Source organism: Peromyscus leucopus, unplaced genomic scaffold (genome assembly GCF_004664715.2).
Source record: "Peromyscus leucopus breed LL Stock unplaced genomic scaffold, UCI_PerLeu_2.1 scaffold_573, whole genome shotgun sequence".
Taxonomy (NCBI): domain Eukaryota; kingdom Metazoa; phylum Chordata; class Mammalia; order Rodentia; family Cricetidae; genus Peromyscus; species Peromyscus leucopus.
Genome location: NW_023505479.1, coordinates 296,518 through 368,606, shown reverse-complemented (window position 1 = coordinate 368,606; position 72,089 = coordinate 296,518). Strand labels below are relative to the sequence as shown.

At 47.2% G+C, this 72,089-nt stretch overlaps 1 pseudogene; it reads left to right on the top strand.

Moving 5' to 3' along the window:
- The first annotated feature begins 43,689 nt into the window (after positions 1–43,689).
- LOC114702711 lies at positions 43,690–60,302 on the top strand (annotated as a pseudogene).
- Positions 60,303–72,089: the final 11,787 nt, after the last annotated feature.

The following is a 72,089-nucleotide window of genomic DNA, read 5'->3' as shown; positions in this document are numbered from 1 at the left end:
CTAGGAGAGCAGAGATCCACGGGCAGGAGGGAGCTGGGCTGGCTGGGCAAAGAAGAGGCAGCCCTGCCTCTGGGCCCCTGAGTCACCAGGATAGGCACCACAGAGTCAGCTCCCGGCTCAGAGGAAGTGGAACCCGAACATCAGACTGAGTCATATTTATTGAAGAGACGCTGGGAACAAAAGCTATAGACAGGAGCCTGTGCGGGGGATGGCGTTCCAACTGCTCTTACCCACCCCATTAACACTGTTTCCCTGCCTGCTACGTTGGGCTGCGGCTTACAGAAAAGCAAACACACGTTCTACTTTCACATTGGTCCTGGGCGGGTGGTTTTAACCCATTGCGCAGATGTGTTTTGAGAGATTGGCTTACTACTGCTATTTTATGATTAACATTTCCCATAGACTCTTGTCTATGTTTTATTCAAAAGTAATGTGTCTGAAATGATCCTGTGACTTGTGATGTGTTGACAATTTAATGTCTGAAATAGCAAAGACGATGCTGGGATTATAAGATCTTTTTGGAGATTCAGTTCCAGCCTTGCTTGGAGTTTCCCTGGAATAAGCAGAGGTTGTGGAAGTCAACAGATTTGGGGCATCTAGGAGATTCTGTCCCATGTGATAGCGAGCTTGGGCAAATGCTTTCCTGTTGTCTTGCTTGGGTGTTTTTATTTTGTAGTGTAAAGAAACTTTTTTTTTTAAATAATCACAATTAACCTCTATTCACATCTTGGGGACTGTTTCCTAAGCTGCAAATGCTGGGTAGATTGAGCAGTTACCAGGGTCTCTCTCTGACTTATCTGCCTTTGGTTATGATTTACTATTCTAAGCTGTCTGGGCAGAAAGTTGATAAATCTGCCTCGGCACAGATCCACATGCAATACCTGTCTCTTAAGAGCTAGCTCTAACGTGGTCAATGGCTGACCTTGCATTATATCTAACTCTAGGTACTAAGAGGTTTTTTTGTTTGTTGTTTGTTTGTTTGTTACTAAAAATCAGTAATTTTAGCAAGAAGCCTTGCTTACCACCCAATGGGGTCACAGACCTGAGGCGGGAGTTGGTAAAGTCTTCTCAGTGCATCAGCATGCTCTTTCTAGAGGCTTCGAAAAGTATCGTTCAGCAGAGGACAGAGCCTCGCATGCTTGCTGTATTCCCCACCTTTCCTGTTGAGACCTTCTTTTATAAAAAGCTCCGATTGCCTAAGGTAAGTGTTGGGGGAAAGTGCTCACGCCTCTGGAATGTCTGTTCATCGTTGGCCAGACTCCCAACCGCCAAGATTCAATAACACCCAAGTTCTATTTGACTTACTCTAAACACCGTGTAGTGGGCTTTAACGCTTTCTCGCTTCATAAGCCTCCATCTGCAAATTCACCTTTCACTCAGGCTACTACTCCACACATAATTGCCGGTGGAAGTACAGGTGACATAAACCCCAAACCCTACCTCTGAGATGCTTCTCAGCAACTCTATGAGGCCTTGGTCATGCTCTGACTCATTTTTGTTTTGTTTTGTTTTTGTTTTTGTTTTGTTTTGTTTTTTCCCCAAGCCAGAATGAGAAGAGGCCTGTTAAAAACGTTCTTAGATTAAATTTTGAACGCGGGTGCCACCTAGCCACCTGAATCATGGGGCCCCAGGGAATAAAAGGTGTAAGTGTTGCTATAATTTATTCTGACAGCTTCCAGATAAAGCACCTTGGAAAGGATTTGATGTTCCAGCCGAGGTCATTAGAGACTGGGTGACTGTCATGTCTCTGTTTCAGCCTTAGATATCTCAGAATTCTTTCCTATCTCACAGCAAAGACAGGACCAGATTGTCCAAGAAAATTCTCTTCTCAAAATCCACCAAGACGCTTGACATATACAAAGGACTTGGTGCATTTGTCTTCTTTGAGCTTGCAAGCAGCTCTTGGGTGCACAGGACAAGTCCTGTACTCAAGGGTCCATTTCCAAGGTGAAAGAAAGGAGAGCGTGGCTGCTGGGACCTGAGCTGCTATCATCCAGGGACCAAGTGGTGGGACTCAGCTACGCTCTGTGGTCTCTGCAGAATCCTGAGCCTGAGGCTCCAACCAGAAGCTACCCTTAGCTTAAGAGACAGCAGGACTAAAGGAAGAACAACAAGGTGGCCTCTTGGTGTCCTGACCCAAACTGGGTTGTTATGACTTCCCTGGGGATCCTGGGTGTCGTGGATTGTGAAACAGTGCAGTCAGCAGAGTCTGAGCCTGAACAGGTAGCTGCCAATCCTATGCCTATCTGTGTGATATCTGGTCCAGAGGCTGAGGGTTGGGAGACACCTAAATGGAAAATCAGAGAGAGAGACAGAGAGAGAGAGAGAGAGAGAGAGAGAGAGAGAGAGAGAGAGAGAGAGAGAGAGAGAACATACAGATCCTGGAGAGCTGAGACTGTCCACCAGCACGGGAGTGTCTGAAAGACAGAGACCTCAACACAGGAAGAGCAATAGCTGACAGGTAGATGGTAGGGTGTGGAGCATCACTCTAAATGGAAGAGGATGTGGGCAGCACAGTGGCTGGGGGCGGGGGGCGCAGGCTGGGGGCAGGGAGGGCTGCGTGGGAGCAGAGGATTCTGCAAGCTGCCCTGCTGATCACAGGCATCCTGAGAAAGTGCAAGCAGTGAGATCGGCCCTTCAAGAACCACCTACCAGCCGCCCCCACAGAGATATTACCCAATGCCAAGTAAAAGCCAAACAGCAGCCAATTTGGGCCCTGGATGATGACACTATCTCAGAGCAGAATGCTGGCCACCTCTGAAAGTTACCTTCCTGGACGCAGTGAGGAATCAGGAGCTGTTTGTATTGTCTGCAGTGCGCCATGTACAATGCCGGGAGGTGTGATCACACTTCTTTACTGGTTGCTAGCATATTGTTACTAGGCGACAGCACGAAGATGATGCACAAGGCGAGGTTCTAGGAGCCGTGCATGTTGGAGAACTGCATGCTGAGGGAGACTTGAAAAGTGGAATGGGAAGGAGGCTCCGTCGGTTTTTGCTTCGATGGCGTGGTCTTGGGCAGAGATCCTGTGTAGGGTAGCACACCCTTCATCCAGAGCTTGGGAGGCAGAAGCAGATCTCTGAGTTCAGGCCAGCCGCTCTACAGAGCCAAGCAAAGGCTACGTAGTGAGACCCCATTTTGGAGGAGGAGGAGGGTGATGTATACACACTGTGTTTTGTGTACTGCCAGCCGTGACTTTCAAGGCAATGACAAATCATTTCTCCAGACACAGAGAGTAAGAGAGGCCGTGCATTTGAAGACTCCCTTCATGAAAGGAGGAAAGGAAGTGAGTCTTTGTGTTGCACTCAGATTAGAAACCTTTGGGGGGGAGGGAGGGCCCCTGTCATTGAGAGCCATTGTAGGCTTCATGGCTGTTCTAGTTCCAGAGGTCTGAGAATTCAGCACAGCAAGGGGACGAACCCTCTAGCAACAGGAGATATCCAATGATGGACAGTGTCATTGGGAGGAGACAGTTCCAGCAACTGCTGAGGTGGAGGACAATGCTCTCCATATAAGAGAGAGTTTGCACTCGAGAGCCAAGAGCAGTCCACCCCATTCTCTCCTAAAAAACTTTGTTGTATGGAGACAGCCCTAGCCCAGGTAGTGTGGCCTCTAGAGTGGGTAAGGACATTTCTCTGACCTGGTGAGAGGAGACCTAGGAGGGCTTCGTAAAGATGGATGGTAGCAAGCTGACGAGGCTATCAACAGGTAGAGAAAAAGTAAGAGGCAACGAAGACCATTTGGGATGCAAAAACAGCTCCCTGATAAGGAACCAGACATGATTAAGACTTGGGAGACCACAGTGTCTCTTGTAACCTGTGGCATGTCCTGCTTCCCGCTGCTTCCCTTCCTCGTGTGACTGCCAGGGCCCTGGCTTGGCCTTCTCTGTGGCACGTATCACATATACCTCTCTGACTCATCTCCCCATGAAAATGTCAGGCCTGTCAAAGTTTCGTTTCTTTTCCAGGCCAAGAATCACCTGTACGTACCACAATCCATCTATCTTTGCCTGTCTCTTCAGTTGATAAGAAAGTCAATGAAGTCATCCTAGACAGACAAGCACCCAGTGCCACCATCCGAATGCCAGGCTTGCAGCCTGCGAGACACAAATACCCACCTCTTCACAAGCCACAAAACCCACCCACACTCCACCCCTGGCTCAGTTTGCCTTGGGGGGGGACCTAATGAGTCCTGCTCTACCCAAGTACCACCACACCAGCTCTGCCAGGGTCAGGCAGCTGCCCTCTGCTGAGTCCAGTCTTGCCTCAAGTTCACCAAGATTTCAACACTGGCTCATCTGTCTCAAAGATCCGGCATCGTTATTTACAATGAGTCCATCGTGAAGAGGGGACGGAAACAGAAGTACTTTCAGGAAGAAAACTGTTTGGATAGAAACTGTCCCTTCAATGACTGAAACTAGAAGATCAGACTCAGGGAGCCTGGGCAGGGAAACCGAAGGAGGAGGAGGGAGGAGGCCAGAGAGGTGGTGAATACGACATCCTCTAACCTTGTCTCTCCTATCTCCCTCCATGTCTCCATGCAAAATGCAAAATCCTCATTGTTTCCTGTCGTCTGTGACATCTTGGGGTCATTGGGGGGGACGACCAAGTTCTCTGATGTGTCTTGAAGTGATGAAGCCAAGAAGAAGCAACCACGTAGAGGCAGTAAGAAGCACAAGAAGGAGCTCGAGAGATGGCTCAGAGGTTAAGAGCACTGGCTACTCTTCCAGAGGTCCTGAGTTCAATTTCCAGTAACCATATGGTGGCTCACAGCCATCTGTAATGAGATATGGTATCCTCTTCTGGCATGCAAGATGAACACTGTATACATAATAAATAAATCTTAAGGAGAAGAGGAAGAAGACGAGGAAGAGGAGAAGAAGAGGAAGAAGAAGAAAAGGAGAGAGGAGGAGGAGAAAAACAAGGAGAAGGAGAAGGAGAATCAGCAGCGCAGGAAGTAAGTCTCAAACTGCAGAGACTATGCTGGCCCTTCAGTGACACACACTTGTGTCTTCTATAAGTGTTTCCACTGATACACAGAAGAACCGAACAGCTCAATTATCTATGACATACCACGCAGAGTGCATTAAACACATACGTATCTATCTCCTTTTAATCTTTGCGATGCCCTAGTAAGGAGAACACTGTCTGTCAGTGTTGGGCATGGTATAGTGTGTAGGAAGGCTGAACTGGAGGATTTGCAAAGTGTGTGTGGTCCCATGGCAGGGAAGCAAAGGGAGCAGACGTAGAAACAGAGGCCTCAGTGTTCATCTTGGGACCTGTGTCCTGACGATGGAGAATTGCCTGTGTGTAGACCAAGGCTCCCTCTAGGGTGGGAGACATTGCAGAACACCATCTTCAGTCCTGCAGCTCTCCTCCAACTCCCTACTGGACCTCCTCCCCGAGCCCTGTCTCCGAGGCTCACTCTTTGCCTTAGCCATTCCTAAGGAAACCTCTGGGGGCCCTCAGGATCATGGTGTCTGGGCAGGGAGGCGAGCAAGCATGCTTACCACTGTCTTGAGAAGGAACGGAGCAAATGTTGGGCTCAGGAGTTCTTTCTCCAAGCATTCTCTGGAAACCAGTGTGCACGGCAATGGTTAATGACTTAGAAAAGATCGAAGGGTAGTTACCAGCATGGATGGCAAAACGTTTAGCTGGGTTCTGCTAAGGCACATTCTGGAACCGCTGGGTCCCTTTCAGGGTAACATTACCATTAGACAGGTGTAAATAAACAGCAAGGGGAAAACTTCCCAGAGACAAGTGTGGAACCTTCCAGAGCTTCTGGGGTTGGTGTGGAATCCTCAGGCCACGGGGACTCCATAATCCTGGGGGACACCAGGGGCTTTGTTAGGACGTACCAAGGCAAAGAGCAAGCCTCAGAGACAAGGTTGGTGGAAGGAGTTCCAGTAGGGAGCTAGGGAGAGCTGCAGGACACAAGAGAAGGTTCATCTCTGCATCCACAGAGAGGCGTGAAAAGAAAAGATCTGGAAGAAATGAGCCCAAAAGATTAAAAAGTAACCAGAAGCGATCGATCATAGGTGAAATTCCTGACACAGATGTAGCTGCCGAAGCCAGAATTTTTTTTTTTTCTTTTTCTTTTTGGCCTGAAGAAAACATTCCTGGTACAGCTCTCGGGGAGGTAAATTCCCAGGGTGAGATGGGTAAATCAAACTATTTTCAAGACCGAGGAATCCACTGACTCTGGCTCCCAGCCCGCTGTCCCCTCCTCCCCATTGTCCAGGTCTTTGTAGATAGATCTCCACACTGGGGGCTGCAGCGGGTGGGAATGACTCAGACTGATCTTGGTTTCTTTCTCCTCCCTTCCTGTACTACAGCAGACGCCAGCCACAGGCTCCCTGGAACCCATCGAGTAGGACACGGGCACTAGGACTTCCTCCGGGTTCATGAACTCGTTCAGGAAGCTGTAGACGCAATGAAGGATGCCATACAACAGAAGGAAAGGCCCACGCGAACAACAGCACAGAGATGGATGTGTTGGGAGACAGCTGGGGATCAGGAGAGGTGGCCCTGAGAAAGACAGTATGGTGGAAGAAGGGCAAAGCCAGCCTTGTGGTCGGGTGTACCCTGAGCAGATAGAAGAAGGTCGTCTTGATAGATGGCGGTGGTGTTTTATGCAGGGTTCATCAGAACCATTTCAGGGAGCACAGAACAAACCAAGACAAAAAGAAGAAAGAAGAAACAACTGCTGTTTGTTCTCCAAGCTTCCGGGGAAGGGGTTTCTAATACGCACCCCTAAGTAGCACAACTGAAGGGCTGATTGGGGGACTGTTCTACAGCCCCTCACTCCAGAGGCTTTCAAACGGCGCCCCCTGCTCGGCCTGCAAAGCTGTGAGAAGTGTGATACTCAGGCTGCATCCGGACAAGGGCAAAAGCCGTGGGTCCGGAACCAGGAGTGCAAGCTTCAGTGAGTCTGTCTGAGATTCTTAGGCTATGCTGGAGGATCAAAGGTCGCTATGCAGTCAGTGAGGTGATCATGGCTGCCACCAACTTCCCTGAGTCCTCTCACATGCTTTGCTTAGGCTTATTCTCTACCCAGGTGGCCTTGTCCATGGGCTGGGGAGCCTTCCATGCACTGTCCTATAGCAGCAGCCAGTGAGGGGCCATGTGTCTTGTTTCAATCAGAGTCCCTCTGCCACCCATCATTTCCAGAGGGGCCAGAGACCGTCTCTCCGAACCTGCTTTTGCCTGCAGATCTTTTCTCTAAAGCCTCCCGGATCTGACCAAGTGCTCTACTCGCCGACTGCGAGCTGTGAATCCTGACATTTGCTGGATTAGGATTAAGAGACAGAGGGCACAAAACAAGGCCTCTGCCTTCCCACCGCTTGTTTAGCAAAGTGTACTTGTGAAAAATCATTTTATCTCAAGACAACATGTGCCAGGCAAAGCAGAGTGGAGCAGCCACGTGCTCTAGGAGAGGCCTCTGGGGGAAGGAGGGGCGTGAGCCTCTGTCAGTACCCAGCCCGTTCCCTGTGTCAGAGTCCTCTCATTCTGCATACCCATGGAGATCCTTTGCAATCGCCTGTTCCAACTGAGGGGCAAAACCACACATCTGCCTGCCCACCCATGCATTTCAGGTAGGCATGCTCTTTGTGAGCTCCCCATTCCTGGAGAATGGCCCCTGTCGCCCTCTGCACCTCCGCTGGAGACAGGTTAGTTCTTGCTTACCTGGCCAAGCCCTCTGTTCCCTCTGCCCCACTCCCCCACATTCTATACTGGCACTGAGAAAGAAAGCAGGAAGTAGGCTCTGTAGAACAACCCTTGGGGGACCACTCCACAACACCAGCTTCTCTGACAGCCAGCAGTAGGGGTGGCTGGGACATGGTGGATGCCCAAGGCTAGCAGGCACTGAGGTCTGTGTCCCCGGGGGACTTACACGGTGCCCTGCTGTACATCAGTGCCACGGCCTGGCTCATAGCCCTTGACCACGCCCAGAATGCCTATCTGCAAATCTCAAAGCTGGAACCTCTCTGTGCTTGGCGCTAGAGTTCCTCTGGCCTGGGACCAGAATCCTCCTATCCAAAACAAAATGCTGACTCTCTTCCCAACATAAAAACCCATATAGCTGAACATCCTGCTCCTATACATTCAATGACTTCTGGCTGCATGAGAATAATGCCAAGTGCCAGGCCACCATGACAGAGAACCTCTCCGCCCCCTGTTTGCATTGCACATACCACAGTTCTGCTAAATCTCGATACCTTGAGCTGTTCATTTTCCATACCAGCCAGTCTTCCGTGTCTTCTGCGTGGGAAGTATCTCCCCACTCTTCTGTTGGCTTGATCCCATTCGCTCTTGAAAACCCATCTTTGAACTACGTCATCCGTGAAGTCACTCTAGCCTCCCCTTGGTGGCATTGGTACTCTGGCCTTAGAGACTCAGTGACATTTGTACCAGTCTCTGGTGACTCATGTGGTGTGCATTGAAGCAATCCTTGTCTGGAGGACAGCTTCCTGTTCACCTCTGCATCCACAGTGTTTAGCACAGCACGCGGCCCACAATAAGTACATCACACACACACACACACACACACACAATGAATGCTAAGAGCCCATGGAATGGGTCGGGAGCCTTCCCTGACTGATACACATCTGAACCCCCAGTTCAAAAGCCACTGATCACCATCAACAAAGACAGACGTCAAGCCTGGGGCCTGGGCTCAGCTGGTAGAGCGTTTGCCTAGCATGCATGAAACCTTGGTCTGACACTGGTCCCTAATGCTCCCAAAGCTGGGCATTGTGGTTTATGGTTGTGATGCCAGCAATGAGAAGGTAGAGGCACGAGGATCCGAAGTTCATGGTCATGCTTGGCTTCACAGTGAGTGAGAGGTCATCCTGAGCTATGTGATAACTGTGTCTCGAGAAAAGGGAAAGGGTGGGAAGGGTCGAGTAGTGGTTGGGAAAGAAAGGAGGGGGGGCATAAAATATAGAGGAGGGGGTAACAGGAGGACAGGAGGGAGAAGAGAAAACAAGTCCCAGCCCCATCCACAATGCTCTCTACTAAATCTTGCTTCCAGTACCCAATTCCCACTATACCCCTTGAGTGAATCTTCCAGGCACCCACCTTCATGTTGTTGCCGTGATGGTCTATCCACAGAGCACCTGCTACCTCCCCCCTCTCCAGGGTCTGAGGCTTTAAAAATCGTCTCTGCAGCTTTGGACCCCGTCTGTCACTTCTTCATGTACCTGGCCACAGCTTCCTCTCTTACCTCCTTGTCTGACATATTTCCTCTTTCCCTTGCTTACTCTGTCCCCAGACACCAGAGCTTCATTCCCTAGCTCACATGTGTTTTCTGACTGTGGAAGCTGGTGGTGAGTCATGGGGACTGTGGCCTCTAGTAAGCCTGTCCCACCTGGACACCAAAGAAGGGATATGGTCCTGAGAGTGACAGTGACCCAAAAGTCTTCACACTGTAGGAAAAGTGCTTATAGGGTCCTGAACATGATGAAATATGAGAAGCACCTGCAGTGTGTCCTGTACCTGAGAAGCCCGTGAGTCACACAAAATCTGGAGCTTCTCTCAGTCACAGCTAGAAACCAAGCAAGCAAGACTTCCTCTTTTCAAAGAATATGGAAAAGATAGTCCAAGCAACAGGAAATGTAGTATCTTGTTTCAAACTTGTAATCAAAAACCTGTTTTTATAAAGCTCTGTGGAGTGTAAACTAAAAAGTAACTCCATTTTTTAGTGGGAATGAGAAGATTCTAAGTAAAGTTGGAAAGACTGATCTGGATGCTTGGTTGACTAGTTCACTAGATTGCATTCCTTCTCTGGTTTATCCACTCACTAGTCTGTTGATACACCTGTCTTTCTTCCCACCCATCTATCCATGCATCTCTCATCCAACTCTCCATCTCTCCATCTGTCCACCTTGCACCCATCATCCATCCATCCCCTCATCTCTCCATCTACCTGCTTTTCCATCCACCCACCCACCATCCTGCCATCATCTACTCATCCTGCCATCCTGTTCACTGCTCCATTTTTAAATATCACATGTGTGTAACTATAAGATGAGATTTCTCCTCCCCCAAATCAGAAAAGAAAAATTTAATAGCCAACCCTTTACATTTCTTTCAAATCATGAATTTCTCTCTAAATGACCGTATTTCAAACAAAAGTCAACTGGGAAAAATATGAGTCTGAAGCCGCCTGAGTGGTTTTGCTAGCTGGGTATGCTTATAAAGGTCATTGACGGAACTATTTTCTTTTTCAAGCAATGATTTAGAACAGTAATTTTTATTATAGGCACAGCTTTATAAACTAAGTGTTTTAGGAAGTCTTTTGAAGAGCCATGCATTAGATGGCTATACTGTGGACTTCTAGAAGTACTTTTCAGGGGATTTGAATAGCTATTTCTTCAAAGAAAACATCTTGAGTGTCCACAAGGATTTGCAAAGATTCACAATGTCATTAGTCATCAAAGAAATCAAAATGAAATTAGCAATAAGATATGCCATCCCACTAAGATGAAAAGTCAAAATTACAAAAGTAACAAGTGCAGACAAGAATGTGGAGAAATTGTTTCAGTTGCTGTTCTTTTGCTGTGACAAAACACCATGACCAAGGCAACTTAGAAAGTATTTAATTGGGGTCTGGTTTACAGTTTCAGAGGGTGAATCCATCACCATCATGGTGGGGAGCATGGTAGCAGGCAGGTGCTGAAACAGTGGCTGAGAGCTTACTTCCTGATCCACAGACAGGAGGCAGGGAAAGAGAGGTTGAGCCTGGTGTGGGCTTTTAAAACCTCAAAGCCCACCTCCAGTGACACATTTCCTCCTATAAGACCTCACCTCCTAATCCTTCTAATCCTTTCAAATAGTGTCACTCTCTGATGACTAAGCATTCAAATAGGAGCCTCTGGAAGGACCTCTTATTCAAACCACCACATATCCTCCTGAACAGAGGATTCTCAAAGAAGAAATAAAAATGGCTACAAAGTATCTTTTAAAGTATTAAATTAGTGATTATCAAAACTCAAATTAAAATGACTTTGATATTTCATGACTAAGATCTAGAAATCAACTGACAGCAAAGGCCATCAAGGATTCAGGGAAAATAGGACCCTTACTCACTTTGCAGTAGTGAGCAAGATACATAGCCTGGCAAGATACATCCAACTGAGCAGTTGTGGTACTACTACTATCTTGGGGCTAACCAACAGCCATCTGGTTGGGATTAAGTCCCACTCAGTGGGCAGGAGCTCAAATCTGCTAATGGAAACATAGTTAAGAGCCCATAGCTTGAGAGGTCATAGACTGAAGATGAGAACCTGCTAATACCACTTTTCAAGTGCCTTTTAAATGCTTATCCTTATATCCATAGCTAATATAGCTCTCATCCCTTATGAAAGAAGCTTCTTATTTCCGTTTCTTTTGGGGATTTTACAGAGAACCACAACTGGTCAAAGCGCAGAGAATAAATCATAGTGGAATGTTCAGGCCCAAATGAGACATCTATAACACAGCATCTACACTCACGATTCAGGAAACATCATGGAAGAGAGGCCAAAAGGATCCTAAGAGCCAGAGAACCAGGACGATTGCTGTAAGATGGTGTCACCTAGACACAATATGGTTGTCTGCACAAGATCACACCAGTTGACATGCCCACATTATGGGGAAGGCGTCACAAGGTCCCACCCCTAACTAAAGAATTAAAGTCAATAAATAGCTACTGAGGAGAGAAGCTTGTTCTCTTCAGAAACAAGAACTGATTGGTACCCAAGTCCCGAGATCAGCCCTATGCTCATGCAAATACAATAAACACTACCTAGACTCTGCGTGTGTGTGTGTGTGTGTGTGTGTGTGTGTGTGTGTGTGTGTGTGTGTGTTTGTGTGCGTGCGCACACGCGTACACGTGCAATAGAGGACAGGGGTTTGGGGGTACTCAGGAGGAGTTGGAGAGGTTAAAGGTATGGATAGAAGTGATGTAACTACAGTGTACCTATGTACGGCATTCTCAAACACCTTTTTAATGTGATATACCCATACAATAGAATGCTATTCATCAATGGAAACAGAACAAAGAGCTAAGAGACATGGCAACATGCACAGCCCTTCAGAACATTATGCTGTAAGAAGGAAGTAAATCACAGAGCCTGTGACTTCACTTGCGTTCTGTCCAGAAGACAAAGTCCACACAAGTAGAAAACACACAAGCAATGCCAGGGCAATGGTGGAGAATGAGAGCTAGTGGTTCAGGGGTTCCTTCTGGAGTAATGCCAACATCTGTGACTGCAGGGGCAATGGCTGTACAGACCTGTGAGCATACACTTTAGAAAACCCATTGACCTGTGCGTTTCAAAGGGTGCATTTGGGGCTAGAGAGAGCTCATCAGTTAAGAACACTGGCTGCTCTTCCAGAGGACCCAGGTTCAATTCCCAGCACCTACATGGCAGCTCATAACTGTCTGCAGCTCCAGTTCCAGGAGATCTGACACCATTATGTAGACATACATGGAGGTGAGACATCTATGCACATAAAAAATTACATCTTAAAAAATAAGTAAGTAACATAAATTTTAAAAATAAAATGAAAGAGTACATTTTGTGGGCTTTTTTTGTTTTTTGTTTATTTGTTTGTTTGTTTTGTGGTTTTTTCGAGACAGGGTTTCTCTGTGTAGCTTTGGTGCCTGTCCTGGATCTTGCTCTGTAGACCAGGCTGGCCTCAAACTCACAAGAGATCCACCTGGCTCTGCTTCCCCAGTGCTGGGATTAAAGGCGTGCACCACCACCGCCCGGTAGTGGTATTTAAACTATAGCTCAAAAATGTCATTATTGTAAAAGAGAACACGTTGTGAATTAATAAAGGGTAGCTACCTCTCCCAGGCAGTGGGATGTGACATTTACAGGCCACAGCTGATGAAGGGTGGCCCTACTGATCAGATAGGTGAAAGAGTTGGGAAAACTTTCTAAGTGAGCATACTATTTCACATAGCATGTGATACAAAATGTGTCTCTAAATAATATATTGACTATTATCCTAAAATCTGACATATTCAAATTAGCTTCATTAAAAAGGTCCTCTTCACTGGGAACGGGACGGGATGGGGGCGGGGTGTCTCAGGCTCATATTGTCCACAGCCAGTGCCATGTTGTGCCCTTGGAATGTGGCAGTGCCTCTCAGAACAGTATACTGTGTCCTCCCTGGGGCCTCCCATCTGAATGAAACAATTGCTCAAGTGTGAGGTCATGTTTATAAGAATTCTATATAGCTGACAATAATACCTAGCTGACAAAAATGCCTTGAGCTTTATTAAAAATTATTTAGTGGCTGCATGTGTGTTTGTGTGTGGTACATGGTATGTGTGTGTGGCACTTGTATCTATGTATAGGGTCCATCAGGGGGCTGGAGGAAGGTCTCATAAGTCCTTCTCGATTGCTCTTCATCTTACTCTTTCAGACAGGGTCTCACTGAACCAGAAGTTCTCATTTCAGCTAGACTAGCTAGCCATCAAGCTCCGGAATCCATCTGCCTCTCCCCTGACCACAGAGCTGCAGTTACAGGCACCTTCAGACATGCCCAGCTTTTTATGTGGGTTTCCAGGGATTCAAACTCAGATCCATACACATGTACAGCAAGTACTCTTACCCACTGAGCCATCTTCCCAGCCCCAGGGTTCTAATCTTTTAAGCTCCAGGTTCCTTGGAGCATCAAGGGAAAGCTATGAACTGTCTTTCCAGAAACATATGTGTGGAGTCCAGAGGTGAAAATTACACACCTTTCAGAGAGTTTGTGTAAACAACCTCCAGCTACACATACCACTGACCAAGCTCCCCAACAGGGCGAGGCTCTCCAAACTTTCAGGACCTCTCGGTGTGAACATAGGTTAGGGCTGAACGCTCAGCACAAGCATACAGACAGTATCTTTCTATAGAGTCGGGTCCCCACCAAGGGATGACAGATCGCGCTGCAAATAAACAGTTAACGAATACCAGGTGCCCTCACCTCTAAGGACCACAAGAGCCGGAAGCTCAGAGTCCATGAGACAAGAGATAGGCTTATGCCCACTGTGGGGGTGAAGTCCAAGCGACTGTAGGTACACTGATGATCCCTGCTGTTCCCTGGGATCCTGCCAACCCCTGCCTGGTGGGTCTCTCTCCTGTGTACTTTTAACTCTACACTGAGGCGACCTCGATTTCCATTTCCTGGCTTTCCTCATTCTGGCCCAGACAAGCTCAGAGCAAGAGAATGAAGGAGATGGTCAATAAAGGCATTTTGGACTCAAGAGTGGATTTGTAAAGGGATTTGGGGCTCCTCATCTTGATCCATGACTCCCTCTTTGGACTTTGGGAAATCTCTGCCTCGAAGGAAGGCATCCTGGCCCTGAAGAGGCTTGATGATGTCTTCTGTGTCACAACAGCCTGTTGTGACCTCGGGCCAGGAATGAGGAAGAGCTAGTCTGTGTAGCCAGGTTCAGACAGGCATGAGTGTGTAGGGAAGGAGAGATGGGGACGTGAAGTCTCATGACCCTAGAGTCTGAGGATGTATGAAGGACTGAGAAGGAAAAGCACCTCCCTGCCATGGAAGAATTGCATCTGAAGCTATGTTGATAAACTCTGCAGATCATGGCAGCCAAGGAACCGGGAGGCCACAATGTTTCCAAAGGGGGTCATGGACTAAGTTTTAGAAAAAGATCAGGCAGGACGTGGCTTGGGAAAGCTGCATGGAACTGGGGTTTCCATCCCACAGGAACAGAGATTTGTGGAATGGCAGCTTGACAAGAGGGGAAGGATTTTGTTTGGGAAGTATAAGGACACGGGGTAGGAAGGGTCAATTAAGTTTCAATTAAGGTTGAACAGATAGCATTATATGGACTGTTTGGATTATACATAATATATATATATATATATATAATATATATATATATAACATGTATATACATATATACACATATATATGCAATAACAATTAGTTTTAAACAATGAGGCCATGAACTTGAAGGAGAGCAGACAGGGGTGTATGAGAGGCTTTTGGGGGGAGGAAAGGAAGAAAGAAACATTGTAATTAAATAATAGTCTCAAAATTAAAAAGGGGGGCCTTAAATCACAACTTTGAGGAATTTGGAATTCCATCCTGGAGAGATCCTAGGGATGGGATGAGGAGAGAGGCCTTATTATAAATATATGAAGTCATATTAGGGCTTGAGCTCTGAGTAGGGGTCATAGAATAAGGAAGGAGGGGATGGGAGGCGTGAAGAAGAACCTGTGAAATTCAGAGACAGACAAGATGTAAGCAGGGAGAAATGAGGACATGGAGGAAGGAGGCCAGTGTAGCCTTCCTGAGCGTGTAGGAGAACAAGGGCATGGAGATGGGGACTGGGAGGAGGGACCCCTGAGAGACAAGGACTCCAGCTGAAGGGGAGCCACTCCACTGGGAGCTCTCTAGACTTGGAAGTAGGGGGGCTGCAGCGAGGACTTGGCACAGAGCCTAGGAAGTCATATCCAGGTGGTCCCTGGAGATGTGACTGGAGGGCCCTGGTGTTCCCTGGAGATGTGATCTGCAGATCAAAGTGCTGTGTGTTCAGAGACCACAGTGGGATACTGTAGACAGGCTGGTAGTTAACACAGACCTCAGAACAACAAGGTCCATCGAAATGAATATGCGTGTGTGTGTGTGTGTGTGTGTGTGTGTGTGTGTGTGTGTGCTTGCGTCAACAACAGAAACAAAAAAAGAATCAGGAAGAATGCAAGCAACCTATCCAGCCTACACACTCGAATGCTCCCATAAGCCTTCACTGAAGCTTTCAAATTCTCCAAAGAACCAATTGCAGCGCCAAGAAAATTGACACCTGGATACTCTGCTGGATGCCCCTTCCCCATCCTTACCCACCACCCACACCACACCCCACCCCGAGATCTCCCTGCATCCACAGTTTATTCTGACTCGCAAGGCCTGGACTGTTCAAAGTCTACTCAAGTTTTCTTTGTACCCTGCTCCCCAAATCTGACTAGGGAGCCATCACAGCCCCTTGACCGAAGTCAACATCTTTCAACAGCTCCCAGACGCTGCCTTCTCAATAAAGTCCCCTAGTTTTCCAACAACGTCCACTGTCTTTAGCTTCCCATCCAGGCCTTATCTCACCCTTTACCTGTGTTAACTCTTGTTTCCTTTGGCTACCCTCGGCTCCACCCGAAGTGAGTCACTCAAACTCCACCTTTCCACCCACCTCCAGGCTCCTATTTACACTTTTCTTTGGACACAACCACCATGCCAAGTTCCCACAGATGAATCTTCTTTTCCCCTTCAGAGCACTTCCCAATACCACCTTCCTGGGAAGCTCTGAGACACATCCTAGCCAAGAGTAATGGCTCTCTCTCCTCCCGTCTTCCACATGCTGTGCCTTTCTCACAGGTACCACAAGTCTTCATCTTCTCTTACAGATATTTCTCTCCATGTGGTAGCCTCTGCCCCGGCAGACTGTGAGCTTGCTGAGGTAGATAGGAGCCTTTGGGTTGGGGGAGGTAAGACGACTACTACCGGAGTGTGTAGAGTGTGGCGGAGCAGAGGAACATTGAACAAATGTGGGAAGTGAATTACAGCTGAGAAACCAAGGCTCGGTAATGCTCTCACAGATAGAAAATGAGTTAAGACTCAAACTCACAATCGTTCTGACCCCAGATCATCTCTCTTCCCTGGCATGGTGCCTGTGACATTTTATGGGACATGGTGACAGGCGTCAAGCATTTCTCTCAAGGATTCTGTCACACAGGTGGTACCGCTTCTTTTTCAAATAAGAAAAAAAGAAGTCGAGAAACATTCTCAAAACTGTACAGCCAGTCACTGAAGGGCCCAGGCTCACTCAGACTGAAGCGGTGCTTAGGCAGAGATTCCTCGGCACTAAGCTTGAAGCTTGAGAATCAGGGCTTACAACACCCCCCTTACAACTACCTCGGCTGATGACTCTGAAAGTCAGAAGCTGGCAGGCACCTGTGCAGTGAGTGAAAGGCCGGAACCAGATGTTGTCACCGATGTTGGGGAGCCTGCCTGGAGGGCCAACTCCCTGAGTAGGAAGGTGTGGAGGTGAACCGAGGAGAAGACTGACTTGAAATGTGCCGTCACCACATGCTGCAGAGGAACAAAGAGCTTTGGGTGCTGGAGGGGGTGGAAAGAGGACAGGGCTGCTTTAGAAACCAGGGCACAGTGTGCCTGCTTCAAGTGGCCAGGGCTGGAGCTGTGGAAAGGAACCCTGTGGAAGAGCCAAACTCAAACTCGGCAGAAATTCTCAGCGGCCGTGAAAGGAACCTCTGAGCCCCATGGGTACAGGGAAAACAGCCATGCCAAGGGCAGGGAGTAACGTGGGATCGGGGTGTGCGTCAGGAATCTCAGACACACAGACAAAAGGAAGGCTCCCCTCAGCATTGGTGGAAGGAGTGAACCGCTTTAGAAGAAGATTGCTTTGTGAGACAAGAGTCGAGCCCACCCATGCCTCAGTCTGGACTGGGTGGCTTCCTGTGGGTCCCCTGTCTTTCTCCAGTGGTCTTCCCAGATTCTGTGTGGGTGGATTTTTAGAGCATAAAAGGGAAGAGAGAGATGTGTGGGGTGCGGGTGTTAGTGAACTACAGCTAAGATGTCAGGGTGTGTGGAGGGAGAAAGCATTAGCTATGAAGGTGCCTGACTTTGCTGGGACTTGGTCCTGGTTCATCTTGGCATTAATCACATTGAATAGGTACCTTCTAAGAGTTCTGGCCCCTTTAGCACTGGGCAAAAGGAAAAGCTGGGGAGACCCAGAATGCAGAGAGGTGCCTGCCAGGAAGACCACCTGAGTCTATCTGAAGGGTCTATCTCTCAAAAACCAAACTGCACTGTATCACTCTGCCCATTGCATCTAGGTAAAAATGCATCAAAACGTGCAGCCTGGAGTCTGCTCTCTTAATCAAACTGTCATTGTGAGTAATAATTATACCTTGAGAAACGGCAGAGTGACTCAAAAGGCTGCCCCTTCCCCCACCACCCCCTCACACAGCTCAGAGCTTTGCATGCTAAATGAGAAGGCCTAGAAAGGACAGCCACCATGTTCTGCTGCCTACACGATGAAATGGTCTTTCAAGTTCCAGAGTTTGATGGGTATCAGCGGGCATCATCTTTCCTGGCCAACGAGCTAATTTAGCCTGGCTGTACTCAAGAGCACACTGGATTGGGAGTGGAGCAGCCAAAGTAAAAACTGTTGAGTTTTTGCCTCTTGCCTGTCTGAGTTGGCACTTAGGGAATGTTCTTCTGTGTCAGAAAGTATCCCATGGCCTCAGGAATAGGAAAGATAAGGCTGAGGTGCAACTCTGGTAGAGTGTGGCTGCCTGCCATTTGGGAGATCCTGAATTGCCTCCCCAGCACCAGAAAAAAAAAAAAAAGAAGAAGAAGAAGAAGAAATGAATTCCTGGGCATGGCAGTACATTCCTGAAATCTCAACACTTAGAAGGGTGGGGGTGGGGGTGTTTGAAGCCAAGCTGAGCTCCATAGCTATACCAAAAAACTTATAAAAGCAAGCAGACAGATGGCTCAGCTAATAAAGTGCTTGGCCTAAGGAGAAGTAAGCAGACGTCGTCCTGGGGACTGCTAACTAGCCACTGACCCAGCAGAATCAGCAAGTTAGCGTGAGAGACCCTTCAGCAGCTAGTGTTAATTGCCAGCTTGACAGAATCTGGAATCTGGGACTACCTGTGGAGGAGTGTTTTGATTGATTGCATTAATTGAGGTGGGAAGACACACCCACTGTGGGTGGCACCATTTATGGATTGAGGATATAAACGTGGCTGACTGCTTCAAGCTCCCGCTGCCTTGACCAACCTGCCGTGATCGACTGGACTTTCTCCTTTAAGTTGCTTTTGTCAAAGTGTTGTATCAGAGCAATAGGAAAAGGAATGAAGACAGACACAGCTGGGAAATCAAGGTGGACAGCATTCAGGGGAAGGATGCCCGAGGCTGACCTCTGTCCTGGACCATGAACACACGTGCATTTGCACAACACCCCACCCCCATCCCCCAGCCACAGACACCACAAATGTGTACTACATAGTCAAACAAAATCATAAAAAAAAAATCATTGCTTCCTCATGGGCTCGGATGCAGCCCATAAATATCAAGACATGGGAGAGTTCACACTTCTGAGTGTCTACTGTGTGTCTATTACGTTTTATGCACAGCAGAGGTTAAGTTTGTACATGAGCATGCCCCCAGAGGATGCTAATATTGAAATGCTAGCCCATACTTCTTGGTGCTTGTCTATAGCCCCAGGGCTCTGAAGGCCTGGCTCCACCACCAGACTACCAGTGCTCTGGCCCTCACAGGGTGACCCAGCATAGCGTAGGAATCAGAGGTGGAAGTAAGGGCTCTCCTATCCTGCTATGGGTGATGGCTACTACTGTTTCTAGTTTAGCTGTGTCCTGGCTAATGCAGACCACCTCACCTCACCCTCAAAAGCCCTGCTACCACCCCCATCTTACAGATAAGGAAGCCACGACTAAATGACCTTCCCAAGGTCATAGAGGTCCAGTTAGAGTCACCATAAGCCTGGGCTCCTGACCATTCGAGCTGCCTGTCGGTGTTACCAGGGCCCTGTTCCTCCTCTCTTGCCTTAGGACTGGCCTGAAGTATATGAGAATCACATGACTACCAAACTTTTTTTTTTTAAACCTTGCTTGCGCTCCCAAACCATCCCAGCTGTGCCTGTCTGTTCTCACTGCCTCTTGGCTAACTACCTTAAGCTCCCACTCCCCTGGGAGGTCAGGTAGCCTGAGATGATTAGATCCTGGGCTGTGAGAAAAGTAGAGACTGAGGCCCACCCCACTAATCAGGGTCCACCTCAGGGGAGGCCTCTCCCTCACTTGAGTTGTACTTGTGTTGACCATAGGGAATGACTGTCACCTCCTCATGGAGCTAAGTGCCAGATTTAGAGTCTCCCAGGGTTTGTAAGAGGACAAGCTAGGCCACAGGTAAGGGAGATGGTTATCCCTGAAGAATGGTGAGGCTGGAATATTGCATACAAGAGCTCATTTCCTGAACATCTCTGAATTGGACACACCAACTCCAGGATGAATTACATCCATCCTAGTTAGAACTATGGGACCAACGGCTTCTGATAGACCTGTGTGGTCTGTGCTCCATACCCGCATCCATGTTCTCTGTGTGTGGAATGTTAATTTCCCTGAAAACCTGAAGGGCTTGAATAGCCACATTCAGGGAATGCTAAGATAAGCCAGGGACACACTTTCCTTTTCTGCAGGATTTAGCCACATTTGGCCAGGCAAATATGCACAGCATATAACTTGAACTGACAGAATATCTCTAATTATCTCTTTCTCAAATGGCATGCTAAGGGACTGGGGACAAAATGGGCTGGGCTAGGGGGATAGGGTGATTCACCACTGGAGAGAAGGGCCACTTATAACCCAGCAGTCCACAAGGGAAACACACTTCTCATCCCCCCTCCTCTCGTCAACAAATTCTCAACTCCCCCCTTTTGTAATAAGGAGAAAAGGAAGAATAATGTAGCCCTAGTTTTATGGTGCATCTGTGGGGTTGAGTGGTGTGCTGGGTGTCGTGTGCAGCTTCCCTCTTCATCCATTCATATTTCTCTGCCCTTAGAGTTCAAGCCGCTCCTCTCTTCCCACCTGCCGCTCTCCAGAAAGAGAGCTGTTTGTTTCCTCCCTCTTTGAAGCAGCTAGTGAATGGGCAAGAAACCCTGAGGAAATAACTTTGTCTCACCCTCCCCCACTAGTCACCCCCACCCCTGTCCAGAGGCTAACTTTTTTTTTTCACTAGAAGCAGGAACCAAACCTGCCACATATTTCCCCTGAGACCTCTAGGCATCCTATAAATGCAAACGGAAATAGATGCGCCCCCAAGCACTTTGTGGGTGCTCTTTTGGTCACTGTCTCTGAATGGATTATTTAAAATTCACATGTAGGACATTTTGCACAGCACTCAAGTGCAGATTTTCATATATTATCAAGGATCCTACCCTAAAGATCCTACTCTAGACTCTGACTCAGGCTCTTAGGCTCAGAGAATCTAATGGCCTGATTCTAGGACCATTGGTCCAATCTCTTTCCAAGGTACTACCAAGTAGCCTAGCTGCTTTCACACTTTCTTCACACACACACACACACACACACACCACACACACACACACACCCTCGGCTGTGCAGTTGAATAATAAACTGAGCGAGGAGCTGATTTTCTTTTCTCAATAGTAATATCATGACCAATCATGGAAGGAGCCTCGAACTAGATCTATCAGGATTTGTCACAAAATAAACACGCCCTGAGCCTGTTCTCAGGGCACTGACTTAGTTCCCATTCTAGGCTTCTCGGTAGAGCCAACCCCCACTTCCCAGACAGACTCGGGACATCCAATTAAGTTTTAGATAAACTGTGAGTAATGTCTGAGTGTTAGGTATCTCCAAATACTGCATGAAACACACTTAACACTGAGAACAAGAATCTTCAACCAATTTGCTCATTTAAAATTCAAATCCGAATGCCCCTTGTTTGCATTTGCTAAATCTGGCACCTCCGTCCCAGAGTGGAGGCACGCTGGGAAGTTTCAAGCAGCGCCGGGTTCCAAGCTTTGCGCCCAGAGGAGTTGCCATGGCAGCCTGAGCACGCCTTCCCAGGCCTTGGGGAGCACCCTCTACTTAAGGTTGCTGTTCCCCCTCACCCCTGCACTCTGTGCTCCCAACACGCTCTGCTACTCGGCTGCTTTCAGTTTCCCGTTGGCTCTTGCTGCCTTTCGCCTTGGGTTTTGTACTTCCCGGGCTCTGGCTCCCTTTCTTCCCCTTGCTTGGTTAATCCCTGTTGATCTTCAGTTCTCACAGCTGCTTCTGCCAGAAGGATTCAGGATTTGTCCCTGACCAGCCCTGCCACCCTCCGGCACTGTATTGGTGGAACTCTGCGTCTTCCCACGGCAGCCCCGCCTCTCCTAGCTCTAGCGTGGCCAACGGGAGCCACAGCAGACTCCTCCAAGTCTCTCTTCACCTGTCAGCTGCACCTGGATGCGGCTAGGAAGCTAGTAAGTGAGCGAAGGAAGGCAGACTGTCCTGCCAAAGTTAGGTCTTTCTTAACGAATGTGACTCCTTCCTTCCTCCCTAGTGTCATGAGTCACTTTTTTTTCTTCTTCTCCGCATCCTTCTTGCACCCCCGCCCCCACACATAGCAGTTGAGAAAGGCCAGGGCTTGTCAACCTGAGCACACAGGGGCTGCCTGGTACCCCTACCCTTTCCATACCAAGCACATGGTCTCAGCGGGCTCCAGACTGGCTCAAGATCTGTTACGGTCCTTCCTCTCGCTTTCAAGTCCTCCTGGCTAATGCCACCCCCACCCCACCCCCCAGGTCCCAGCTTGGTTCCTTCAAAGCGCCCAGCTGAATCTTGCTTCTAGTTTGGGGGTGATGGGAGATGCTGGTGTCATATGGCTGAGGTTGAGGGCAGGTGGCAGGGCTTGGTGGGCCTCAGAACATCACCCATATGCTCACTGTTCACCCACCCAAAGCTTTGCCCACGCACAGCCTGGCAGCAGGAACAGCAGCCCAGAACTTAACCCTTGAGTGGCATGAAGAAAGCAGCTTCAAAATGAACCATTGCGGCCAGTGTGAACTTTGGAACTTTGGCACACACACACACACACACACACACACACACACGTTTGCTATGGTCCCTCTTGGAGGACCCAGAAAAAATGTCCAGAGGTTGGGGATAGGGTTGGGAATGTGGTCACATAGGGTGCCGAAGGGCACTGGGGAGAAGAGGACGCAGTGTCTGGGCAGAGGTCTGTGCTGGAGCTGAAGTTGGGTTCTGAAGCCCGAGGTTGGGTTTGGGGCTACCAGATCCGACCTTTAGAAGCAAGCAGCTTCGTTGAGCCTTCTTCAAACCGTAGCCCCAGCCTCCCCCTGTCTGAAATAGCTAACAGGACAAAACGGGGGAAACACCCTTTAGTCTCAGAAGAAGTCCAAAAATAGATCCCTTCTTCCCAGCTCAGCGCGGCAAGCTCAGGGCGGGCACCTGCTCAGAGGTTCGGACTTTCCGGTCTTTGGCCGCCTTTCCAGGAATTCCCAGGCGGGTCCCCGGCTCCCCGAAGGACCACAACTGTAGCCCTCCCTCCAGCTTGCCACCTAAGTCGAACGATCGACGGGTCCCCCACCCCGGCGCTGGGTAGCGACGTGCAGGACTCACCGCGGGCGAGCGCGGACTCCGGCCAGGGCTCCGGGCTGGGCCAGGTGAGTGCAGCCGCCGCAGGTAGGACGCGCGGCTCTGCCCGCAGAGGCTGAGTAAGAGGCTGACAGGTTTTTTCCCCCCTCCTCCTCTCGGTCGTTAACCACACCCCTGCTCTCCTCCCTACTTCCTTAAAGGGTGGGGTGTGCTGTCTGTGTGTGCAGGCTCCAGCCTCTTACCATAAACTCTGAAATAGACGCCGCCTGCAATTCCGGGAGCTGCCCGGCTGACCCGGGAGGGTGGGAGGGTGGGCCAGAGCCACTGCCTTAGGGCCCCACGAGGGTCCTCAGGTGTCCCCAGCCTCTTGTGATTGGTTGACCCCCCAACTCCTACCATCCCTGGCTTCTTCCCCCCACCCCTCTCTGCAGCCTTTGGTCACTAGAACTGTTCTCACGTTCTCAGCTTTTGTGGCCCAGTGTGCCCACACATTGAAGTGGTCCCCAGTTCCAGGACAGGTGAATATCAGGGATGCTGACATGACTGGTACAAGGTTGGAAACACTGAAGACTGGGTTTCTGAGCCTAGACCCTGCAGGACCAGAGCACCGCTCAAAAACAGTCAGAGAAGGGACTGGGAATGTAGCTCCGATGGTAGAATGGGTATCAGCCTAATACTAAATGTTGTAATGTCTGTAATTCTAACCCTCTGGAGGTTTAATTCCTACACTCTGGAGGATAAGAAGTTCTAGGTTGTTCTTGGTTACATGGGGAATTTGAGGTGAGGCTAGGCTTCGAGAGATTATGTCTTAAAGATAGAGATAGATAATAGATAGATAGATAGATAGATAGATAGATAGACAGGTAGAGAGAGAGGAGAGAGAGAGAGAGAGAGAGAGAGAGAAGAGAGAGAGAGATAGGCAGGTGGATAAATAGGTAGGTAGATAGATAGATAGATAGATAGATAGATAGATAGATAGAAAAAATGAACCAGAAAAGAATAGAGAAGCCCCACTTTTCTTCTGGGGCCCTCTTCCTACATCAGTGTCGCTCCCCTCTGAAGAGACTGGCCACCTCTTTACTCGGTCAGCAAGACAGTGGGACTGGAGGCAGATGGAAGGCACTTTGTGACATCTCTTCTCTCACCCTAGAAAGATTCTGACTTTCTCATGAGTGGAAGTCAGTGAGCTGGACTTAGCAGAAGACCCTCTCCCAGATGTCTTTACCCTGCATCCTGTAGGGTTCAGGGTCTAGTCACAGTTTGGTCTCTGACAGTAGCAATCCTGAGACTGTGTGACATCAAGCTGCCCAGCTACGTGTGAAAAACACAATCTCCATGACACTTCTTCACCCCCACCCCACCTCTCAATTCAGCAGAGGAAGAACACCAAGAGCAACCAACACTCACCTTCCTAAGGGTGGTGATGGCTTCTCAAGAGAAAACAGAATTAATTAAGTTAATAAATTAAGCACCCAGGAGGCAGAGGCAGGTAGAGCTCTGAGTTGGAGGCCAGCCTGGTCTACAGAGTGAGTTCCAGGACAGCCAGGACTACACAGAAACCCTGTCTTTAAAAAAACCAATAGCAATAACAACAAATAAAATCTATTAAAGCTATAAAATTCATGTTTCTTAAGATGTAACAAAATGTAGATTTTAGCTGTATGCTCCATGTCTACTGAAAATCCTAAGTTGAAGCCAGAGTTACCCACCCTCAACTGTAAGACCACAATAGACCGGACCCTGCCGTCTGCGGGGCCAGCTGGATCCTCTCCATCATCCCGAATTCACCCATTTGTCGACCAACCGTCTCTGCGCTCACACGCAGGCCTGGAGGCGATGCCGACGGCAGTGAGGGGTCAGGGGCGGCCAGGTGGGATTCTTCAGCTACAGTTTGAAGAGAAAGGACAAGTTGGAGGGGTGAAGTGGGGGTGCCAGTGGAGATGTGGGAACAGTGTCTGGGGCAAAGGACCACGGGGTAAAGAAACTGTCTGCCGGTGTCAGCAGGGGGTGTCTTTCTGAATCCTTACATTTGGGAGTGGGTGGGTGACAGTCTTGTGGCATGGACGGAAGCTCTGCCTGAAGGAACCGCAGAGGCTGGCTGTTGGAGAAAAGCTAGGTTTGTGTGTGCTGCCCCCAAGTGGGCACACACACGAAACTACAGCCGTATCTCCACTCTGCTCCTTCAGGCTCTCTGCTCTGTGCACACATGCTGTATTCTTGGCTTGGGTATTCTTTCCTCCAAATCCCTTTGGGCAGTTTTTTTTTTTCGTTTCTAAAAAAAAAAAAAAGAAATACATGTTTTGGGCTGGAGAGATGGCTGAGTGGTTAGAGGACTGGCTGTTCTTCCAGAGGACTGAGGTTCAATTCCCAGCAACCACACGGCAGCTCACAACTGTGGTATTATAACTCATATTCCAGGAGATTTGATACCCTTACACCAATGCACATAAAATAAAATAAAATAAAATAAATTATTTAAAAAACACGCGTCTCATTATAACATCCTCATGCATGCACATCAGGTACTTGGCCTTTACTGTGTTCTTCATCCATTGTTGTGCCGGTGTCTACCCTCGCCATAGACCATGGTTCTAGACCTTCCTAAGGGAGGGACTTTACCCTCCCTTAGCTGTAATTTGGCTACTGTTATGAATTGTGATGTAAGTATCTGTGTTTTCCAGTGGTCTTAGGGGATCCCTGTGGAAGGGGTCGCTCAACTCCAGAGGGGTCATGACCCACAGGTTGAGAACCATTGCCCTAGACAGTCGCTACTTTCTCCAGCCAAGTAGGAAGAACAACAGGCTGGCACCCCAGGCCCAATTCATATAATTTTTAAAATCTAGATTCTGCATCTAAAAGAAAACATTTCACGTTTTTCTGAGTCTGGCTTATTTTGCTTATCATAATGATGTCCATTTCCATTTATTTTCCAAAAAAAAATGACATAATTTTTGTTCTTTTTGTAGCTGAATAAAACTCTACCATGTGCACATGCATGTGCGTGTGCATGTGTGTATGCGTGCGTGGGTGTGTGTGTGTGCGTGCGTGCATGTGTGTGTGTGTGTGTGTGTGCGCGCGTACCATACTGTCTTTACTCACACATCTGTTGATGGACATGCAGGTTGACTTTATACCTTGGCTGCTGGGAATAGAGCTCAGTAAACATGGACGTCTGAGTGTCTCTGTGGTGTCTAACTGTATTCTTTCAGGTATTTCCTCAACAGGTATGGCTGGATGACACAGAGGTTCTCTATTTAGTTTGTGGTGGAGCCTCCATATTTTCATCTACCGTGGCCGCGTCAACCAACTAGCCCTGTATGTGGGTACTGTATGACTCTGGCACCCTCCTCGGCATCTGCTGCCCCTTTTTCCTTTGTTGGTAGCCATTCTGACTGGGGCAAGATGGAATCTGAAGGCAGTTTTCATTGGCATCTCCCGGATAGGTAAGGATGTTGAACACCTTTTCAAGTAGTTAGTGACTGTTTCATACTTCTTCTTTGGAGAATTATTTATCAGTGTCCATTTATTGATGGGACAATTTAGTTTTATAGTGTTTCACTGTTGTAGCTCTTTATATATCCAGGATACTTATTCTCTGTCTGGTGTACAGTGGGCACACACACACACACACACACACACACCACACACACTTCCTGTAGGGTGTCTCTTCACTCCAGAGATTGTTTGCTTTGCTGTGCAGACGCTTCTTAATGTCATGTATTCCCATTTGTCAATTCTTAGGGTTGTTTCTTGTGTTCTTAGGGTCCGCTCAGAAAGTCCTTGCTGTGATCATGTCTTGAAGTTGTAGATGTAACCAACTATCTGCTGGGATTAAAGGTATTAAAGTCACTACACCTGACTCTTAGATATGTTGCAGGAATCCTAATTGATCTTAATAAAAACTCAGAGCTAGCTATCAGGGTGAAAGCTGAAAGATCAGAGAAGTAGAGCAAGCCACAGCTACCACCTCTTACCTTACCAACTTCTCAGCCTGAAAGAGTGTAAATTCCTGTCTCCTCCTGCCTTATATTCCTTTATTCGCTCAGCCATATCACTTCCTGCTTCAACCTTCCTAGTGCTGGGATTAAAGGTGTATGATCCCAAGTGCTGGAATTAAAGGTGTGTGCTACCACTGCCTGGTTCTGTTTCTTTTTTAAACTAGATTAATCTCATGTAGCCCAGTGTGGCCTTGAACTCACAGAAATCCAGACAGATCTCTGCCTCTGCCTCCTAAGTACTAGGATTAAAAGTATGTGCCACCACTGTCTGGCCTCTGTGTTTAATCAAGTGGCTGTTCTGTCCTCTGATCTTCAGGCAAATTTTATTTGTTCAAAATATCACCACATTGATATTTATTTTTTAAATTATTATAAATGAGTCCTTCTCCCTAATTTTTTCTCGATGAGTTTGTTATTGGCATTTAGAAACGATACCACATTTTCTGTGTTTATTTTGTGTCTTGCTATTTTGCTGGAAGCACTTGTGAGGTCTAAGTTTTTCTGTGGGATCTTTAGGGCCTTACAACTCTAGGATCATAATACTTACAAATAGGAATACCTTTCCCTTTTTTCCTTCCCTATTTGTATCCTCTGTATTTCTTTCTCTTGCCTTATTGCTCTAAATAAGCAATTCAAGCATCATGTTAATTATGGGAGAGATGATACCTTTTTTCATTCCTGATGATAGAGAAATTCTTTCAATATTTCCCATTTGGTATAATATTGATTATAGGCTTACCATATGTAGCCTTCATTGCATTGAAGTCCATTCCTTTAGTTATTTTCTGCAAGATTTTTATTGTGAAAAGAGGTTGAACTTGAGAAAGGTCCTTTCTAGATCTAGTGACTTTTGTCCCTGAGTCTATTTATGCCCTGTGTTACATTGATTAGATTTGCATATATCAAGCCATCTTTGCATCTATAGAATGAAACCAACTCGATCATTTTGTGTGATCTTTTGTACGTTGTTGAATTCACTTGGCAAACGCTTTATGGAGAATGTCTGCGTCTGTGTTCTTCAGGAAGGCAAGTGGTCTGTCATTTCCTCATTCTTGGTGTTGCAGCATTGTTCAGTCTTGCTATCAGGGTAACGCTGCCTTTACGCTGCCTGAATGTGGCAGGATTCTTTCCCTTCCTGTTTTCTGCAATAGTTGGAGGAACATTGTTTTACTTCTCTATTAAAGGTCTGATAGACTTTGACAGTGGGTCTGCCTAGTTATGGTGTCTCTTCACAGCAATAGAACAGTAGCTAAGACACCTAGGAAGGAAAGCCACCCTAACTGTGGGCGGCACCATCCTATGGGGCCCAGACAGAATACAAAGGGAAAAAGAAAGAAGCCCGTGAGTACCAGCATTCACATCTCTCCGATTCCCAGTTGGGTGCAATTCCCTAGCCACCTCACCCCTACCAACATGGCTTCTCTGACATCCTGCAGTATGTTCTCTCAAATTATAACCCAAACTTAATGCCCGCCGAGTTGCTTCTTTGCAGACATTTGATCACAGTGACAATAAAAGTAACTATCACAAAGACTCTTTTTAGTGCCTCAATGGCATTACTTATAATAGATCTGGTTGCTTATAGGCTCTTCATTTAATTTTGGTAGACATGATGTGTCTACGAATTTACTCATTTCTTCTCTATTTTCCAATGTTCTGCAATAGTTTTTCAAAGTGTGCTATAGTGATCTGGATTTTTACTGTTATCCTTGCCACCTCTAAGTTTATTAATTTGTATTGTTTGGCTAAGGTTTCATTGATATTATCTCTGCAAAGTAACAACTCTTTGCTTTGTTCATTCTTTGTATTATTCTTTCTGTTTGTTTTTTTAAGGCAAGCTTTCTCTGTATAACAGCTATGGCTGTCCCAGAACTCACTCTGTAGACCAGGCTGGCCTTGAACTCACAAAAATCTGCCTGCTTCTGCTGCCAGAGTGCTAGGCTTAAAGGCATGCACCACTACCACCCAGCTTTTGTATTACTCTTTTAATGACCATTTCATTAATCTCTGTCTATCTTTATCATTCTTTCCATCCACTAATTTGGACTTTAGCTTGTTATTTATTTATTTATTTTGGTTTTTAGAGACAGAGTTTCTCTGTGTAGCTTTGCAGCCTGTCCTGGAACTGGCTCTAGACCAGGCTGGCCTCGAACTCATGGAGATCCGCCTGCCTCTGCTTCTCGAGTGCTGGGATTAAAGGCGTGTGCTTTAAAGGCATGCACAGCTTGTTTTTATTTTTCTAAGACCTGGAGATGCAGCATTAGTTATTTGTGTTCTTTATACTTTTTAAGGTTTCTTTTTATTATTTCTAGTTATGTGTAGATGGTCTGCGTACGTGAGTAGAGGCTTCCCAGGAAGCCAGAGGAGTAGGATTCCCCTAGAGCTGGAGTTACAGGTGGTTGCAAGCCATGTGACATAGATGCTGGGAACTGAACTCCAATCCTCTGCAAGAGTAGTGTGTACCGGGATGCTGGAGAGATGGTTCAGTGGTGAAGAACACTGACTACTCTTCCAAAGGACCAGGGTTCTACTCCCGGCAACCATATGGCAGCTTAGAGCCATCTATGACTCCAGTTCCAGAGGACCCAACAACCATGGAAAAACACCAATGCATATAAAATAAAAATTAAAAAAAAAAGAGTAGTATGTGCGTCTTAACTGCTGAGCCACTGTCTTCTCGGGTTTTCTTTTAAATTTACACTCTCAGAGCTCTAAACTCCCACTGGAACTGCCTTTACTGCATCAAACAATTTCTGTCAAATCGTTTTGGTTTCATTTGATACGAGGAATTGTTTAACTTTCCCCATGATTCCTTCAATGAGCCACACCAAGAATGTATCCTTCACGCTTCACGTCTTTACATAGTTCCTGTAGTTTTTCTACTGATTTTCTTTATATTTCATTATGACCTGGTAAGAGGCAGATTTTGTTTTTTACTTGTTAACTGATTTTATGGCCTAAAATGTGATCTACATAAAAGGAAGCTCCATGGAATACTGAGAGGAATGTGTTACATGGAATATTCCAGAGATGTCTGTGAAGGCGCTTGTCCTATAGAGCAGAGTAACTCTGAAGTTTCTTTGTTGGTCTTTTGTTTGGAAGACCTATCAACAGTAAGAGTGGGGAATTGAAGCCATCCACTAGTATTGCATATGGACCTGTTATTTTATGTTGAGTAGTGTTTACTTTATGAAATAAAGTACACCATGTTTATATTTTCTTGATGGACTATTCCTTATTAATATGCAGTAACCTTCTTCATATGTCTGATTTTAACTTGAAATGAGGCTGTGTGAAATATGAATATAACTACTCCTGCTTGCTTTTGGCTTCTACTCACTTGGCGTATAATTTTCTATTCTGTTTTTGTCTCTGATGGTCAGGTCAATGTTTCTTGCAGATAGAAACAGCTGGATCTTGGTTTTAGTCCACTCAGCTAGTCTCTTTTGATTAAAGAAATAGAACCATTAATATTAGGGTTATTATTAAGGGGGATTTTCTTATTCCTGTAATTTTATTGATGATTTCCTTGGTTGGTTGAAATACTGTTTCTTCCTTTCTTTCTCCACTGTTCCCTTAGGGGCTTGCCAGTTTTGCTGAATGTTGGTTCGTTCCTAGTTCTCACTCGCTCATCTCTTCCTCTCGTAAAGCTGACTCCTTTGTGAGCTTTGTGTTTACAATTCTTGCTTTTTCCTCTGGGTATAGGAATCCTTTCAGTGTCATCTGAAATGTTGGCTCAGTGGCACCAATCGCTTCACTTTATGCTTAGCTTGGGAAATCTTTATTTCTCCATCAATTTTTAAAGATCACTTTTCTGCGCATAATGATTTTTTTTGTTGGCAGTTATTTACTTTTAGGGCTTGAAGTCTATCATTCATACTTTCCTGGCTTTTAAGGTTTCTGCTAAGAGGTTAGATATTCTGATGCACTTGATTTTTAAACTTCTCTAGCAGCTTGTGATATTGTTTCTTTGCTCTTCAGTACCAGCATCTTATCTACAGTGTGTCAGGGAGGGCTTCCTTTCTACTCATGTCTCATTGGGGTCCTAAATGCCTCTTTTGCTTGAATGTCCATCCATTTCCCTAGACTTTAGTGTAAACTTTCATGGAATAAATACTTTATGCTTTCAGTTTACGGCTCCTTCTTCAATCCCTGTGGAGTTATACATTTGATCATGTCTCAGAGTTCTTGAATGCGGGGGTCATGCTTGCTTTGTTTCCCTTACTGATAGTTGACTATAATATGTCCATGCTTGCTACTTTTTCCTTATGATGGTTGATTATAATATGTCCTTGACTGTGTCCTCAATCCTTGACAACCTTTTCTTTATACTTGATCTCATATATCGATGATTTCTGGTTGATTTTAATTTTGATTTATTGAACTTTGAAAATTTCCAACATGTTTCAAGTGTTTTGTTTTTATTGCTGTTGTTGACGTTCTTATCTAAGGCGTAAACTGACAAGTTCACTTCATTCTCTTTTTGATTGTATCTTCTTTGAAAGCATTGATTGTTTTATAACTAGACTTTTTAAACGCTCTAATTTTTGAAAAATTACATGTATCTGTGTGTGTCTGTGTGTGGGTATGTACAAGTGAGAGCAGTGCTTGTGGGGGGCATCAGAGCCCCTGGAGCTGGAGTTACAGGCAGGTCTGAGCCATCTGTTGTGGGTACTGGGAACTGAACTCATGTCCTCTTCGAGAACAGTATCACACTTAAACACTGAGCCATCTTTCCAGTCTCTTATAATTAGACTTTAGAATCCTTTTCACATTTTTAAATCATCTCAGTGTCTTTAGACACAGTGATTAAGGAGCTATGATCTTTTGGCAGAGTTTATTACATTGATTCACATGCTTATGTTTCTGTGTTATGATTTGTGGGTCAATTGGAATGGATCTCTTCCAGTTTGGGGTTTGGGGTATTTTTGGGTTTTGTTTTCTTTTGAAGGTCTTTTTAGTAAGCAATCATTTATTGAGGACTCAATCCACAAGACCACTTAGACACTTAGAGAGAGAAAACAATGCTGTAAAAACACCATCAACCACCCCAGGTACAGAAATATGATTGCAATTGATTGATGCCAACTGCTGAATCACCAATAACCTTAGAAAATGAAATGGCAAAGTAATTTAGAGTAAAAGATGAATTTAAATATTAAGCCAGGTGGTGGTGGCACACACCTTTAATCCCAGCACCAAGGAGGCAGAGGCAGGTGGATCTCTAAGTTTGAGGCCAGTCTGGACAGGTAGGGCACAGAGAAACTCTATCTTGAAACACTAAATAAATAAATAAATAAAATAAATAAATAAATAATAAAAATTAAGGTAAAGGTAAAAATAAGACAGGAATAAGGAAAAGAAGAGACCATGAAATGGGGGGGAGGGGAGTAAGAAGAATCAAGTTAACAAGAGGGGGTGAAAAGCACAAGAGATAATGGGTTCCCAAAATAAAAAGTATGCAAACTAAAATAGGTCAACACAAGGAGGTAAACTAAAAATAAACGCTAAAAAAAAAAAGACACTAAAAGTCTATTCAGTAAAGAGAAAAAAGGAAAAGAAATAAACTTTTAGAAAATGACAGCATTAGGGTGTCTGTGAGGTGGAGGGGATGGCCAGTTCAAGTGGAGTCTTTTGTCATTTCTGCTCTTCAGGGTGGTGCTGAGCCTAGCTTGTACCCAAGTCTCTTGTCAAGGGTCTGCAATGTAGCACGATCTTTAGAAGGTCTCGCCAATTCCTCAGCTAATCCTGTTTCCTCAGACTGGAAGCCTCTGTGTCCTCATCCAGAATGAATCTCAGCTGAACTGCTGCTAACAGCCTGAAAACTTAGCCAGGCCTCTAGTTCCTTGTCCTCACGCCTTATCTACCTTTCTGCTTCCTGCCATCACTTCCTGGGATTAAAGGCGTGTGTCACCATGCTTGGCTGTTTTCCAGTGTGGCTTTGAACTCACAGAGATCCGGATAGATCTCTGCTTCCAGAAGGCTAGGATTAAAGGTGTGTGTGCCACCATTTTCTGGCCTCTATGTCTATCTAGCGGCTGTTCTGTTCTCTGACCCAGGTAAGTTTATTAAGGTGCACAATATATTGGGGAACACAATATCACCACACTGCCTGTCCCTTCAGGTTAGGCGCTTTCCCTTCTAGGCATCCAAGAAGAACAGTTCTTAGAGAGAACCACACTTTATTCCGAACCTCCTTCCTGCGAGGTTGGTTGACTGACAGAGCTTCAGCCACTGTGGCGGGGTTAGAATGTATTCACTTAACTGACCGCTAGCTCCCACCAAGCAAAAGGCCAAACGTATCGTCAGGTCGCATATGAGGCTGATCGCTGAGGATTCCAAGCTGTGTTTTAACCCATCTACCTGATGCTCCTATTTTACCCGGTTCTCAAAACCCCCAGAGACCACCGAGGAGCCGGTTTCCAATGCAAGCACATAAGGGTCCTTTTATTGTCATGTTAAACCTAGGTCACCACCAGGCAGATGGAGGGAAATGTGGTGATAGAGTCCAGGTGTAGAGAAGTTTTTTATAGGGAAAAACTGCAAGCAGGGAATTACATGCTTTGGCATCTCGGGATTGGGTAGAAGGGATATGGGGCAAGGTGATTTTTTGAAACTACTGGTCTAGACTTTGGGTGCGAAACCACATTTCAAACTATTGGGTAAGACCTTTTGGCAGGGAACTACAACTTGCTGGGCAGGATTATCTGGGCTGCTCAGCAGCATTATCTAGATATCTTCAAGGGCCATAAACCACAGGCAGAATGTCTGCAGGAGCATACTGCTCTGTATCTGTTCGAGTTGTCATGGCACATTCCTGAGGTCCTTCCTGGAACTGAGTACAGCAGGAGGTCTAAGATGGTGGCCCTACCCTAAGATGGAGTCTGTATTGCTTCACACTCCCACCAACATATTTTCAAAGTGCTATGACTTATGACTTTTTTGTTATTATTGTTCTGGTACTACAAAAACTTCACAAAACTGTTTTCTATGGATTGAACCAATCCGTGTCTGTGTTCCTGGACTGTGGCCACTTATATTCGGCTCCTAAAGGAACTAACTCTTCTTCCTTTTGAGGCAGGAGTTAGACGTTTGCATAGACATGTATCAGAAGCTGTTCCTGGACGCGCTGAGTTTTGTGGATTTGGCAAGCTCCCTCTTGCTCCAGGGACCCCAGTTTGTATGCCCCCCGAGGTGGCTAAGACAATCCAGGAAGTCCCCTGGAGTTTGATGGAGAGCGGAGGAGGCACACAGCACCGAGACCTGCACTGGAGGTCCAGGCTCACACTGAGTAGGACGGAGGAGGATGCAGAAATCAGGGGTTCCTATGGACCAGTGCTGGATCCTTACGGCACACCACCAGCAGAGGGGCAGCTTCGGAGGCTGAGCCGCCCACTGACCAAGGATTCCGTCCGTCTGTCTCCATCACTGTCTTCAGGCGATGGGGATTCCCACTACAGAGCCACTGGCCACCATGCCCTTCATGGCCGGCAGTCACCTGCCACCTGGACTTCTCAGTCTGTGTCATGTTCTCCTCATCCACAACTGCTTCACACAGCCGCTGGTCACTCAGAGACAGGTAGCCCCGGGCTCCATGGCTTGTGACTGTTCCTTATTTTCACGTGTGCAGGGTTGCCCAGTCTTCAACAAAAGACTCCCTTTCAGGATGGCCCCTGGCTTTGCTCTCAGAGATAGGGAGTGTGACCAAATGGATTTCCTGTCTAAAGCTAGCCTGTCCTGAATGTCACCCTCAAAACAAATCCCCCAGTGGAATTGAAAGCTGTGAGAACTGTGGAATGGTTCTGTGGCTGAGATCGCCAGTCTCTGTCCACCAGTGCTGCCTAGCTTAGGTGGTTCCCCCGCTGGGACCTGGGATGATTTTCTGTGCACCTCTTTGCTTCTCTATGCTTTTTAGCCATGTCCCCTCTCTTGTGATTTCGGGAGTTCTTCCTCTTTTCAGAACAGAGTCTTTCCTTTGTTATTCTCATGATTGTCTTTGAAGGATGTCACAGATGCAGTTTCTCACCCACAAACGTCCTCTGGAAGTCTCTAAGCAGTCCCTATGGCTTCAGTAAGGAGTAGCTGGTGCCTTCTAGCATGCCCAGCTGATGGCATCCCTGTTTCCCCATTTAAATAGTGGGTTCCACAAGGGCATGGGCAAGAGCCATTAGTCTTCCCGATATCTCTCTTACTCATCTTTTTTCCAGTTCCATCGTCTCCACCCTGACCTAACACACTGGATTGGAGCTTGGGGTAGTGGCTGAGCGGGTGATAAACTTCTCGGTGGTATTTGAAACCATGGGGATGGCTGAGGCTGTGTGGTTGGTTCTCAGCTTCTTAAGCTGTGGGCCATAACTCTATGTGAAATTATTTAATGAAATATGGGATCATAAAAAAATTGGCAATGACAGTCGGTGACCCAAACTTGAGCTTCAACATGCAAGGAATCAGGCGTGTTTCTAGCAGCACTCGACTGTGTTCCATCACATGACTTCACTGCAACCTTCGTACTAAACACACAACACGTGCACTTTGCCCTGCGCGTGCTGTCTGCCCATACAGCACCTCAGATCAAGTTCAAGGTTGTTGTAGGTCATTGCCTTAGCTAGGGTTCCTGCTGCTGGGAAAAGACCATGGCAGCATGGCGGCCACTCAGAAATATAAGGGCAATGCATATGAGCTAACAATTCCACTCCCAGGGTGATGCAGGCCGCAGGAATATATCATAAGAACTCAGCTGGTATTGGCAAAGTCACTACCTAGAGGGATCAAGGAATTCCTCCAGGGGAAGCCAAATTCCAAGGAACTTTTGATGTTATTTGGCTTGTTATATATCAGCTGTATTCTGTTATGAAAATCATGTATGCCTTCACAGTTTCCCAATTAATTTTTTCCTTAGACAGGCTAACAGTGTGGACTGATCACTCTCTGGACACACACATTCAAGGTATTTGGAGAATAGCCTCAGGAAAGGCTTCCTCTGGAATCAGGTATCTCCCTTAGCCACTTTTTAAGGACTAACAGTAATAACAGTCCACAATCAAGTCTCCTGATTTAAGGTAAATTCCACAAGGAGACACCGCCTAGGTCAGGTGGACTTTAAATAATAGCTTTAACAATTTAGTTCGGACCCTCCTTTCTTACAGCCTTACTAATTTTATAGACCGCTAACTCTTACTAACCACTTCTAGGAATATTTAGATAACCTTCTGCGCTGACAGCTATGCTCAGCCAGAACTCCAGTTCAAGCCTCCCTGTAATTATCATCATTGGCAGCATCCGGCCAGGTCTATCCCCAGATGGAGGAAAGTACCTTATCAGAGATACTCTGTACTCTCTAAGAACAGACTTAAGCATCCAGGCTACAGTGTTTGAGAAAGGATGTGCCAATTAAACTTAACTTCCTCCTTTCCCAAATCTTACTCTAGTGCCAGATCTCCTTTAACTATCACTGGAGGCATCTAGCTGTACACAGGTTGCCTAGAGACTGAGCAATTCCCCCACCCTGCAGAAAAAACGGCAGATAGCTCAGACAGACAGGAGCCACAGGAAAAAAGACAGTTTTTATTTTCTCCCATTGACCTAGCAACTTATAGATTCTTAACATTTTCTACCAATCATACTTAAGGTTATAGTTGAGCACATAAGATCCTCTTCTTAGATGTTACCTGAATTTAGCCTTTAGGTAATTCATTTCCCCATTGTCACTTCCCTTTGGGGTTGCTGATAATTAATACTTACTGCCTCTCTAGTCCAGGGCTTCAAGAGATCACCTAAGCTTGTATTCCTATAAATGCTTCACACTGCTACGACAGTGCAATGGGGAGGTTATAGCACTTGGTAGAACTTGGCATTACAGGCTTGCTGAAGTAGTTACTAGATTGGTCCAGCTAAGACACGAGAGGGTAAAGGAATTGAAAAGAAGGAAAAGAGAATAGACAGAACAAGATAAGAGTAGATGGGAGATCGGTATAGAAAAGACTTGAGAGTGATGAACGAACTGAGAAGAGGGATAGAACTAGAAACTAATCAATTAGAAGATAGAACTATGGATGGAGGGAGCAGCTACTATTGGCAGAACGACGTGAAGATGAGAGACAGAGAGCCAGACAGTTGTAGCGAGACAACTATAGAGAAACCAGACTGAGCACCTTGTACATCAAGCATGGTTTCATCCAAGAGATTAATTATCAAACAGCATATTTATATTGTTGCAGATCCTCTATCCAGACCACCTAGGAGGATCTAATGACCCTGGGACCTCCCCAATGGATTACTCTTGTAGACGATACCAGGGGCCGATAGACGAAAGGATTGCAAAAAACTAATATTAAGCAGTCCACTGTAACTTCTACAGATCCACGGAGAATTTAAAAGATTATAGGTAAGATTAGAAAGGCTTTCTAAGGAAATGAGACACATAATAACTTTCGTGGCAAGAGATATTAATACAGCGTGGAGAACATAATGTAACCCACAGAGGACTACTTCGGGATATAAAAAATGAGGGAAATCATGCAATGGACGTGAGCTAGTGTGAAAACAGTAGAGGTGCCTGTACACTCAATTAGGTAGGATTGCCTATGGTCCGGCTTCTTGCAGGAAGGCTCAAGTGGTTCATTTCTGTCATAGATGTGTTTCGTTGTGAGATGGTTCATGCTAGTCTGAAAAAGCGCAACCATCCAAGATCTCCGCTGGCTATTCTGTGCAAACACTCAACATCAACACATCCACCCACAAGCTTATAAAAAAAGAGGTACATCTGCACGAGGAGTAGTGAGTGGTAAAGTACATATGAGATTAAGTTAACTGCCTGGTTTCCAGGGAGCAAGCAAGGCAGGTGACCATCGTTAATGTGTAGATGAAAAGAAAAGCTCCAGGTACCTGAGGTCTCTGGACATCCTCCACATGCGCCACAAGCAACGGTAAATACTAAATCAGTCTGCCAAGCTGCACACCCGAGCAATCACTAATGCATTTCTCCATCATGTATATTTATACTCACATGAGAAAAATTTAACAAGCAAAGGCAGAATAGGAATCTAAGTTTTTATGTGAAATCTCTAAGTTTGCAGTGGTAAAGTTGTAGAATCTTACTTAACTGTCCACTGGCGAGAATCCTGTAGAGAAAAAGCAGAGGCTTAATTTATCTGGATATGACAATTCCTGCTATGTGATTCAGGGATGGCTCAGTTCCATCATCAATAAGCTTTTTTGTTTCTTTGTTTTTGAGACCAGGTCTCTGGGCATGGCCTCCAACTCATAGAAGATCTGTCTATTGGATGAGTGTTGGGGATTTAAGGAGTGTGTGCCACCATACCCACAGGACCAATAAACTTTGATGAAAGTCTGCTGGAGGTTTTTTTGTTGTTGTTGTTTTATGTGTTTTGTTTTGTTTAGTTTTCTGATGTTGTGTGTTTTTTGTTGATTTTGTTGTTGTTGTTTTTGTTTTTTTTTGTTTTACTTTGAGACAGGGTTTTCTGTAGTGATAGTTTTGGTGCCTGTCCTGGATTCCTCTGTAGCCCCAGGCTGCAGCTCGAACTCAGAGATCTCTGCTGGCTGTTTCCGTTGGCTCGCGCTCCATGGCTGGGGTTTAGGTCGCGCACACCACTGGGTGCTGGTGCTGGAGTTTTTAGAAAGGGTTTCTTAGCATTGCTTTTAGGCAGGTTCTTTTCTCTATTGATTTCACCAGCAAAATAGTGGTGGCTGCTCGCTCTCATCATTGTCCGCAAAGTGCCTTAGGGGGAAACCAGGTGGAGTAGTTGATGGCCAACTCCATGACTAATCTGGGCCCTTATGTGTGCTTACAGTATTAAAAGATCAAGATATAAGCATAAGAAGGCTGATCAAAGGCAGGCAACATGGACCCCAATCAATCCAGAAGACCCTTGGCACAGGTCCCTGGTCACCTGCACTGCACATTACTGCTTTAGCGACAATCTCCGCTTATTGCCGGAACAACTGCACGGCCTTCATTCTTCTTTTCCAGGCTCTAGGCTTTAGACAGGTCTAAGCAATGGAGTCTTTACTGAAAGCATCAGGCCACTGTGCTTTCCTTACAGGTTGCCCAGGAACTGATGAACGCTCTCCTGTGTTTGCAGCTCTGTGCTGCCTATCTCTTAAAGATTCTCCTGCTGAATCAGCCTTTTGCTCCATTACTTTCTATCCCCTGAGATGGACAGAACCCACCAGTGAATCAGCATTAACTTTCTCTTTGTTATCTTGCTTGTGCTACTTAAACAGTTAGCTATAAAGTAGCATTCCTGAAAGGTGCACATAGTTTTGTCTTTATTGCTTGTTCGCTGTATCTCCTTTCTTTGATAGGGTTTTCGGCAGACACCCAGAGAATTCATGCCTTTGGAAACGCAGTCCCTAAATTATGTTTCTATTTGAAATGAAGGTGTTGCTGGAGGCTCTCTCAGGTTTCCACCAAGCCACGCAGTCCCACAATCCACATATAAATCACTAACTCAGACGCTTATATTATTATAAACTGTATGGCCGTCCGGCAGGCTTCTTGCTAACTGTTCTTTTATCTTAAATTAAAACCCATTTCTATAACTACTACCTTGCATGTGGCTGGTGTTACCAGCGTTCTTTACATGTTGCTTGTCCTGGAGTGTCTGCAGTGGTCTCTCCCCACTTCTTCCTGATTCCCCCAATTCGCTCTCCTCTTTGTCCCGCGCCTATACTTGCCTTGTCACTGCCGTCACTGCCATCAGCTGTTTTTATTTATATAGAAGTGATATCCACAGCAATGAGGCTTTAAGGAGTTCTTTAGGAGTCATGGAGGGTGGAACCCGGACTTCGTTCCTTCTATTCCTCAGAAGAATACGCAGAACACGGCCTGGTGAGGAAAGTATGTGTTTGGCTTACATCTCCTGGGTCACTGTTGAGGGAGGCCAACGCAGGAAACCTCAAGGCAGGAACTGAAGCGGACTCCAGGGAGGCCTGCTGCTTACCAGTTTGTTCTTCATGGCTTGCTCAGATTTCCTCCTGATGCAATGCAATCCAGGACCACCTGTCCATCTGTCCCATGTAGCCTCAGTGACCTAGACCCTCCCACATCAATCATTAATCAAGAAAAGGCTCCTCCAGACTGGCCCACAGAACAATCATATGAAGACATTTTCCCCATCCAGGTTCCCTCTTTCCAAAAACTCCAGCCTGTGTCAGGGTGACAAAAATTAACCAGCACAACCTCCCATTACAGCATCAGTGGCTTTAAAAGAGGAAGAGAGAGCTGAGCTGGCACACTTGCCTGTCTGGCTCCGTGATGTTCTCTGTCTCATCGTTATGTAGTGGGAAGGTTGGCACCCCACCCTTGGACTTCCCTGCCTCCAGAACTTCTATTCTTTATAAAACATCTGTGGTTCTAGCAACAGGAATAGGAACGTCTGTGGTTCTAGCAACAGGAATAGGAAACAGACCCGAACACCGGTCTTTGTCTCAGTTCCTAGTAAATGTTTATCTAGTGCAACATTTAAAAAATTATGTTTTACATGATGCCGAGGTGCTTGGGACTCTTCAGGGCCTGTTTGGTGTGTGCTGGGAGAAGACAGAAACAGGGGGAACTATGCCAGTGCCGTAGTTAGAACGGGGAATATGAAATCCAGTAAGTGCCTCAGAATAACACCCTCTCTAATGAAAGCAATGGCCAAAATTGGTTGCCAGATTGGCTTATAGTTAGCAAGACTTATTTTTCTTGATCTCTAGAGAAACATGAACCTTTCTCTTCCTGAAATTATGCAAAGAATAAGACAATTCCAGAGTGTTGGGCCTGGAAGGAACTTGAAGCAACCAGTTCCACATTTCTTAATACAGCAGAGAAAAAGGAAGGCAGGAAAGCAAAATGATGAGCTCTAGATCACAACCTCGCTCACTCCACAGCTGGACTGGGCCCTTCCAGAATTCCAAGAGGACACAGACCTCCTGGACTTCATGTTCATTTCTGTGTTGCAGTTGAATCACCCATGTTAGCTTGATGTGACAGTGTGTGCTTTTAATCCCAGCTCCTGGGAGGTAGACACAGGTGGGTATCTGTTAGTTCCAGGCCAGCTCAGTCTACAGTGAATTCAGGCTTACATCATGAGTTCCAATCTTTACTTTCTCTTCTCTGTTTTGATTTGTGGATCTCCTCAGAGTCAGAGTGGGGAACATAACAAAACCAAAGAAAATTAGACGAGGACAAATGGAACTCAGGGAGAGTAGTACAAATGGTCCACACAACTGGCACTCATGGATAAGAGAACATGATGGAAGTCAATGAGGTTCTGCCCCAGCGGCCTAATGGCTAAGGTACTAGCTTCCTAAGCCAGGGATTGTGAGTTTGAGTCTCTCCTGTGGGTAATGAGAGGCCACTACTTTTGGTTCCCAGGTAATGTTTGGGGGGCTGAGGAGATTGCTTACTGGGTTAAACACTGGCTGCTCTTCCAGATGACCTGAGCTTGATTCCCAGCACCTACATGACAGCTCACAACCATGTGTAGCTCTAGTTCCAGGGGATCTGATGGCCTCTTCTAGGCACGAGACACACACACAGGCGGTGGGTGCACAGATATACAGGAGGCAAAACACCAATACTATATGAAATAAATAATAAAAAAGTCTTGTAATTGCCCAACGTTACTAAGATTAAGAAAACCTTTCTATCACATTTACCTATAAATCCAGCATAGGCCATAAGAAAATAAATAGGAAATATTTAAATATTTAAAATAAAAATCTCTATCTTTAGGGACATGAAGGGAGGGAGGGAGGGAGGAGAGAGAGGGAGGGAGGGAAGGGGGAGGGAGAGGGAGGGAGACACACTGAGGGCTGGTGAGCTGGTTCAGCAGGTAAAGGCACTTACTTGCCACTATGGCTAACAACCTGAGTGTGAGTCTTGGAGCCACAGAGTGGAAGGAGATAACCAGCTCCCACACGTTGTCCTCTGAACGCTACACAAACACTGTGGCCCCTTGCCCCAAAATAAATAATATAACAAAATCACTGAAAGAGACAAGATTTTCCAGGGAGCCGCTTGTCCCACAGGGCTATCAGCTACATTTCTGGTGTTTTCAGGTATTGCTTCTAAAGTTAATCTTGAGCCTCTGAAAGCTTGGTGAGTAGCTATAGATCAGTGGCTCTCAAACTTGGGTGTGCTTGAGAACCACCCCATTCTGGGAATATACGAAACATACAAAAAAGTGTAGGTCCAATGTCTGTCTGTCTTGTGTCTGTCTGTCTGTCTGTCTGTCTGTCTTCTGTCTCTCTCTCTCTCTCTCTCTCTCTCTCTCACACACACACACACACACACACACACACACACACACACACACGGGGTGGGATGGGTGAGGGGAGTTGAGGTGGGCTCAGGAGTCTTAGCATTTAGGAAGCTCCTGGGAAACGAAAGTCATATATAATCTTAGCACTCAGAGGTTAAGGTGGAAGGATTACAAATCACATAGAAAAGTGAGATCTTGTTTTAGCAAATCAAGGGCTTAATGGTGAAATGCACTCACCTAAATCCTCCCGGGTTCCATCCCAATCCTGAAACAGAACAGGACAGGAACAAACTGAAACTGGCCCGGTGACTGACTGACTACAGAACATTAAGGGTTCACACCAGACACCCTCTGAAGACAGTATGAATTAATGGTGTCAAATCCCAGGAGATAAGGACTATTGCAGAGTGTGGAAAGATATGAGTAAGTGCTGTAAAGGATCTGATATTTCAACGCTACTTGCATGTGACTGACTCCAGGGTCCCAGCAAGGACCATAATCACTAGTAGAGATAATTAACGCCATCGGTGTTTCCTCACTGGGCCTGTTTCCTGTGTGACACACGCTACAGGAGAGAAACCTTAAGTTCAGCGAACTGGAATCTTTTGGTAACAGGGAGTAGTTGGCCAGACCTTCATCTGGCATGACATTGTTTTTACCTCTCACCGCTATTGAAGGATGTTTAGAAACGCCCTTGAAAAGACTGTCAGAAAAAGGCAGTTGGGTCTCTGTCCTCAAAACATGCAGGGGCACTACCTACACACAGGAGTTATCTTTCAACAGAGGAATGGCAGCCCATCCCGGGAGAGATAGTCCATGGCGGAAGGCTACAAAATAATCACACTGAAGTGCAATACAAAATAGTCACACTGAGCGGAATGGGTAGTTTTCAGCTGTCGTTCTTGGCAAGAATCCAGAATAGAAGATAAAAAAATGTCCCTGTGTAACCCAGACTGGCCGCGAGCTCCTGATCCTCCTGCTTCAGTCTCCCAAGCGCTGAGATTACAAGCATATTCATTACGACTTCCTTATCCTGGCTTTAATGGAGGTTTGACTGATGCCATAAGCATGCTTCCATTTTTCTCTCACGCGCCCTTTTTACGGAGACCACCATTTTACGTACGGGACTCGTTTATCCAACCACAAGCCCGGAATCGCAACTTGTCAGGTCTTACCGCCACCCGAGATTGCAGTAAGCCCGACTCTATAAAGTCAGGGAACGAGCCATGTGAGGGTTGGAGAAAGCATTCCCAGGGTTGCAAGACCCAGCCACTGTTTGGGACCCGGGTTCGGGGACCTAACGAGGTAAAACACGAACGTCCACGTCCATCTATGGTGGGAGTCTGAGACTTTGGGAATTACTTAATGATGGCGACCCTCCGCTTCCCTTTTCATTTCACAACGGAAGCCCCTCAGTGCGGTTGGCACCAAAATCCTTCCGCTCGGTGCCTACGTGGATAGCCCGGGAGCCCGCAGAGACCGCGGACCACACCTCTTCCGGGAGACCCCGCACAGACCGGAAGTGGGTGGGCCAGCCCCCTCGAAGCCCGCCCGATAGGTTGCAGCCGCGGTCGCTCTCCAGACTTTGTCGAGCAAGGACAACGCCCGCCATCTAAGCATGAAGGCGGCGGTGGTGACTTCGACCGGGGCTGCCCCTGCGATGGAGCCGGGCCCTTCTGTGTCCCCGGGGCCTTCGCTCTCCTTTAAAGAGGAGCTGCTGTGCGCTGTATGCTACGACCCGTTCCGCGACGCGGTGACTCTGCGCTGCGGCCACAACTTCTGCCGCCGGTGCGTGACCAGCTGCTGGGAGGTGCAGTCGACGCCCTTGTGCCCGGTGTGCAAGGAACGAGCGAATCCCGGGGAGCTGCGCACCAACCACACGCTCAACAACCTGGTGGAGACCCTGCTGCGGGAGGAGGCGGAGGGCGCGCGCTGGACCGGCCGCCGGTCCCGCGCCCCTGCCGCGCGCATCGCGCCCCGATTACGCTCTTCTGCCTGGAGGACAAGGAACTGCTGTGCTGCGCCTGCCAGGCCGACGCCCGGCACCAGGAGCACCGCGTGCAGCCCATCAAGGACACTGCTCAGGACTTCCGGGTAAGCATCTCCCCAGACCACCTTGGGGACCCCAGGACTGTCCCCCTCCCACTCCCCCCACTGCCTCCGGGCCTAGCCATCTTCTTGCCCGCCGTCGGGACCCCTCTGAACAATGACTGAGTGGTACCGCCCTCAGACATTCGGGCTTGGCATGTTCAGTTTAGTAGTGGAGAAGGCCAGGCCCTAGCTCGGGTTTGGGGCCTTGAGATTTCCCCAGCCCAGCGGCGTCCCACGGCTTTCAGAGCCATAGCTGTGGCGCTGGCCTGCTGCCTTACTCCGATTACTCTTAGCATCCAAGTATCTGTGGAGTTCCAGTGGCTATAATTAAACCAAGAGCAACTGACACAGCAAAACTAGCATGGGGAAGGATGGGTGTCGGTACTGCAGGAGATCAAACTCGGGCTTAATACATTCCAAGCAAGTACTTTGCCACGCAGCTGCAAACCCCAGCCTGGTTTTGGTGTTGAGCCAAGCTCTTAAATTAGCCAGGCTGGCCTCGAACTTGCTCTCTGCTTGCCTCAGCCTTGCGAGTGCCTGAGTTTACAGGCCTGTGACTCTAGGCCCAGTGAGAAGTCTTTGTTCTAAAAGAGGGGAAAAATATGTTTTTAACTAAACAGGGTCAGACGTTTTCGAAAACATTTGACTTAATCGCTTAGAAAGACATGTTCCATTGCTTTCCCAAAGCACTTAATCCTGGTGTATCAACTGACTTTTGAAAAGGGTTTCTGAAGTGTCCATTTTACTCTGGCAGAGGCTTGTTGTTTTTTATTTTTCAAAGCTACCGACAGACTGTGAAACAGCCAAAATTTGTTTCATCAGCTACTAATACATGAGTCAGACCTACACATGGAAGGGTCTGTGTTAGCTGCCAGGAAGCCTACCATAGTAAAGAGGAGGCAAGAGCCCACAGTGCCTGAGCTTCAGACACCCTTTCCACACACACTTTCTAAGATGTCTTTATTAGGATCAGCACACTTGATTGCAGTTCCGTACAGAATGGAGGGGGGCAGATGGATGCCATCTACATGCATGCAGCTCCAGCCATTATATTTGCTCAGCAGTGGTTCCTCTTTTTTTTTTTTCCCACTTCCACCAGCAGAAGTACTAGTTCTCTATTTGGCATAGCTGAAGTGGGCAGTCCGTAGGCTCGGTCCTGATTTGGTTTCCCCGGTGCTGGCAGAGGTACAGCTTAGCATGGGTGGTGCCCCCAGAATGAGTGGAGTCAAGCCTCAACTGAAGACCCCTGAGCCAGGGGACAGGGAACATGGGCCTGGAGACAGCCTTTTGTTCTTGTACCGGGAGGTCTCAGGAACATGGAGAAGATGAGATCCAAGTTAATAATTCGCAGTCTCTGGGAGTTTATTGCAATATCTAAAGGATGTAGAAGCATTAACCAGTTGAAGAAGGCTAAGGGAGGTGTTTGCAAGTAGATGGTACAGCATATAGAAGGTTCTAGAAGAGAGAAAGCATTAGACACCAGGGGAAGCCAGGAGGCCCAAGTTTTGTTTTTTTGTTTTTGTTTCTGGGTTTTGTTTTTTTGTCGTTTTTTTTTTGAGACAACGTTTCTCTGTGTAGCTTTGGAGCCTGTCCTGGATCTTGCTCTGTAGACCAGGCTGGCCTCAAACTCACAGAGATCTGCCTGGCTCTGCCTCCCAAGTGCTGGGATTAAAGACATGCGCCACCACTGCCCGGCTGAGGCCCAAGTTTTTATCCTTCATTTTAGAATGGTGGTGTGGGGCCAGTGGGTGCTCAGCATGAGTCTAAGAGCAGGGAATGGGCTGCTCTGAAAGATCCCAGGAGAGCACATGCTGTGCGCTAACAGAGATGGCGTTTGTGAAATAAACGCACTCTGTTATAGGTGTTAGGGTTGCTTGCGTTCATAAGACAGCCTCTCTGTCCCAGTTAATTTCATCTTGACACAACCTAGGGTTATCTGAGGGAATTTCAATGGAGGGATTGCCCAGAAGGGATCAGCCAATCTGAGAGATTGTCTAGATTGGTGATTGGTATGGGAGAGCCCCCGCACACTGTGGTCCTGGGTGGCATGAGAAAGTGAACTGAACAACATGAGCCTTGGAGTGGGTCAGAAGGCAGCGTACCTCCATGACTTCCATAGTTTCTGTGTTAGTTCTTGCCTTGATTTCCTGCCCTGATATCTCTTGGTGATGGAGCGTGACCTGTTAAGCTGGAACAAACTCTTTCTTCCCTGTTACTTTTGGTTGTCATAGCAACAGAAAGCAAACTAGAACACCGCTTCTGGAAGTTGACATTTCGGAGGAGTAGGCGAGGCAGTTGGTAGACGAGCATGGTTCTGTGTGGTTGGACATGGGTGTGGGTTGAGGGAGCAAGCAGCGTAGGATGATCCACCACAAGGTAAGAGTCGGGAGACTGCTAGACTAAGTGCGGCCCTGCTGGGTACCCCTCAGGAATCCCCAGATTGGGGCCTTAGAAGAAAGATCCCTTTGGCTACTGTGTGATAATCCAGCAACGATGATCTCTGAGGACTGACTTGCTCTGTGCTAGATCCTCTTAAGTGTTAACAATGTAATGTCCACAGAACCCCGAAGCTGTGTGATGGTTCATCTTGACTGTGACAGTCGAGTACAGCTCCTTGAGTGTCTGAAGGTGTTCCAAGAATGAGACCCTGACCCTCCCTGTCAGTGAGTGAGTCCTTTCACAGGTTCATCATTTGATGGCCTCATGGGTAGGTGCTAAGTGGAGGTGGGGCCTAGTTGGAGGAAGGCAGTTTGTGGGATGTGCCTTTGGGGGCTGTGTCTTGTAACCCTTTCTTTGTTTCTTGGCCACCTCTGCTCCGCCACCCTCCACCCTCCACTCCCGTTTTGGACGGAACCAACACTTCTGAAATGGAGCAGAACGAAGACTCCTGCCCTTTGGCTGTTCTGTTAGGCTGGTGGGCCACAGCCCTGTAGAAGTCATAAAGGCTGTGTGTGGTGTTTTTTTTTTTATTATTACTGTTGCTGGGCAGATTCATTCCTAAGACACTGAGGGGGATATGAATGAGCTGGGACTTTGTCCTAACACAGTGGGACATGATGGGGGGTTGACAAGATAGCTGACCAACCTGAGTGCCCAGGGGACCTTAGAAAGGCCTCAAGTACAGTGGCCTCAGGTTTGGTGGGTGAGGGGGTGGCCAGAGGGGGGTGACAACCCTTCCGTGATCTCTCTACCATTACATTCTGAGAGCAGTGATCTCTCACTGGATCTGGAGCTCAGTGATTTCAATGGGTTTGTTGCCCTTGACCTTCCAGGATCTCACGCTGGGATTACAGACGTGTGGGTGCTGGGGATCAGAATTCAGGTTCTCCTACTTGCGCAAAACTTCATCTCCTCAACCCCACATTTCTTCTGAAAGGAAAAAATATCCTAGCAGTATGGCTTAGATGTGCTGTTGCTTACGTGCGTATGGCAAAGTTCTCTTTCCTCTGCCATACGCAAGCAGTAACCAAAAGAGGTTGACAGGCTGTGCAGTAAAACTAAAATAAATGTACATGTAGCTGGGAGATTAGTTTCAGGGGTTTTTACGTTATTGAAATGAAATCTTTGTCCTTGGCAAAGATCTGGTAGATGTAGTCTATTACTTTCTTTGGAGTGACAGCCTGGTAAGCCAGCCATCCAGTGTCGCTGATGAGGAGCTCAGAAAACTCCTCGTCATGAAACTTCTTGGGCCTTGACCGCCTGCATGTGGGTGGGCCAACATGTTTGTCTCACATTTCTGGTCAGATGGGGACTCTGGTATATGCTGGTGCCCGGTCAGCCGAGCTGGTGGGAAACAAGGCATGTGTCAGTACTGGGTAAGGTGAATCAGTGTAGGTTTATCTTAGTTTGGGGTCATCTTTCAGTGGAAATGCTGAGACACTCAGAGGTAACTTGCAGATCGATCTCCTGAGAATACAGAACCAGGTCCACAGAGGAGGACTGTAGGAGACATTTTACTAGTCAAGCAGATGGGAACTCGGGGATACTTAGCACTTCCTGAAGGAGAAATGCAGCCACTCTGTAGAGATGGGCATGAACTCAGTGAGGCTCTTAGGTCAGAACCTGGGTTTCCTGACAACTGGTCAGCACTCCCTGGCTTCCATTTTCAGCAGCAGACCTGTTGTGACCCCGCTCCAAATCCCGAGCCTCTGAACTGCCTTGGCCAGACCTTTTCTGATTTTCCTCACCGATGAGTCAGGCCCAGGTGGAATGGGATGTTTGGGCATGGAACTTGTCCTGTGTGAGAACTACCACAATTCAGCAGCTTAATCTAGCTGCTGAATTTCACAGAGAGGGTCCTGGGGGCTTTCAGACTCACCGCTGTAGCTTGACAGCTTGACATCCTGGTTCTGCAGAGCTAGGTCAGCTGGCCATTGAGCTCCAGGGACCCAGCAGTGGGGCTGCTGATATGTAGATGCTGTGGATCTGAATTCAGGTTTGTACACTTGCAGAGAACAGGGTCCTCCTATGCACTTCAGAGTCCCTTCTCTAAAATGGACTAATGATAGACCCACCTGATAGGAGGAGCTCAAGTGATGAGGAAGAGCTAAGTTCACAGTTGGCTAGCTAGTGCAGACTCGGGTTTGTTAAGTGCTCAGGAAATGGCAGTAACCATAGCTACGAGTGTTAGATTTGTTACTGATGAGATTTTTTTTGAAGAAGTCTGTAACACTCTCATAGAATATAGAGAGGTAAAGGTAAAAATGGAGAGAAATTAATAGGCCTTGGATACAAAGGCAGGAGGAACCCAACTTAAAACTTAAAGGTGGTTCTTCAGAATTGCAGCTTAGCAACAACAATTAAAAGTTTAAAAGCTTTGAATGGATGAAGAGATGTCTCAGTGGTTAAGAACACTGGCTGCCTTTGGAGAGGACCTGAGTTCTGGTTCCCAGCACCCACATGGTGGCTCACAGCAGTCTGTAACTCCAGTTCCAAGGGATCTGACATTTCTCTGACCTCTGGCCACCAGGTACACATGTGGTCCACAGAAATACATATAGACACACACATACAATAAAAATCTTTAAAAAGAAAACATTGGTACTAGGCAAGTGTTTTAAGTGCCTTCCTTAAACGTGTGGTGTGTCTGTGTGTGTGTGTGTGTGTGTGTGTGTGTGTTTTAGAATAAAGTTTTATTTTTTTATTTTTTAAAATAAAACAGGATGCTAGAGAGATGGGTTAGTACTTGCTGAGTGCTTGGCTCAAGTTCAAATTCCCAGAACCCACATAAAAAGTGTGATCACATGATTACTTGAACTTATCTCTGTTTGGGGGCAGAAATAGGGAAATCCTTAGTATTTGCTGGGTAACCACATAGCTCTGGATTCACTGAGAGACTTGATCTTGAAATTATGGTGACCAAGGCTCAGGAACACTGAAGAAGAACCAGACGATCAGGGAGTTTGCTGTGAGTCTTTGTCTTCTGGTAATGTCAGAAACAACACGCATGAAGTCTCACCAACATGATTGCCTAAACATGAGCTGAACAAGGACATTTGTTCATGCCAATGGACATTCCAGAGTGGATGAGGGAAAGCCACGAAGCCTCAGCCACTAAAAAGAACTATAGGCAACCAAAGCTGATGAGAGGGGGAGAGAGTGTCTTCCCCAGGGAAGAGCACACTAACTGGTTATCCTACCAAATGTTCAGCCATGAAAAGCACATATACAAGTAACATTACAGACTGAGCAGGTTGTGTTTTGGGAATATGTGTATAAACGACAGATTATGGTGGGGAGTTATTGAGAAGGACACCTACCTAGCATACCCCTCCATACTTCAAGAGCACGTGGCACACACATGCTACGTAATACATCTGTACCCCAAGAGCAAAACACTAAAAAAACAATGTTAAGTACAGAGAACTAGTTTGGTGGGATTGCTTGTGCCTGTGATCCCACCACTTGGCAGAAGGATCACCATGAGTTTGAGAACGGCTTGGCTACGTAGTGAGCCAACCTGTGTTCTAGAGTAAGACCTTGTCTCAGAAAATGGAACAAATAAAAAAAGTGTATGAGTTTGTAACGAGGTATTTCCTGTGCTCCTAACACCCTTAAAGGAGAAGGTGGGGTACGGAGACAAGTTTAGGTGAGATCTCATTTGAATATTTTGCCTCTTGGGAAATGACAGAACCATTTATATTGTCAACCCTGTTAGAGTGGCTGTAGACATGTCCAGTTTAGGGAATTCCAGTGGCCAGGCCATCTTGACAGTATACCCACAGTTCCAGGTTCTAGGATCAGCCATAAGCTGGAGCTGGCTGTTCTTTGCTGTACTGTGACGAGTAGGGCAGAAGTCCAGCTCTGGAACCCCTGAACCTGCCCCCCACCCGCACCAGGTGTCTTCGTCAGTCCTGGGTTAGAGGACCGAGGTGGGAAACATGCAGTTCAAGGTTGGGCTGTCCCGAGCTTCCAGCTGTGCCCACAGCATTTGGAGCACACTGGCTTGTGGTTGGACTCCACGGTGGAACTCCAGCTGTGAACAGCTGTGTTAGTCCCCCTGCCTGGTCTCAGTTCTGACTTATCTCTCTTCCTCACGTTAGGCCAAGTGTAAGAACATGGAGCATGTGCTGCGAGAGAAAGCCAAGGCTTTCTGGTCCCTGAGGCGGACCTATGAGGCCATCGCCAAGCACAATGAGGTGAGTGAGTGCCCGGGGCAGGTGGGGGGTCTGGAGGATTGAGGGGTGAGGGAAGATGAGTCCCTGCCTTTGGCTGACTCAGAATTGGCCTCCACTGAGCCCTCATGCCATGTCCTTGGATACCAGTGGGGCTCTTCGGACACTGACGAAGGGCACGGTCGGGCCAACAGTCACAGGAGTGCATCAAGAAGCCACCTTCGTCATCTGCACCGTGAGTGTCATCTGTCATCAGCTCATGGTCAAACCAGTGGTGACCTAGGGCTCATTAGAGGTGGTACGAAACTTCCAGTCCTCCTTCCAGAATGCACTGCGCCTGTCAAACTCCCCACCCCACAGCTGTGACTCACCTGGCCTTCCCGCCAGCCTCAACTGTCCTGAATCAGTGTCCAGGCACTGGAGGTTTGGTAAACCGTGTCACCCGTGCCGTTCTTAAACTGCCCCTGGTGGCCCTGATTCTGGTGACCTCAAGACTTTCTTGCCCTATACTGCCCATCAACCTGTCTCCTGCTCCTTGGCCTTGGAGAACTCACTACTCTCATACTTGTGGCCATCTCTGTTCCTTAACTGGTCCTAGTTTCCTCAGGCCCCACACACTGAAGTCCCAGCTCGTATATCTTTTCTGGGAGGTGCTTCTTGACCAGTTTCCAAGGTAGCCACACCTTGTTACCCCACCGCGTGTCTCCCTGGGTACTTAATAACCGGCAGTTTACCTTTCTATTTTACTTTTTACCTGCTCCCATAAGAACGTAAGGAATGCAAGTTCGTTCATTATTCCCAGTATCTTGAAGTTCTAGGCATAAGCTTTCGGATGGTGTGAATGCCACATCAGGGCACAATGAGGCCTTGACCTTGAGCACACAGTACTGGAGGGTCAAGTGAGTCCAGCTGAGCAGCGGTTAGAAGAAGTAGCAATCGGGTGAGAGGCTAGAGCTAGATAACCATCCGAAGCAGGTTGCAAAGTAACGGACTGAGCAGCAGAACAACCCAAACCCAGTGTGGCCAGGCAAGTCCCTTAGCCCTACCAAGTAAAAGAGAAGTCAGTCTCCATGTAGTTCCTGGTTAGGCATTCAGCATTCAGTATAGAAGCACCAATGGAAAGAACCCTCTCAAGATGTCTCACAAACCAACAAGCTGACTTGAGGCTCCTGTGTCTTCAGGAAATCATCTTACCATCACACGTGTATTAGTCAGGGTTCTCTAGAGAAACAATGTGCCCTCCATTTCTGGATTCTGGTTCATTCCAGCTGTAGTCAAGTTGACAACCAAGAATAACCATCAAATATGTCAGGGCCGAGTGTGTACTGAACTGAAAGTCCAGTCCAAAAGGGGAACTTGCTGCACCTGCTGGAAGACATTTTCCCAGGTGTCTGGTATTGGTCTTTTTGAGGCAGAGTCATGCTATGTAGCCCTGGCTGGCCTGGAATTCTCTATGCAGACCAGGCTGGCCTTGAACTCATAGAGGCCACCTACCTGTCCCTGTTTCCTGAGTGTTGGGAGTAAAGCTCTTTTCCAATTGTTAATGTTCCTGGTAAATGAGGGTAGATTATGTTCATCATATATGTTGCACATAATTTTCCTAGTGTGCCATATCTTCAGTAAATTGGATTTTTGTTGTTATTTTTAAATTTTTAGCAAGTCATTTTGTCATTATTGTCCCAGATCATAATGTGTATTGAACTTTGAATCCCTGCAGTAGAGGACAGCCTGCTGTAACTAGAGTATGTGCTTTATTTTCCTGATAATCACCTTAGAGTTACACGTATGAATTCCATCTAGTTAGTGATCTTGCTACATGTTCTACTTCGGCCATTGAGTGGGAGTTAAGGGATGTATTGTGGCTCTGATAAACACTGAAAGTATTATACCTTCAAGACATAAGCGAGTTTTTTTTGCTGTGACAAACACCATGACCACAAAGAACTTTGGGAGGAAAGGGTGTGTTTCGGTCTGCAGGCCCAGTCTATCATTTGAAGGGACATTAGAGCAAGGACCCGAGGCAAGCCTGCTCGCCATCCTGTAGAGCATTCCCTCTAGCCAAAGAAGTCACATCACGGCCAAGAAGTACAGCAGGAACCATGGAGGATGCTGTTGACTTGCTGGCTGACAGACCAGCTCATAGCTAGCTTTCTTCCAGTTCAGGACCACCTACTTAGAGCGTACCTCAGTGGGGCTGGCTCCCCTACATTATTAACAACCCAGGGTCCACCACACATGTGTCCACAAACCTATTGAACTAGGCAGTTCCTCAGATGAGATGTTTAATACCACACTGAGGAGGCAGAGGCAGTGGATGCCTATAAATTCAAGGATAGCCTGGTCTACATAGTAAGCCTCAAAACCAAAAAATTATGTTTTACATTCTCAATCATCTTCTTTCTGTGAGCCTTTGGAGCATCATATGTTAAGTAGTGGTTTCTTCATTCCGCATTTCTTTGCTTTTCCTCTGAGGATCTGTGGTTTGTCCTCAGTGCTTCCGTGGTTATGACTTAGAGTGTGAGTGTCTTTAAAGGGGTTCCTCATCACACCTAGAGCTTTGAGTTGCGTTGCTGAAGGTAGTCACACCGCTGAGGCAGCCCAAACCCTGACACCTTGCGTCCTTTTCCCGCTCTGGTGCAGGTGCAGACCACTTGGCTGGAAGGCCGAATCCGGGGATGAGTTTGACAAGCTGCGCGATTTCCTGCGAGTGGAGGAGCAGGCACCCTTGGATGCATGAAGGAGAGAGTTCAGGAAGAAGGCACTCAGGCTGAGGAGAAGATGAAGCATCTGGCCGAGCAGACCGAGGCACTGGCTCGGGAGATCGAGCGTCTGCAGATGGAGATGAAGGAAGACGACATGACCTTCCTCATGGTAAGAGGCTCAGTGTCTGACCTGAGGGGGCACAGGCTCGGGCCAGCAGCTCAGAGCACCGCCCCATTCAGCAGGCTTCCTGTGATGCTGCCAGGACCTCGTTGGCATGGCTTGTGCCGGAGCAACGCTTGCAGCTTTGAATAGCCCCCTACCCTCACCGCTGCTCTTCACGAACTCTTGCTTCTCTTTGCTTGGTTGGTGGTTTCTCTCTCTCCACCCCTAAGTGAAATAGTCTTTTAAAAGTATGCAATAATTTAAATTCTAAAAAATGTATTCTATTTTTACTATTGTAGATAGGTGTCTTAGAGTTTCTTTGGCTGTGAAAGGACACCCAAATGACCATGGCAACTCTTATAAAGGAAAGCAATTAATTGGGGCTGGCTTAATTTATCGGTTCCTAGGCTTAGTTCATTGTCATTGCAGGAAGCATGGCAGCGTGCCAAGGCAAACATGGTGCTGGAGAAGGGGTGCGAGTTCTACATCTGGATCCGCAGGCAGCAGGAAGAGAGAAAGTGAGCCACTGGGTCTGGCTTGAGCTTCTGAGACCTCAAAGCCCAAGAGTCACACCTCCAATAGTGCCACTCCCTATGAAGTCTGTGGGGCCATTTCAAACTACCACGATGGTACACATTGCAGAGGGCCTGTGTGGAAGTCAAGAGAGCAGCTTATGGCAGGCAGTCGTGTGCTGTGTGAGCCAGAGAGCTGACAGGTGTTGACAGCAAGCATAACCTGCTGAGCCCTTTAGCCTTAGTATTCTGTTTCTCTCTCCTCCTTCCCCCCTTCCTTCCCTCCCTTTGCAGAGGTGGATCATAGCTTAGGTTTTATGCATGACACATGTCTGACCCTTTATCCGTTACCTTTACTTTCTTTGTTTTTGTGTTCGGGGTTAGGGGAATCTCCCTCTGCCTTCTCTCCCTTGTTAGAGAAAGAGTGATTCCAGGCTGAGAGGTGGCTCAGTCAGTAAAGCGCTTGCCTTATGAGCTGAGGAGCCGAGTTGATCCCTAGAACAACACATAAATAAGCTGAGTATGGTAGCTCACTCTGCTGGGTCAGTGCAGGGGAGATAGAGACAGGGGGGTCCCTGAGGCTCATGGCCAGCCAGACTAGACTGCTCGGTGAGATCCAGGGCAGTAAAAGACACTTAGGTCAAAAACAAGGCAGGTGGCACCTGGGGGGTGAGCTGAGGTGACCTCTGATCCAGGCATGTGTGCATGAGTGTGTGCTCTCTCTCTCTCTCTCTCTCTTCTCTCTCTCTCTCTCTCTCTCTCTCACACACCACAACACACACACACAAACACACACACGGAAAGGAGTTCTGTTCTTCCTTTGAAACATTTTCATTTTCTTTCTTTTTATTGATTTTATCCTTCCTTGCAGAGAAGTTTCTATGACTTGAAGCTACTTTATAAATCAGTCTAGTGCCAGGTGGTCTCTGCAACCAGCACACCAACAGAGTAATTGTGGGAGGTGAGAAGGTAAAGATGGTTCAGTAGCTGGTGGTGTTCAGACCTTGAGAGTCTGACCCCAAGTGTTTTTATTTTAGACATATTTAAGTACAGCACAAATGGCAAAAACTTTCCTGGTGATAATTAACTCAATTCTGTGTTGATGATAAAGCATTAAGTAAGCTAAATAAAGATCAAATGTGACTGCATCAGAATTCTTTGTAAAGTACATGGGACATCTTTCATAAAGATGGGTTCTATAGATTAATTACATGTGAAACCTCCTTTGTAAAGAGGGATTCTATAGATTGAGAAAAACAAGCTTATGATAAGGGTCTGGGGGAGCACTGGTGTGTGGTTTCCCATCACGCAGATAGGCAAAGGTCTCCCAGCTATTAGCCACGTCTGCTCCAGCCTCTTGTGAAGAAAACCCGTATGTTTAACGTTCCAGGTTCCTCTAGTGCTAATCTATGAGCACAAGGACCTCTGTGTTTCTACAGAAGTGACTTTGATTTGTGACCATTGATGGATGGATGGAGATTCTCACAGGATAGAGCTGAACTGGTCAAGAGCTTGCTATAAAGACCAAGCTGGCCTATTCCCCTCTGCCCCACCTGCTGGTGCTAGGATTAAAAGTTTGTGGGACACCATACCTGGCTTCTTTGTTGCTTTTTTTTTTTTTCTTTTTTTTTAGATAGGATCTTGCTATGTTGCCACGGTTGGCCTTAAACTCCTTATATCAAATGATCCTGGGACCCTCAGCCTCCAGAGTGCCAGGAGCTGAGGCGTATGCTTCCAACCTGGTTTAATTCAAGCACAGCCCTGGGATGTCCATGTACACAGTGGTGTAGCCATCATGACAGTATTTTAGACCATTTCATCATGCCCAAGCAGGGCATGTTCTCAGCTGCCCCATAACCCCCGGAAGTCAGTAATCTTTCTATCTGGATTTCCCGTTCTGTATATGGCACATGAATGGAATTTTTATACACACCTGCATGCACATGTACACCTGTCACAGAAGTGTGTTTTGAAGCTTCTTGCATCTGTCAGGACTTTTTTCCTTTGGTGGTCGGTTAATTTCCCTGTGTGTTGTGTTTTACCCATCATTCATCCATCGCTACTCATTGGAGTTATTTCTGCTTTGGGCTTTTATGGGGAATAGAACTCCAAACACGTATGTCCTGGTTTTGTGTGGACATGTTTTTACTTCTGGATTATTTGATAATTCTACTTTAACCCATTAAGGGACTGCTAGGCAGTTTTCCAAAGTAGCCATCCTATTTTGGTGTTCCCATCAGCTGAGTATGAGACTCAAGTCTCTATACCTCTAGCCACTTTTCCTTTCCGTCGCCTTCCTAAGTGAGGTGTTGTCTCAGTGTGCTTCCAGTGGGCCGTCTCCAGACACAGCTAACAACGGCCATCTTTTCATTCGTGGCCTTTGTCGTTGGCAGCACTTCCTTAAGGTGTCTGTTTAATTTCTTCATACGGTTTTCGTCCTTCCTTTCTTCCTTTTCTTTTTTTTTTTTCCCAGGGTTTCTATGTGTCCTGGCTGTGCAGGAACTCACTCTATAGACCAGGCTGGCCTCTAACGCAGAGATCCACCTGCCTCTGCCTCCTGCGTGCTTGGACTAGTGGTGTATGCCACCGTGCCCAGCTGTGGTTTCAGTTGGGTCGTCTTCTCACTGTTTAGCTTTGAGAGTTCCTTTTATGTTCGGTATAAGTCCTTTCTCAGTCTGAGCTCTATATTTAGGTCTTAGACATATTTCAGTTGTTGTTGTTGTTGTTGTTTTGATCTGACACAAGGCAGAGTCTGTGTTGTTGTTTAGTTGTACCATACCGTTTGCTGAGAAGACAGTTCTATCAACTGGCTTTGGTCTCTAGAAGCTCAGGCGTAGTAAGCATGATGAGGCTTTCTATCTAGACTGTCACTTCTGTCCTCGTTCGTCCCACCACTCCCATCACAGTGGCTTTGGTAGCCAGTTTGAAATTGAGGTGTATGAGGTCCTCCAACTAGTTAGTTTTTCAAGGTTGCTATTCTGCATTTCCTGAAACTCCATATGAATTTTAGGGTCAGTTCTAAGTTTGGCCCTGGGCTTCATGTGCAGTGAACAGGGTCTCCCTCTGCTGCATCCTCGCCCTGGCACCTGGGACTTCCAAGGAGGGACATTGAATCTGAGATGAGATCCACGTAGGGTATGAGATGTCAGATCTGCTCATCCATGAGTGTAGGGCACCTGGCAACTCCTGTTCAGAAATTCCCTGCGTTCTCTTATTCTGTGTCTCTGCTTTTTTTCTTTCTTCCAGAAACACAAGAGCAGAAAACGCCGGTAAGTTGTCAAGCCTGGTGGAGGGGAGAGGGTGAGCAGACAGAAGGCCAGGGCTGTACCCTGTCCAGCAGCTGACAGGCCAGACAGCTATGCTCTCCAGGTGGGTGGAATCCAGAGGGAGTGCCAGAGGCCAGCCAAGGGGAGCTCTTTAAAGGCATTCCAGTTCTGGTTGGCATGGAGACAGAGTTGTTTTGGGACATAGAGGGTCGATACTCTGCACAGGGATTTACAGAACCAGGCACATGACTCATGTTTCTTAGTTATCAGCAGACTTGGTTTTTGGCTGGCTTCCATCCTCTGAGAGCCTTGGCATACATTGTTTGGGTGGGTGCTCATTGGCTCTCCAGGATGAATAAGGAAAAGTTGTGTCCTGTCTGAAGATGAGAGTGAGTGCTTTGGGCTATGATGAGTTTCCAGTCTCTGCAGGTGCTCAGGCAAGGCCAGTCAACACTGTGGCTTTTTTGGATTCAGGTACCATTAAGGCCCTTCTAGCTTGGACCTCTCATGAGCTGATTGCTCAAGTGTGGTTTCTTTTTTTGGTTTTTTTTTTGGGGGGGGGGGGTTGAGACAGGGTTTCTCTGTGTAGCTTTGCGCCTTTCCTGGAACTCACTCTGTAGCCCAGGCAGGCCTCGAACTCACCAAGATCCGCTGCCTTTGCCTCTGCCTCCCGAGTGCTGGGATTAAAGGCGTGCACCACCACTGCCTGGCTTATGACCATGAGGAGGGCAGCTAGGTTGGAGACCCTCCCATTGTGTCTCCCAGTTGTTCTGCTGGGTCCTAAAGGCAGCCCAGTGGTAGCCCAGTGACAGCCCAGTGGCTCCTTGCTCAGTGGTCCTTGCCCAGTGGCTCCTTGCTCAGTCCAGGTTTGCCTTGGGACCGATGGCCACTAAGCTTAGGTATGAGGCAAGGAAAGCAGTTCTGTTGTCTGTTTGTAGTAGACTCCGCCAGGCCTGCCTGCCTGCCTGGCCCCAGCCCCAGCCCATGCCCAGCCTTCTTTCCCAGGCTGTTTTGCACCGTGGAGCCAGCTCCTCTCCAGCCTGGCTTGCTTATGGATGCGTGCAAGTATCTGGAGTCCCTGCAGTACCGTGTCTGGAAGAAGATGCTTGGGTCTGTTGAATCTGGTAAGGACATGCAGCAAGGTGCTTCAGGCAAATGGAAACCATCCCATGCTGCGGAGACCGGCCAGGCTTCTCGGCGGTTCTCCCTGCAGCCCCTTCCAGGCTGCCTGAGGCCTCTGGTCCTCCCTGCTCTGCCGCACTTCGGAGAGGCTAACGCTCCTTTCTATATTCATAACTCTTAGCATTCATAACAGAAAACCCAACTCTAGGTCACCTCCCCCAAGGTCACTCTGACTCTCTCCTGCCAGCGTGCCCTGGTTTCCTTCCTAGAAATGGTAGTGGCCCAGGGAACATTAGTTGACCCTCTTAGGTGTCCTGGGAGCGTGTGAACCTTCCTACTTCCTAGTCACTTGCCTGTGTTAGTCTCCCTTGGCTGCCATGACAGAGGACCACAAATTGGCTTAAATGACCAAAGTCTGTTCCCATAGTTTTGAAGGCTGAAAGCTCATTGCCAGGAAATGGGCAAAACCATGCCCCTCAGTTGTGTGGGAGGGCCCTTAGATTCTGGTATTTGCTGGCATTGCTTGGGTGTCCTCGGCTTGTGACTGACAAATGACTCCTGCCTTGGTTGGTCATGTAACATTTCTTTCTCTAGTACCTATGTCTCTATAATCCATTCCAATGGATTATAATTAATGGTGGGCTTGGGACTTAGACATATCTTTTTTTTGGGGGAGGTGGGAGTGAAGTTTGACTTATGCTACCCCAGCGGCCCAGGGCATATCCCTGCATGCACTGGGGCAGGTGGAACCTCAGCCAGTTTGCTGACTCCCCCCTTCTCTCTCTGTCTCTAGTGCCCTTCAGCTTGGATCCCAACACGGCTGCTGGCTGGCTCAAAGTGGCTGATGACCTCACGAGTGTCATCAACCATGGCTACCGTGTGCAGGTGGAGAATCCAGAGCGCTTTCCTCGGCCCCCTGCCTGCTGGGCTCTCAGGTCTTCTCGAAGGGCTCCCACTCTTGGGAGGTGGATGTGGGTGGTCTGCCGAGCTGGCGAGTGGGCGTGGTGAGGGTGCAAGCGCACGTGCAGGCGCAGGCGCAGGCTGATGGAGGTGGCGAAGGCCACTCGCACAGCTGCTACCACGACACACGTTCAGGCTTCTGGTACCTGTGCCGCACGCAGGGTGTGGATGGAGACCACTGCATGACCTCAGACACGGCCACCCCCCCTCTGGTCCAGGCCATGCCGCGCCGGCTGCGGGTGGAGCTGGAGTGTGAGGAGGGTGAGCTGTCCTTCTATGACTCGGAGCGCCACTGCCACCTGTATACCTTCCACGCCCACTTTGGGGAAGTGAGGCCCTACTTCTACCTGGGGGCCTCTCGGGGCGATGGTCCCCCGGAGCCTCTGCGCATCTGCCACCTGCGTGTCTCCATCAAGGAAGAGCTGGACATCTGAGCTGCCAGGGTCTGCTGGACACACTGGGCTGGGGGCCTGTTTTGTCCCAACGTCTTCTGGTAGCCCACTGTTGACACTCATGCAGCGTCCTGCATCCTGTCTCGTCGTGTTTCGGGAATTCCTTCTATGCCTCTGTCTGTATTTTTGGTCCCCTATCTGCCCCAGAGTTAAGAACCATCAGGAGATGCTTGGTGATCTAGGCACCATTTAGAGTCGTGGCACCTTTGAGGTGTGGGTTTTCTGATTTCCTTTGTCCTAGAATTGCTGGCGAAAATGTTTTCCTGTGGAATGGGCATTTTAAATGTAGGTGTGACTATTTTTAGAGATGACGAGGCCAGCCTATCAGAGATGCCTCCCCCCACACACCCCGAGCTGAGGACCGAACCCAGGGCCTTGTGCTTGCTAGGCAAGTGCTCTACACTGAGCTAGATCCCCAACCCCTAGAGATGCCTCTTGTTGAGTCAGTGTGTCATTTATATTTCCCAGGAAGAGAGCCTTGTCGGGCCACACAGGGAACCCCTAGGATTGGTCAGGTGGGTAAAGCCTTCACCCAGGCTTTCCTGTCTCAGTAGGGCAAGCGCAGCACTAGCCAGCTCAACTGGGCAGCATGACTTTTGGTGGTTGGTGCGAGGCCCAACACTGACAGGGATGGTTAGGACAGGAAAGTCCTGGCCTGCTCTGGCAACTGTACAGGGTGTAGGGTACTCTAGAGTACATCTCGGAGTTTGTGGATGTCACAGGAAAGGCAGCTCTAAGGCTTTCGGCAGGCTAAGGATTGACCAGTTTCAAGCCAGTGGCCTAGAGGCTGAAGCAACAGAGTGCAGGGAGAAGAGCTGATGTGGGCGGGCCAGGAGCCCGAGCTGTCCTGCTCACTCTGAGGCAGAGCTTCTAGTTGGCATGGAATTGGCCCTGATTGGTCGATTCATGCTTTGAAAGTTCCCCCTGAAACCATTTTTTTAAAAAAAATGAACTGTTTTGCCTCTCTCTGGGCCTCAGCTTCCATATCTGTGAATTAGTGATAGTCTTGGGAATCATGGACAGAAGTTCTGAGAAGGGGCTTTGGAGTGCTGTTTGAGTTAGGAACTGGGAGGGCCCCAGCTTGCAGGCTGACAACCCCGGGACGGGAGAGTCCTGGCCCTCTGCACCCCAGCCTCATTGCCTTCAGTCCACTTGTTCTTGCTCTGCTCTCTGCCAGACTTCACCCCCACTTCCTTTGTGTGTACCTCCACATTCTCTTTCTCAGTCATGCCTGTAGAGTCTCATTGCCAGCCACCAAGTCCCAAGTGGTGGTGTACGAAGAACTACCTTCCCAGGTGCACTGTCATAATCAGGGACACATTATTGACCTAAGACCTGACATCCCAAATTCAGCCTGCACCCCTCGTTACATAAGCCTGCTGGTTTAAACCACGCCTCTCACCCACTAATTGGCTAAAATGGGTCATACTCGTTGCTTAGCTAGCATGCGGGGCCTCAGAAGAAATACCAGTGCAGGCCAGGCTGGGAGCAGGGCCAGTGTGGGCAAACCACCTTGTGGCAGATGCTTGGGCACTTTTGGGATCCAAGAGATGTGAAAGGTATGCCTTTGGTGCGGGGCGTCCAGTTTATATGTGAGACGTTTCCTCTGAAATTACTGTTACAGTGAGCTTTTTACTTTCACCTGAACTCGTTCTAAATAGGGTCATTTCAGTGATCTAGACTTCCTTTAGAAAAACTTCATCCACTGCTGACAGGCTTTCTCTGAGTGCTTTTGTAAACATAATCCCAATTGTAACTTGTACCTGCCTTCCTGCTTTCATTGTAAGATTTCCTGGTGTGTGGTGAATGGACTGTTTAGTTAGTTGGTGAACACTTGGCTTGTCGCAGCTTTTTTAGCTTTTAAGAGCACGGCTGCTGTGAAATCTGTGCAAGTTTTGTGTGGCCGTGTCTTTTTCTTGATTCTCTGTCGTATACCTCGGAGTCTGTTTTCCAGGTCATATGATAATTATATTAAACCCTTTGAGGACTTGCCAAACTGTTTCTAATAGAGCCGTGCCCATTTCTCCCCCCACCCCACCCCGGCAGCAGGCGAGGGCTGGGTTGTAACACATTCTTGCCAGCACTGTCCGCCCTAACTTAGCTGTCCTGGTGAGGAGGAAGTGGGTCGCGTTTGGCCTCTCGTGGCCGTCCCTGACGGTGGGAACTGGAACATCTTTTCTCACGCTTGCTGTGTTTCTACTTCAGAGACATCAAAGCCTTTGCCCATTGAGTTGTCTGTCATTTGATTAGAAAGTTTTATGAGTTTGTTGTGCATTCTAAATAAAAGTTCCTCTGTCATATAAATTACTTGTAAAAACTTTCCTCCTGTTCAGTGAGTTGTCTTTTTACTGTCTTTAATTTTTTAAGGGGCTGGAGTGATGGCTCAGTGATTAAGAGCGCTTGCTGCTCTTTCAGAGGACCTGAATTCAATTCCCAGTGCCCATATTGAGGGACTCACACCACTTGTAATTCCAGCTTTAGTAGATCTGACACCTGGTACTTGCATGCATGTGTGCACATACCCCATACAGATACATAAGTAATCTTCACATTTTTAATGTATTTATATGCATATGTGTATGAGTGCCAGTGCCTGTAGAGTTCAGAAGAGGGCATCAGACCCCTGGAACTAGTTCCAGGTGGTTGTGAGCTGCCTGATGTGGGTGCTGGGAGGGAACTTTGTTCCTTTGGAAGAGCAGTGAGTGCTCTTAACTGCTAGCCATCTCTGCAGCCCCCTTGGACTGTCTTAATGATGTTCCTTGGAATCCAGACGTATAAAGTTGCGGTGATATCCAGCACATTTGCTTTTTCCTTTCTTGCATAGCCTCAAGATCCTGGGCATTGCCCTGGAGCACACACAAACACAAGGCTTGTGTTTGGGCTCAGGAATCGGGGCAGTTTGTGCTGCTGACAGGCCCTTCCTTGTCCAGGAGTCTGCTTGCTTTCCAGCGCTCCCCCACCCCCTTGTCCTCTTTCATACCTTCATTACTGCTGAAGGTGGTGCCTGTTCAGTCTCCCCTTTGAACTCATCCAGTGCGGTTCCTAGAGGAACCTACCTTCCATGTCCTTGGTCACCCAGAGTGGCTCCATACCAAGCCTGAGTGAATTTCTCCAGTGCTGTGTCCAGAGGGCCTATTGCCTGGGCCCTGCCTTCGTAACCAAGGTTTTCTGACCCCTACACGTAAGATTTTGGCTGGTGAAAACTTGGTACCCTTCAGATGCCACCTGGTACGTACAGGGCCATTTTCATGACGGCGACCAGATGAGACTGGATCTTTCTGGGTATCACCTACCTGCCCACACCCGTCTGTAGCAGTGGAGAGCGTCCCGGCTCCTCAGTACAGTGTCTCCTGGAGGGTCTTTGGGACATAGTCTTGTTTGTGGGGCTTCTGCACTCCAGGGAACAGGATAGCTCCTTCCTGGGTCATCCATGAGTGTATAGTGCCTGTTTTTACCTTGTTCCCTCTTGTTTCTGGAGGGTGGATTTCAACATATGGTCTTTGGTTCAATATCAGAGCAATAGAAATATCCATGACTCTTGACTAGTGAAGAAATAAGGCCAGGATTTGTTTATTTGAGATAGTGTTACACAGTTCTCATGTTTAGCCCAGGCTGGCCTCGAACACGCTGTGTGGATGAGGCTGACCTCTGCATCTGCTCCTAAGTGCTGAGATCAGTGTGCAACCATACCTAGCCCAAGATTTTTTTTTTTGTAAAAGATTTATATTTATTATTTATGTTTATGTATGTGCTGCAGGGGCCAGAAGAAGTGTTAGATTTCTTGAAGCTGGAGTTCAAAGTGTTTGTGAGCTTCCTAACATCGGTGCTGGATCGGAACTCCATCTTCATAGAGCAAGTGCTCTTAGTCCCCGAACAATCTCCAACCCTGAAGGAGTTTTCTGAACACCATAGGAACATAACAAGCTCTCCCAGCATGTTCCTACCCATTAGTCTCCATCGTCTCCATGACCTGGAGCTCCCTTACCTACCACTATGACTTGCCCATCTCGTTAGTTTCTATGATGAATGTAGGAGCTACCCTGTCCAGTCTAGATCCAGGGATGTCACTGTGAGGAGACGAGCAATTAATTCATCCCAGATAGGGCACAGATCACAGGGACGATTACGCCTGCAGAACTACTATTCATTGGGGTTCCTTCTGGATGCATGAGCAGCTGCTCCAAGGCGCACAGCTTTTAGAACTGCCCCGGTGTGGGTAACCAGCCCAAAGGCTGCATTGCTAGAACTTCTGCACAGCTGGGTGGCAGCTCCACTAAAGAACGTCCTCCCCAGCCATTGTTCAATGCCCTTGCCACCTTGGGGAGAGGGACTTGGGGTTCTTGGGTCTTGAAAGGTTCCTTTAGTTTAAAAAAAAAAAAAAAAAAACTTGTAAAAGTTACATTAGCCAAGTGGTGGTGGCACACGCCTTTAATGTGAACATTCGGGAGGCAGAGGCAGGTGGAATCTCTGAGTTTGAGGCCACCCTGGTCTATAGAGTGAGTTCCAGGACAGGCTCCAAAGCTACACAGAGAAAATCTGTTCGAAAAATCAAAAAAAGAAAAAAAATTATATTTATATTTTATTTATATATATTTTTATTTATATATATTTTTTATATATATTTTATTTATATATATATATAATTAAGTATATATTATATTTACTTCGGTTGGGTGGGTGCGGCATGCTACAGCACCATCTGGAGGTCAGAGGACAACTTGAGGGGTTTCTATCACTTGTGGATCCAGGAGAGCAAACTCAGGTTTTGGCAGCATGTGCCTTTACCACTGAGCTGTCTCAGCACCCCTCCTGTGAGAGCTGTGTGAGAGAGAAGCCCTGCACCTTCTAGAAGGAACCATTTCAACTTGTGGGGAATGGCCGTTACATAACCACATGAGGGTATTTCTGTCAAAGATGGGTCACATGTGAAGGTCCTGAAAGATTATAAATAGACTAAACGTGTGTGTGTGTGTGTGTGTGTGTCTGTCTGTCTGTCTGTCTGTCTGTCTGTCTCCATGTCCTGATGTCTGTCTTGGGTGCCATTTCCTTAGGAGCCATCTGCTTTTTTGAGACTTCTAGAACTCACCAAGTTGGTGGCGAGTGAGCTCCTTAGATCCACCTGTTTTCTGCCTACCCAGCTCAGATTCCAAACACACGGCACTGTGCGCAGCTTTTTGTGTGGGTTCTGGGAATCCAGCCTGGGTCCCCGCGCTTACCCAGCAAGCAAGCGCTCTATTGATGGAGCGCCTCCCCAGCCCAGGACTGAGAAGTTCTCACTGTGGTTTTCTCCCTACGCCTTTTCAGTGCTTCACCACATGGACACTGTGTTAACAGTTGCTCGCAGGATTAGCACAGTGACAAGTGTGTGGACCGGGAGCGACCGTCGCAGCATCTCGGGGTGCAGTAGATGGCATCTGATGATGTGTACAGTGCACGAAAACATCTCTTAAGGATACATCTCCGGTTGTGACCCGGGGTTGCAAGCAACATGTGGCTTGTCTAATTGAGGCCATGCACTGTGGGTTGGAAATTATGTCCTAAGAAAGCGCCATAAAGCAGGCATCAAAGCCTGTTGTGGTGTACACCTTTAAACCCAGCACTCAGGAGGCAGAGGCAGGCAGGTCTGTGAGTTCAAGGCCAGGCTCAACAGCATAGTGAGTCCCTGTCTGTGTCTTAAAAAAAAAAAACAAAAAAAAAAAACCAGAAAAAACACTGCCTTTGTTTGGGGAAGGAGAACAGCACACAAAGCTTGGGTCCATGTGCCAGCCTGGTGCATCAGGCATCTTAGTGAGACTGTCATCTAAATAAAAAGTAGGAAGCCTGTGGATGTAGTGTAGTAGCGGAGTCATTGCCTAGTGAGGAAGGAGCCCCACGGGTAATTCCTACTGCTACAAGAAAGTTCACATTTCAGTAACGGGGGCAGCTGTTAGGTTGTAACAAGAATAGGGTCCAACGTTAAATGGACAGGTGTGCAATATATGAAAGCACAAGCACCAGGCGATGGTGGCACATGCCTTTACCTCCAGCACTTGGGAGACAGAGGCAGGAGAATCTCTGAGTTTGAAGCCAGTCTAGAGTGAGTTCCAGGACGCTGGAGAAACCTTATCTCAAAACAAAACAAAAAAGCAACAAAACAAAACACACACACACACCAAAAAAAAAAAAAAAAAAAAAAAAAAAAAACCAAAAACAACAATTTCCCCCACCCCCAAAATAAGAAAACTCCAAAATAAGAGAACTCCAAAGGCACAGAATGTGCTAGAACGGTCTCTCACTGCGATTCTCCTAGGCAATCCGTAGTATCAATTTCCTCCTTGGTCTTCCAGAAATTTTGTGTCTGGCACCTACTCTATTGATGAGTGTGTTCTGTATGCACATAAACGTGACTTCAGAGCCAATTGTCCTGCTGCAACCAGACCAGGAGCAGGGAACTCAAATGAAGACTGCTGTATAAGTGGAAACATTTCTTCTCTGTAGGAGAGCCTGTCCTGTCTCGTTTCATGCGAAGTTCAACTGGTGGTTTCAGGCTTTTTGCTTAAATAACATACCTTAGAGCTTTAAAACAAAAAGACAAGGCTAAAGCCTTTAAAACTGGAGACCTTAAGAAACGTGTTTCAATTCCAGTCCTCACCAAGGAGTCTAGCAGTCCAGAGGAACAGGGTATGGAATTGAGTAGGACAACCTGGGTTCAGGTTCTGTCAGACCTTGGGAGAGGGATTCTTCTTTGCCTCAATTTCATCAAGTGAAAGAGGGACCATCCCTCCACCCCTAGTGCTTATGGTAATTATGAGTGTGTGTGTGTGTGTTGTGTGTGTGTGTGTGTGTGTGTGTGTGTGTGTATGTGTGTGTGTGTGTGTGTTGCATGCACATGTGCTGCTCCATGCAGGCCAGAAGGCAACCTCTAGTGCCATCCCTTAGGGGCCGTCCATCCTGCTTTGAGGGACAAAATCTCACTGGGACCCTGGGGCTTCCTGATTAGTTGAGACTGACTGGTCAGTGAGCCCCAGAATCGGCCTGTCTCTCTCTGCTGGGCACTGGGATTAGGAACTCACCATCAAGCTCGATTTTTATGTGTGTGCTGGAGATTGAATTCAGGTCCTCATGTTGTGTGGCAAGCATTTGATCAAACCAAGCAATTTTCCAGCCCCTGGTTATGAGATTTAAGGCGAGTATATGTGTATAATACTAAAGAGTTTGGTGCACATTTAACAGTCGAGTTTAACCATTATTTCACTTGGCTACAGACATAATGTCAGGTCAACTTGGACACTTGTAATATTTTTTACCAGGTAATTTCTTATTTAATTCTTATATTTTAATTTAATAATTTAATTCTTATAGTGCTAATGCCTTGTGATCCATAGTTGTCACTAGCAAGAATCGATGTCTTTGCTGTGGGAGGGACTGCTGATACAAGAACCTGGGTGTGGTACTTACTCCCTGGAGGCTTTGATTTTTTGTTCTGAGCCAGAGGAAAAAGAACTGCATACGGTGTTTCAGGCATAGCAAAAGAACAGAGCTCTGGGAGCAGAGCTTGAGAATCTGCACAACGTTCGTGTGATCGCACGGAATCAATTGTGCTGTCATTTCTGCAATGGTTCATGAGTGCACGGGCTGAACAGTACACCAGATGCTACCTCCTGCCCACGAGGGAGATGTCTTTACAGTAGTGGGGTTGTTTGGATCGGACAAAGACCATGGCTAGTGATGAGATGTGCTGGGATCAGTCTCCCGGGTGTCAAAAGAAAGCCTCCCTGCTGTGGTCTGCCGCTCCCTGCCCCGCCACACAGAAGGGCTAAGAAGATGGTTCCGTACTGACAGAGACTGATGGCCTCGGGCACAGGGAAGTCTCCCTGCCATTTGTCCTTGTTTGTGTGGTTGTCACTTGGGTGGGTCTCTTCTGCCAGAGAACCGGCCGAGGAATCCGGGAGATGTGGTTTCCATGGAAACTGGGCTGGCTGGTATTTGCATAATTCAGTTTGGAGAACAGACAGTCTGGGAACAATGGGAACCCAGAGGAACATGAAGGTACATAGGAAAGAGTCAGGGCTGGGGAGCCAGGCTCCACCTCACCCCTTTGCAGGGGTTGTTTTTGAATCTGTACCTCCCAGCCCTCACAGTCTGTGGCAGTATGGAGCCCCCAAAAGAAGACAGGTGGAGCATAAACAATGTCCCCACAAGAAACCAAGGCATGGCACATATGAGGGCTGAGTCAATACTGACTCCTAGCACCCATTCATTGGCACAGGCTACCTTCCTAAAAGCTAATAAGCTAGGACAATTAAAACAATATAAGCTGTTTGATGTTCTAGCCTCTACCTCTAAAAATGCCTGTTAGCTACAGCTAAGTGAAGCCTCAGATAAGGGAGACCTTGGGTGACTCCTTAGAAGTGCCCGGAGCACCCTGGGGTAGCTTTGGTGTCCTCAGTAAGCAGGAGCAGAGGGGGTCAAGGGCAGAAGGCTACAATTGGAAGCCAGCGACATCAGGCAAGATGTCAGCCTGACCCTGCAGAAGAGACCTCCGGAAGACAAGGAGAAACGAAGAAATGTGCAAGGCCACTTCAGTAACGTGGCCAGAGGGAGGAGAGGAACCAAATACAGGAGGAAATGGGGAGCAGAAAATGAAAATTTAATTAAACCCTCAACGACGACGACAACAACAAAATAAAAAGAATTTGGAACTAAAATGACAGATATTTGTTCGGTTTCAACGTGGGACAAATAGCTGAGGTGCCTCTTTTAACACAACAAAGTGGACCTGGCAGCCAGGTTCTCCCTACAATTCCTCAGTCCCTACCTGTGACTGGGCCCTCCTGGCTTGTATACCCCACCCCTACCTAAACTCCAGCTCAGGTGCTTCCGTATATAATCCAAGCATTTTGGTTATCCGCTGTTTGTGCTTTGGGCCTCCTGGCAGTTACATCTGATTCCCCTCTCTGTCCTCTCCCTTCCTGCCCCCTCTCCTCACAGGGCTCAGGGCATGTCCACTCTGGACTCTCCCAGATGTCCCTGCCTCTGGGTATGCTCTCCTGCTATGTACAATAAACCTTCTCCACCATACCTAGGAGCGACATCTTTCCTCTCATTTCATTTTTCTTTCTTTCTTTTTTTCTTTCATTCATTATTGAAGTTGCTTATCACATTCCACAGACCAGGGCATGCATTTGTAGTCACAAAACAAATTTCTACCATCTAGAAGAGCATTGCAAAAATAACAAAAATTATTTACGAAGGAGTGACTGGAATGGAAATGAATGCGAACCAGTCTGGTTTAGCAGAGGGCAGATAGCAGGAAAAGGAGCATGAATGGCAAGGTTCTGAATCACCTGGAATTGTTAAAATTACTCCGTTTGTTTACGGAACGTGTGTGTAGGCTCGCGTGTGCGTGTGGCGCGCATGCGCCTGCCACACTCATGGAGGTCAGAGGACGAGTCCCAGGAGTCTGTTCCCCTGCCACCTTTTGGAACCCGCAGTTCAAACAGATCATCGGTCTGAGTGCAAGTTTATGTACCCACTGAGCCATTTCCCTGGCCCTGGAAAAGTTATTTTAAGGCAGTGGTTCTCAACCTTCCTAATGCTGTGACTCTTTAATACAGTTCCTCATGTTGTGGTGACCCCCCCAACCCCAAAATTATTTTCGTTGCTACTTCATAACTGTAATGTTGCTAACTGAGCAGTGTCTCAGTTCCTAAGACCATCAGAAATACGTGTTTTCCATGGCTGCGACCACGGGTTGAGAACCACTGTTTTAAGAGACTAATGGGACACTAAGAAGCTGAGCCTGGTGGTGTGTGCCCATCATCCCAATATTCAGTGTGTACAAAGTAAAATATGCCAGCCAGTATATATATATATATATATTAGAGTTTTCAAAATTAAACTAGGTGTTGTGTCTTAGGTCAGTAATTTCAGTGCTCTGGAGACGGAAGCATGAGCATTGCATGAGTTCTAGACCAGCCTGGGTTACAGTGGGAGACCCTGATTCAAGAGATAAGACAAATTCTATTTTTTAAAAGAATTGTTTTAATCTGTATGCATTTTTTTTTCTGCATTTATCGGTGCACCATGAACATGCAGTTCCAGAGGGCAGATGTTTGTGAGCCACCTTGTTGGGTGCTGGGAATCAAACTCAGGTCCTCTGCAAGAGCAGTGTTCTTAACCCCCAAGCCATCTCTTCAGCTCCCAAGCAAAATTCTTAATTAAAACTAATACCTGGGGCTGGAGAGATGGGGCACAGGGGTTAACAGTACTCACTGCTCTTGGAGAGGACCCAGGTTCGATTTCCAGCACACACACATCGGCTCACAGTTATCTGTAACTCCATTTCAGGAGATCCAATGCCTCTTGACCTCATGAGTGGGTACAAGGCACAAGTGTAATGCATATACGTACATGCAAGCAAATGCACACATAAAAGTAAATATTTTTAAGAGATTCTCAATTTAGATATAAAAATACTATAACCAACTGCTTTTTTATTTATTTATTTATTTTACAATAAATGATCGATGAACCACAGTAGCAAGGAGTCTGGTTCCTCACAATATACATGCAAGCAAAGGAAAAAAAGATTCTCCATTCCAGACAAGAATTAAGAAGGATGTGCAGCAGTAGTGGCACACACCTTTAATCCAACACTTGGGAGGCAGAAGCAGGCGGATCTCTGTGAGTTCGAGGTTGGCCTGGTCTACAGAGTGAGTTTCCAGGACAGCCGAGACTACACAGAGAAACCATGTCTGGAACCCCTGCCCCACCCCCAAATTAAGAACGATGAAATGAAATATAAACTTATTTTTTATTTAACAGCATCAAAACATACAAGGCAAGTCCAGGCCTCTCCTGCTGGTTTGCTCGTGTAGTAATTGCGTAGAATTTCAGAGTCTCCCGAAGACAGCAGATTACCTCAAGACTGGGAAACGCCATCCATCTGTGGAAGTCAGTGCTTTTCCTGGAGCCAGTGTTCCCATCTTGCATTTGCAGTACTCTGATGGCACGCATGGCCTGGGATTCTTTGTCATTCACCTTTAAAGATGGACGTGCCGTTTCCTTGCTGGCCTCCAGCTCTCACTAGGATGTAGCTCTGGTTACAGTGAGGCTTCTGTGGTCCACTGTCTTGAGTGCATGCTGCCCATCGTTAAAGTTTACTGTCAGCCTTTCCAGGGACCTTCCTCGATGACGTCAGTGTCCTGAAGGCTCATAGGATGACATCACCATCACCAGCTTTTCCTGAAAATGTCAACATCCTTTCTATCAGCAATATTTATCAGAAAATATAATCTAGCTAAGATTATAAAAATCACAGTATCTTTATTCAAGCTTTCTTTTAAAAGTGTGTGTGTGTGTGTGTGTGTGTGTGTGTGTGTTACTGAAAATTAAGCCTAGTGTAATGGCTTGAATACAAAATGCTTCCCCACCAGACTTGTGCGTTTAACTTTTGGTTCCAAGTAGGTGGTGCAGTTTGGGAATCCCGTGGAAACTTTGGGAGGTGGGACCTTGCTGGAGGAAGGTTTTGAGGGTTTATAGCCTTATCCAGCTCCAGCTTTCTCTCTCTGCTTCCTGTGTGTGAGGGGAATATGATGAGCCAGCTCCCTGCTCCTGCTCCGTGCCATGCCTTCCAACCCTCATGGACTGTCCCCTGGAACTATAAGCCAAAAGAAATTCTCTTCTATACGCTGCTCTAGGTTGTGGTATTTCATCACAGCAACAGAACAGAACAGGTCTCATGCACATTGCAGAGGGCTGTATCCCAAACTATACCCCGAGTCCTTGTCTTCTTAAATTTTGT